Source organism: Hetaerina americana, unplaced genomic scaffold, assembly GCF_022747635.1.
Source record: "Hetaerina americana unplaced genomic scaffold, ioHetAmer1.1.p SCAF_3, whole genome shotgun sequence".
Classification (NCBI taxonomy): domain Eukaryota; kingdom Metazoa; phylum Arthropoda; class Insecta; order Odonata; family Calopterygidae; genus Hetaerina; species Hetaerina americana.
The window spans coordinates 93,697,938-93,770,026 of NW_027286874.1; the positions used below are offsets into that span (position 1 = coordinate 93,697,938).

Here is a 72,089-nt window from a genome sequence, read left to right on the forward strand (position 1 = left end):
GTCCAAGCAAAACAGCTGTCAACAATTAACTGAACATTCAAAATGGCCAAACTTTTCAGCAAAAGTGAGAGACATAAGTACCAACATAACGCTACAAAAAAATCAAAAATATGTCACCTGCAAAAATTCAAAATTTGGGATACTTTTTAAACTGACCTCACATACATCCTGGGCACACTATACAGTTTGTCATGCAGTGCTTATTATTTTGCTTCCTTCCTTGTACAACAATGGAATGGCACACCATACTGACAACATAAATCATTTTCTTGTGACATAGAGGCAAAAGTTTTAGATTAAAAACATGCTATTTAACAAACAATTTCATAGGTACCAAATCAGACCTTGTGAATTATTTTTAATGCCCTTTGTAAATATATTTCGGTGCAATATTGATGATTAACTAAACAGAAACAAGAATTAACCCTGATGAACAGTTCTTGTTTCTTAAGATGCCGGTCTATTAAAAAAATTTGAAGCTTACTAAAATAAATTAGAGACCTTTGAGAATGATCTTTATTATTAAGTGAATGGGACTTTTAAATAAAACAGTTACCAAAGACTAAAAGGCTTTATTTAAGAGAATTTTTATACTAAAGCTTTAATAAATATCACCAATAACAGACACTCTTCTACAGAGTAGATATGGTAAAATAAATTTCAACTTAAGCAATAACTGCAAATTAAATAATATTGACTTTTTATATACTATTATCATAAAAAAGAGATATATACAAGTTGGATCAAAGTCCTTACACCCACATGGATGAAAATTACCTAAATGCGTTAAATAAAATGACATTACAAGCGTTTATACATTTTGAATATTTCTCACAGGAATGAAATTTACATTTGATTTAAAATGCTTGGAAAATTCTTATATTTCTTTCATTACAATATATAGTGTACAAAAGGTTTACCAAAGCTGATGTTATCAATGGAAGGCCAAAAACTGCCATCTTTATGGCACAAAAGCACCTTAAATTGTCTTCCTTCATGGGCAACTACTCATTCTAGACCAATGCACCAAAACACAATGAAAATCTCATAAAGTAGCAAATACTTTAGGTAAACATACTAGTGAATAATATTTAAATGACAATTATGAATGCTACAACATGAGATATATGAACGGATGAATTAGAATGCATGAACAGCATAATTCTTTGCCTGCATTCAGGTGTATCTCAATAAAAATTCACTGAATCAGAAAAGTTATTGCAGTGCTTAAGCCATATTAAATGTCCATGCCTCCAATGAAGATGTGAACACAAATTATGTGCCTAGGTCCTTTTCAATATTATATATACAAAGTGGCTCACTCATAATAAATGGAGTTGATGAGCAATGGTATTTAAAAATATTTGTCATAATTTATAATTTGCATTCATACATGTTTCACTGAGTATTGCTATTAATGCCACATTTTGGTTTGCTTCATTAACTTACTCTAGTGATGTTATGTTAATGTATTTGCTTCAAATGAAATAAAGTGGAGTTGTAACCAAGCCTCATTTCTATAAGTCTTGGTGGTTTTATATACATTTGTAGAACCTTTCTGATTTGTTCATACTAACCAAAAGGACCTATTTTATTTGCTTTGGTTTCAGAGTGTGTAATAATAACCAGTTAAAAAACTTTGCTTTAACATGTAACAACAATTGATAGTCAATGTTCACATACAAGGCTCCACATAGTTTCCAGGAAATAGTCCAGTTATGCCTTCCATTACACCTTCCCACCAACCATCATCATTCTTTTTCAGAACATAAATAACAGCACTCTCTTGAAAACTTAGCTCATCTTCCTTGTCAGCATAATAATCATATATTGCAACCACTGAAAAATGTGAAAAATATGAATAATTATTCATTTCTACACTTTCAATTCAAAAAACCATGAACACAGTAGTCAACCAAAAGTTCAGTATGGTAGGTGATGGTAGATTTCACCCAATACTAGGCCTGATACACATACATATATATATATATATATATATATATATATATATATATATATATATATATATATATATATATATATATATATATATATATATATATATATATATATATATATATATATACACACACACACGTATAAATGTATATATACATATAAATGTATATTATATATGTGTGTTTGTTTATATACTACCTTGATCAAAAATTTCCCGGAATTTATTCAGAAAATTAAAAATACAAGTTTATTCATCTAAATCTATTTTGTCCCCTTCAAAGTAATCCCCATCGACTGCAACACACTTATGCCAGCGCTTGATCCAATCCTCGAAACATTTTTTATATTCGGTTTTCGGTATGTCCATCAGTGCTTCCTGCGATTTTTCCATTACTTCCTCTCGGCTGCTAAAACGCGTTCCCCGTAATGGTTTCTTAACTCGATTGAACAGAAAGAAGTCACAGGGAGCCAAATCAGGTGAATTCGGTGGCTGTTGGATGGTATTTGTTGCATTTTTCGTCAAAAAATTACGAATAATGATAGCACTGTGCGACGGTGCGTTATCATGGTGCAAAACCCACGAGTTTTCTGCCCACATTTCTGGTCTCTTTCAGCGAATTGCTTCACGCAAACGTCTCATAACGCCCAAATAATACTCTTTGTTTACTGTCTGGCCTTCTGGCAAAAATTCATGATGCACTACACCGTTGTAATCCATGAAAACCGTCAGCATTGCCTTCTTTTTTGACTGAAAACGACGTGGTTTTTTTGGTCTCGGCTCATTTGGTGAACGCCATTCACTTGCCTGATGTCTGGATTGCGTGTCGTACTCATAAACCCACGTCTCGTCTCCAGTAATGATCCTTTTGATGAATGTGGGATCGGATTCAGCCTCGCAAATCATGTCTTTTGCGACGTCAACACGGTCTCTTTTTTGCATGAAATTGAGGTCTTTTGGTACCAACTTTGCTGCTACACGACGGAAACCCAAATCATTAACCACAATGTCTTGGGCAGATCCATAGGCAATGTTCAAGTCCTCCGCTATTTCTCTGATGGTTAATTTGCGGTTATTGACCAACATTTCTTTTATTTTATCAATTTTTTCACCGACTTTCGATGTCGATGGTCTGCCACTGCGTTCATCATCTTCGATTGACTCACGACCACTTCTGAACCGCTCGTGCCACTGGTAAACGACCGTTTTTTTTAGAGAATCGTTGCCGAAACACTTTTCCAACATTTCCAACGTCCGTGCGCCACTAAATCCGTTTTTTACGCAAAATTTAATACAAGTTCGTTGTTGCAAATTTAAATCCATTTCTGCAATTGTAAAAAATCGCCAACACACACAGAGATAGATGTACTCTTGGCTACGTAACTTTTGCAAATGTCAAGTTATGACACTAATATCAACAACAGATGTACCAATTTAACAAAAAAAACAGAACTCAAATCGGAACGATGGGAGCGCCACACGGTGGTTATTCCGGGAACTTTTTGATCAAGGTAGTATATATATATATATACACACACACGTATATATGTATATATACATATAAATGTATATTATATATGTGTGTTTGTTTATATATATATATAAATATATATATATATATAAAGAATATATATATATTAATTTATTTATTTATTTATACACACACATATATATACACACATACATACACATATTGGCTTGAGGAACATATATATGTTCTTCAAGCCAATTTAACAGCTTTCCTAATAGCATGGTGGTTTACTGACTTTTACTTAATGGCAATGACCCAAAATTCCTAATGGAGCAGCAACAATTCATAATTTATGAACTTTCCTGAGATTTTATAAATTTTCTAGACCAAAAGTTCATTTCCCAAGATCAGCTCCCATCCAAATAGAATGTAAATTTGGCTGGGAACAAACATCACAATTAACACACACTTAGAGCTGTTCTATCAACAAGCAGCTTCATGTGAAATAAAAGGCAGATAGCATTGGGGACTGCTTTGCAAACAATAAAAAAAATTAGTAGCATAAAACGTAATCTTGCTAATGCAAGCATGCATCACATAGAGAAACTATTTCACACCAGTGAAACATGGCATGTATATAACATTAGTATAAACTTCTTAGGCTTTTAATATTTGTTTTGAAAATCATTTCTTCATTTCCTTGATACGAGGGCGGTTCAATAAGTACCCGTGTTTGATGACAGAGGATGCTCCTGAGGGAAGTTTATGTTATCATCGTGTGCTGCCATCTATCAAACGACAGTGAAACAAATTTCAGACTGATTTAAAGGTTAGTTTGGATTTGGCAGCCATTTGAATAAGATGTGTTTCTGATTTTCGCTAAAATGGAAAAAGAGCAGTATCGTTTGGTGATTCGCTTTTTGTTTTTGGATGGGAAGAAATGCCAGGAGATAAAGCAAAGTTGGATGCTGTTTATGGGGGCACTTTTTAGATATTGGTTCAATGAATTTAGATGTGGGCGAACATCTGTTTTTGATGAGGAGCGACCAGGATGCCTGGCAGACGTGGGTACTGAGGAAATCATTCAAAAAGTCCACGCCATGATTCTCGCTGATTGACAAACGAAAGTGTACAAAGTAACAGAGGCTGTGGGTGTGTCGACTGGAACGGCAATTAATTTTTTTACATGATAAGTTGGTGATGAAAAAATTGTCGGCCCGATGGGTGCCACGATTGCTTACGGTGGACAACACATTCATCCGGAGTTTTCGCCGCCAAACTGCATGAACTACGTTATGAATTGCTGCTGCACCCCCTGCATTCACCCGATCTGGCTCCCTGCGACTTTTTCTTATTCCCTAACATGAAGAAATGACTCGCGGGAAAAAAATTTAGCTCAAACGAGGAAGTTATCACCGAGAAAGAGGCGTATTTTGGAGAGTTCGACAAATCCTATTTTTAGGAGGGGTTAAAAAAAATGGCCGGAACGTTCGGAGAAGTGTATCTTTCTAAAAGGGGACTATGTTGAAAAATAAAAAAATTCTTCAATTGTAACACGGGTACTTATTGAACCACCCTTGTAAATGCAAAACTAAAAAAGGCAGTCCAAGAGCATATTAGCCTTATCTGAGGTAAACCAATACTTAAGTTATGTGACCACTATACAACAATTTGCTTTAGCATTTTCCATTTTCCTGCATTAAAATCTCATTAACATATATTTGTTGTTATTTATAATATGTAAATGCAATAAAAATATCACTGCGTCCTGGAAAGTAGTAGAGAAACAAACTTGAATGTATTTAAAAACATCTATCTCAAATGGCTAGCAATCATATTTTCAGTAAATGACATAGATTAAGTCCACATAAAGTTCTTGAAGACATGTAGAAGACGTAGTGATACATTCAAGGTGTAAACTAGGGTGTATTTCTCAGTCCTTTTCCCAAGACCCCAGTGGACTCAACACCTATTCCTTCCAGCTCTTATAATAGTGTAAGATATGAGGGGGATGTTTTTGCTTGCTTGCTATACAAGGACACCAGTTACTAGCTGACACCCGCTCACCAATAGATTGTGCTTACTTTATGTGTATAGATTTTCCAGCGGCTATATCGCAAATTACTGTTTTTAAGGTAAGTTTTGGACAGACACAGACTAAGGAACTACATTTATTAGCCTCAACCAAGAATGTAGTCCAGAAAACCCACATTGTAATAAACTGTTCTTCAATTCCACATGGAATCTATATCCCTTCATTCCATTGCACATCCATTTCCTTCTCTTATCCCTACCTTGCTTGCCTCACATCCTCTCCTCTGTCACAGTCTTCAGCATCCCATCACCAACCAAAATACTCTGCATCCATCTTTTCTGCCTTTTTTATATTTCTCCAAATAATCCCCCTCCCTCCCCCCAACCATGCCTGGTTTCACATTTTCAATCCTTCACTGCACCCAAAAATCAAAAACCTCCTGCTTCAATGACCAAGTTTCCACACAAAACAGCACTCCATAAAAAAGTTTTCTCTAGTCTTTTTTTACCCTTCTTAAAGTCTGCATCATTAATTCCTCCCTTCTTTTGAAAGCTCTTGCCTAATGTAATTCTTCCTCTTAAATCCCTTCTACTGTGACCATCTTTGTCCAAGAAATTTCCAAGATAAGTAAACCCTACCAACTGCTATAGTTTTTGTCCTTGTATTTGAACATTTAACTTAAGCTTTGCTCTTCCTTTAAAATCTTTTTTATTTGTTTCGTTTACAACGAAACAAATAAAAAAGATTTTCACATTCGATTATCACCCAATATCTAGTACACTGGTTTTTCTAATGCACTCAGCAATGACTGTAACCCCTAGGCGGAGTGGCTAAGTTTGATCATTTGCAAACCTGATTTTATGACTTTCCTACTGACATTATTATCTGCAATTGCTCCCATTCATTTCACATTTGCATATTGTTCTCAAAATGAATTGGTGCAAAATGATACATGGTTTTCTATCTTTGAGTGATAACTTGCTATGTTCATAAGGTATGTATGACAATTTGATTAAGCAGCATTCACCGAAGGCCAAAAGTTCATTGCAGACTTCCACTTCTTATGGAGCGTATAATAAAGGGGGGCCATCATGGTGTCATTAATATCCCATCAATAATACATATAAGGAGTGTATTATGTGATTTGTTAGTGCATGATTGAGTTTGGACTCAAATGACATACTGTGATTTCAGAAATGTGATAATATGAGGGTCATCCGGAAAGTAGTACCCGTTCGTGCCGCATGAAGTGCTGACGACGCGAGTAGCCGCTGGACGAGGTCAGATAGCTTCAGTGGCTTGTCTGCCTTCTCTGAGCCAAGTTGCGTGACGCTAGCATTGCCTGTGTTGTTTCTGTGATTGTTTACAATGTTTAAAAAAATTGAGAACGCCGCCAGTTGTGAAGTGAGGGCAGTGATTAAATTCCTCAATGCAAGAAACGTTCGCCCATGTGATATTCATCGCCAATTAAAGGAGGTGTATGGAGACAATGTAATGGACGAGTCGTCTGTTCGGCGGTGGTGTCGCAACTTCAACATGGGGAGGGGGAACACACACGACGATGAGCGTTCGGAGAGACCGTCTGTCATTACAGACCAACTGGTGAGCTCAGTTGACGAATTCGTGAGGAACGATCGGCACGTCACAATTGATGACATCTGTGAGCATTTTCCCAATGTTTCTCGAACAATTGTTCATGAAATTGTTAAACACCATCTGCATTATGCAAAAATTTGTGCAAGATGGGTCCCTCGCGTATCTCAATGAGCTGGCGGCGAAGGACTATGCAGCAGGAATACAGAAACTTGTCACACGTTATGACAAATGCCTTAATTTGCTTGGAGATTATGTTGAGAAGTAGTTTAAAGTATCCTCTTTCAAATAAAATTTTTTATGTTTGTTAATATTTACTTTTGTGTCTTTATTTCACGAACGGGTACTACTTTCCGGATGACCCTCGTAACTAGAAATTTACAAAGGGCAAAATATCTTGTTGATGGAAACTGATATTTGGTATTATTAGCATCTTGAATAGCAATAATAAACTGCTACTTACCAGTGATACTTGTTTGTTTCAATATAAGAATAATGAAATGATTCAAGTTACTAAATTACAGTGTACTGCAAGAACTTTGTTGCGAGCTATTCTCCATATTTATCTGCCCCTCCCATTATAACTATCATAGTTTTTTTTAATTTTGCAACTCTGGGATTACCAAGACATACACACTAATTATCCATGCAGTCACATTTTAAGCAACGATGATTGAAGGCCCGTTGTGTATCTAGTGAATGACATTTGCTTGGTGGCACCAACTGTATTTAAGTCAAATATATTCCTAATGGTATCTCCCCTAAGAAGGCTAAGAACATAAAACAGCATAGAAAATTGGCATGTACATCTACTGTAGCAAAAAGGTGGAGAGAAACAGGATAAGGAAATATATCAACCTTTTTCGATGTAGTTCTTGGGGACCCAACCAGGGAGGTCTGCTTCTGCAGGCACAATTCCATGCAACATTCCACCTCTCATCACATTAGGCACTCGACCAAAGCCACCATCATCATCGTCATCATCCTCTTCCTCCTCTCGACCCTCTCCTGGTGGAGGTGGAGGGGGCAAAGGAGGAGAAATGTTTCCGGGTTGCTGTTGCGGGACATGGTGATGCAAGTGGGCCATTGCATTCCCAACAGCACGCCCATGCTGGTTAAGCACCACCTGTTGCTGCTGGTGGTGCATGCCTCCGGGTGGATGCCCTATGGTTGCACTGCCACCAGTCACTTGCCCATGCATGCTGAGATGTGCAAGTTGAGAATGGGGCTGATGGGGGAATGTTTGATGCATATGGTGCTGGTGCATCTGGGCTGCAGGATGGTGATGATGATGGTGGTGGTGGTGCGGCAATGTATGTTGGTGCAAGGCGTGGTCCATCATGTCCCCTCCACTCGCCATGGAAACCGTGAGTGGAGATGGAGGTGCTGCAAAGATTAAGCCAAAATCAGTGGCTACTCTGAACAAATGGTTATCAAACACTTTTTCATAATGGTAGTTAATACTCCATTGGGACTGTGTTTAGCTACCAAATGCATCCAATTGTTTACCCTTGAAATGCAGATAAAATGGGGATTAAGTGTCAGACCAGGTTATTACGTTGACTATAGGGGAAATAGCCTGCAAATTATAACTGTAAATTAGGGATGAAATGATATCTAGTTAAAAAAATGTCTCCATGTAGAAATGAAGAAAATTAGTTACTCTATCACCCACTGCAATGTGGAATATACACACATACGTGTACTAGGGTATGTTACACCTGTTTTTTTATTTGATGGTTTTATTTAGAAGGTGTTACTTTGGTTTCATAATCTTGAAACTATATGGGGCATTAGTGGTGAAAAATTTAACTTTGTACAAGCAACAGTAATCAAAACTGCATCTTAACTGAGAATAACCATCAGATTGAAATTAAGTAGACAGAGGTGAATTGCATCTTAGAGGAATTGCACCATATGAATTCAATCTATGTGAAGGTTTACTGTATTCCATGAGAAATATCACCAATACTGCTGTCAAGAGAAAATAATGGCCAAACACCAAACAACATTCAGCCTTTATGAACATTTTGCCTCTTTCCTATTCCCAATAAAATTTTCCTGCCATCTGATGAGTCAAGAATGCATTATTTCAACTTTATTTAAACTAAAGACATTTCCTTCCATCAAGCAAGCTGTGAACAAATGACAATTTAATCACACCTTTCACTGTACTGCAAAATTACTGCCAGCGAAAAAAAACTGACGAAAAATTATCCCCAAAAAGAAGTGAATTTTTTTCTGCTCTGTAATAGACTCTAAGATACTTAATGAAAACACTAAGTACTCACGAGGCATGGAGGTGTGATGGTCAGCTACATTATAGCCGATTCCAGTGGTTGGCGGTGGTGGAGGCGGAGGAGTCTGTGGGTGGGTCTGCTGCTGCATCTGAGTGGCATGCGAAGGCATGGGGTGGACGAGGCCCACTTGTGGGGGAGGTGGAGAGAGTGGAGGTACACCAACACCAGCACTCATTTGGGAGGATGAATGATGCGGAAGGGTGTGAGCATGCATGTGAGCAGACGGAGGCATGGGGAGGATGCTGTAGCCAGCAGCACGCTCACCACGTCTTGGGTGGCCTAGTGGGTAATTTGGTGCATAATGGCTAGGGACCTGCAACAAATGTGAATCTTGACATTAGTGATCTACAATTTTTTGAATGACATCGAAAATGATTTATGACAAAAAAAGTTTATTTGTTACCAAGAGCTAGTCTTATGGCTCTTTCTCAGAACTGGAGGCTATGACTTGATTACTGCTATTCCAATTAGTTATGTGCCAGAATGTTTCCTGTGTAACCATACAACCATTACTGACATCCAAACTTAAGTATCATGTACCATGGTACTCATGACGCATGGAGGTGAGATGGTCATGTCATGTGAAATTTTCTGAGATGCATGTTTGTGGAACTGTTTCTTATAGTTTCAGATAACTTCATTATACATCAACAATAAAACATGCAAAATCATTATGCCATTGTATTTTAATGCCTGGTGATGAATTTACAATCAAAATTCTTTTCCTATTAATCATAACTACTACGTTATTTTTGATAGGGTGTCTTGGTAAGGGATCTATTCATTTCATCTTGTAGCTAAATAGAACGGTATGGGATTTAAAGCTTGGAGAAGATCAAATAATTTATCTTCCTCCCTCAATGCAGGCTGTAGGAGTGGGCTATCTGAGATAATAACATAGAAGAAATTGCCGATGCCTATAATCTTTTAATAAAAAAATCACTTGGATAATGGAATTGAAAAATGTAAGCAGTATTCATTGTAATCCATATTCAAAGTGATCACTGAATCTGAAAGGAAAGCATTGTCTTTTACAGGATTTTCGAGTCCTATATGGTATTTTTCTAGGCATTTTACAGAAATTGTTACTAACTACATATTTCACAAATTAATTCAAGGCACATATATCAGATTTTTACCTTATCTAAAATTTAATAACTCAGTAAATGCTGGGCAATCTAAGAAATAAATACCAATCTGTAAGTAAACATAACTCAGAAAAATAAATGCAATGCCTGTATCTTCAGCTTCATGTGAATGCATGACTATGGCGTCCCCAAAAATTAAAACATAGTCCTGTTTTCCTAGCCTATGAAATTTAAAAAAATAAATACCATATTTTCCCATCAATACCGCGCACCTTATGTATAATGTGCACCCAGAACTTAGTAGTTATCACGAATTTGTATCAATACCGCATACCCAGGGCTTCATAGTTATCTTGAACGTGTGTAGATGCCACGCATCTGTATATATATTAAAAATCATATATATTGTGGGTAAAAATATGTCTATATCCATACACTAATAGATGGTAACAATCAAAGAATACATGAAATCATGATTGCCTGTGGCTATATATACCATAAGTATACAGAAGATTAGAGCCAGGTGATTTAAATTCATTCCAAACAACAGAAGGGTAAAAAAATAAATAATATTTACAAGCCAACACAATATCGTAAGTCAAAATGAGATATAGGTTTGTGTATCCTTTTAAAGTAACTTTTAGCAAATCAAATATAAAAAAAATAAGAGAGCAAACAAAATAGAATTATCTTGTTTTGTTTGCTTTACTTCGCTTTGTTAGTACTGGTGCTCAGCTGTTCTAGACACCCTCCAAGTTCTATGAAAGTGCCGCCTACATGGTGATTGTTTCAAACCTGAATTGAGTTAAGCTTTTTTTAATTTAGAATTTTCTAAAAAATATTACCCATGGAGAAGAAAATTGTATACAGCGATGTTTAAGCTAGAAGTCATCAATTTCACGAAAGAAAAAGGAAATCGCGAGGCTGCCAGGATTTATCCATTAATAAATCTTTTAAATCAAAGTTACGTTCTGGTTGGGAAAAATGGATGATGTCTGGTATGAAAGAATACACAGAATCAGGAAGGATTAAAAGAGTGTCTTTAAAGAAATAAGCCGTTGGATCCTGGAAAGTTGACAGGGTTTGAGAGTGACTAGTGTAAAAAATGGATTTGAAAAAGCTTAACGCAATATTTCAACGCCAGTGCTAGAAGATGTGGAAGAGTTCAACTTCGGAGAGCAAACTTTGTGATGAGCCTGAAGAGATAATAAATGCACAAAATTCATTTAATTGTGATTCAGGTGACAAATTTCTTGGATTCGAGTGATCTACCTATCCTATCATATATTGATACGTACATGCATATAAAAGAACTTACTCTCCGTAGATGTGAAGAACTATGTATTAGAATAAAGAAGTACTAGTAACTAGATTGAATAAAGAATAGAAATTATATGTTTCTTATTTTTCTCATGGACTTGTGAGATAAAATAACTGTAGAAGAAGCAGATCTAAAAATATAACTACAGATAAAGCACAACAACATCGGTTGTTCCAGAAATATTTAAACGTATTGAGAAGTTAAGAATCAAAATTTAATTTTTCAGAGACTTTGGGTTAATAAATTGCATTAACAACCCCCTCCAAGTTGTGATCCATAATCTCTAGCAAATAAAGGCTGTTATATTTATTACATTTAACTATTACAGTCTTCAAGTTTGACCACCAAAACCTTTGATACATATTACCACAATATGGCAATGAATATCTTGCAGTCATAAAACTGTACAATAAATTATTATTAACTTCCCACTTATCATCCTAATACAAAGTGGAAAACTGAAACCCACTGCTTCAACATTTTCATTGCAATTTTCTGTATGCTCAGATCTTTAAGCAGCTGTTACACTTTTTTAAGTAAGACAACTAGAGAAATGAATCTCATTGTGGCTTTCACTATAACTATAATAATACAATGAGCAAGAAAAATTTTTAATGCCTTAATAAAAGCATTTTCTGAAATTTAAAATTCTTCAAGAACGTTTAGGTATTTTGATACCCATAATAGCTTTTCCATTCTACAAAGTGAACGACAAGTTGAGTGCACTGATATAATGGATGATCCAAAATAAATGGATGAATTTATAAGAGAATTGAAATTAAATATGGTCTAATGGTTTCCGCTAAATAGCACATGCTTAATTTTACTTAATAAAATGACAGCTTATAGATTTGAAAACATTATGTAACAAAATTTAAACAATGTGGGAAATATTTAGTCTTGGAACAAAAGTTCAAGTGTTCCATTCATCACAAAATTGATAACTTAACACATACACAGATATTATTTTGCAAATATGCATGAGGAATGAAATTTTAGATACCTATATTTGATGTTTTTATCTCATGTCCCTGCATAACAACCAGTTTCAATTTAAAATACAATCAAGCATTTCATATATCTCACAGGATAGCCTAATTTTCAGATGCTACTCATCAATCATTGCATTTCATCAATAAGATAAGTTGTGGGAATTCAAATGAATAAAACAGTGAAGAACAAACAATATGATTGAGCTACATTTATGCACATATAAATATTTTCCCTCAAGGATTTCAGTATGAAACTTATGAAACTCATCATGATAAAGTATGCAAATTTGAAACTTATTTTAGAAGTTCTTAATCCAAATCAAAAAACAAAACACCTGGGGTGGAGCAACAGCAGGTGGTGTACGATACTCTCTTGACCCTTTGGTAAGACTTCCAACAGCACCAGCCCGAATAGACTGAGGTGGGGTGGGTGGTTTAGTGGTGGGAGCAGGACCTACTGAGGCACCCATGGCTGCCACCGCAGCAGGAGGCGGCCCAATTGACTGGATGCTTCCCTGACTGGAACCACGCTTAGCTCGTGGAGTCCCACCAGATGTGGCCTTCACACCATGTCCAATGTCATCCAATGCTGCAAGGAGTCTTTCATTAATTCAACCATCACATAAAATCTTCAACACAGTTCACAGTCAATGCAGTAAATTTCCAATTATCATGTAATACATGCACGGACATTTTTCAATTTGGAAATTCTGAAAAACTTTTGGAGGACCGTTTTATACATTGGATGCTCTCCAAAGCCAAAATTGTCATTTTCAATACAATGTGTTCAATTTATCTAAGTCATTACCTTGAAGAATATTAAATCTGATTCTTGAAAAACTTTTGCCATACAATTATGCATTGCAACCACATTACTAATTAACTTACGCTCAATTAAATTTTTCTCCATTTTGAGCCAGAAATATTCCGGCATTAAAAAACAGCTTTTGAAATGCAGGACCACTTTCCTTGAAAATTCATACAATTTCAAAGCAATGAGATTTGTCTGATGGAAAATTAAGTATTTATATTTTCACAATCCATTGGATTTAATAATGCATCAGTTCATTCCAATGCCTACTAATCTAAACTTCTTCCAATATTCAACCTACTTCCTATATTTAACAGTTCTGAAATTACCTATTATACTTCCAAAACGAATGTTCATCAGGATTCCTTTAACTAATAGTATGCAATATTAGACAGTGAATTAAATATTCTAATATTCATTTGTAATGAAAGCCACAGGCAGAAGAAAAATTCCTATTCTACTGCTCAAATTCTTGTTTAGATCATCCAAATAATTACAATGCTAATTAACTCTACGATTGAAACAATATTACTATGTGGAACAGATATAATCATGCTGCTAATGAAGGTTGAAAGCAAAAAGTGATGGGTTTCTTCTTTACATATTCCACAAATTTTAAATATTCATTTTAAAGGCTGAATAGTGAAATAAACGGAATTAATACATAAAGAGTTTCAAATTAAATGCTTTAATCAGGATGAAATCACAAATAATAAGAATATTTCTCCTTTGGGTGCCCAAACTTTGCCATGAGCTCATCCAAGTCACACTAACTGTTCTGATTCTTCTTAAAATCTACATTCTTTCACCAATGCGAACATTTAAATGCGTTGTCTAAGGTTACTAACCTGTGTAGTCTATTGGCTTTCTCACATACTTAATGGGTTTCTCAGGATTAGCTGGAGCAATGATCTTGTACTGACGAAGAGTTGTCTTATTTGCAGTGAGAACGCCAATTTCCCGACGAGCTACCTTCTCCTTGTGTATCATGACAGTCTTTTCATATAAGGTAATAATTATTCATCAGTGACATACTGACAGCACATGCATACTAGCAAATATATATTGTTAAGCATTAAAGTGAGCTCTTAACATTAAACTTCTACATACCATGGTTATGTGATTCATTTGGCTTTCCATTCCTGATAATCGAGTCCCCTGCAAGTCTAAAAGCTGTAGAAAATTGTAGGCCAATGTATTTATTTGGTATGCCACACTTGCCAAAGACTGAGTGGTGTAATTCTTTGTTTCCTCTAATGCAGCTCTTTTATTTTCCGACTATTAAACAAAGGTTGCGACAAATTATTGCCAATGAAATTACCTAAAATCACATAGGCCAATTTTTTCAACGATTAAACAAATGTTATATCAGCTGTTGGGCAAATAAATAGTACTGAGTGAGCTTAAAAATAATAATAGAGGGATACCAGGTCGAGTTAACCTACCCCATACAAAAAATTCCCACCTGAAAGTAGTTGCCTTCGCAGTAATCAGCCACTCGCTCTAAATTAGAGTGACTGTCTGCTAAATTGCTCCGCCCCTCCGGAATATCGGTCGTTAATAAGGCTGCTAACTCTGCCATATTGTCGGCGTCACTTCCCACCCCAGATTCACGATTGGGATCCATGGTGCCTAATAGACGTAATAAACACTTACATCTCAGTTGCATGGGAATATAAACTGACACTCTGAACAAACTATAATATTATACATTAGTACAGTTTCAGTCGGGAGGTATAGAAGGTTCACCGGATGTGCCCACTAACGGAACTATAAGTATACTCCGCTTTTTAAAGACTAAGTTTGATAAATGGAGACCAGATAGTTGAACATTCAGCGTTAACTCGATAATTAACATACCTCCAGCGACAGTTTCCTCTGCTCGTCGTAATTCCCCACGAAGGTTTGGGATAGACTAACGCCCATGAAACTCTTCGCATTACTGTGACTGACAGTTGAAATGCGTAAAGTAAGTAGCGACGATGGGATGACGGTAATCAGACGGTACGCAGGGGATGAGGGAACAGTTCGAATCGTTGTTATAAAAAAATTTAAGGGCGTGGATCCAACAAAATATACATTCCGAAATTCTTGGAGATTAATTGTTAATCATGTTTTTGAACAACATTAAATTTTAATGATTTTAGTTTATAACGTGTGCTCACTCTATACATCCTTCCCATAATGTGGAATACGGTGAGGGTGAAGTCTGAGGACTGTGTGTTGAAGATAACGGAATCGGGAGGAATTTATGAGTTTTTCCTGTCAAATTTAAAATGCATATGGAAAAACAAGCTTACAGAACGCGAAATATTGGATATAATTCATGTATGTATAAGAAGTACAAAGTCTTATGTATTTTCATATTACTCTCTAATCATTTTAGTTGTCATTCCTAGGAATTAAACCCGAATATGGAAGCAACTCCTTTAGTTCTCGTGAACAAAGCTATTGCTTCACTATCCGAAAGAAATTCTGGGGATGAAATTGACTACAAAGAAGAACCATGTGGAATAGTGTTAAATTCAGTAGTTTCCATCGGTGGATTTCCATTTAAATTTGATTTGAAGCTAAACTTGGTTCGTAGTGAAAACGTAAGTAGAGTCCCCCGGATTGGATTCTTAATAAATGTAATACGTTTTTATCACTAAAATGTCTTCATTTCAGTTTTATCTTGAATGTACACTGCCATTGGTGCTAATGGTTCAAACTCTAAAAGAAAGAGAAGAGAAGTTGATTGGAGTAATTAAACTAAAAGATAAGGAGATTGAAGACTATAGACTGGGTGGCGCTCAACTGTCGCATAGTAAGTTATCACGGTTGGATAGCATTTAATATGGAAAATTAAAATTTGTGGATAAATGAAATAAATTGTTTGCTCAATGGAATGCAACGTTTGGCTTCATAATGGATGTTAAAACGATATAACAATAGATAATTGGGATTGATAAATTTGAATTCTCCAGAAGAAGAAAGGGAATGACGAGACTTCCCATTGCATAGCACAAACTTAATTGATCGATGCTGTTGTTTATTATTTATAGTGTACGTTAAACCATAAACACAGTAATCAACCCGAAGGTCGGTTTAGTAGGTGATGGTAGAGTTCACCCAGTACTAAGCCCGACGGCGTGTGAAATTCACACATCAGGGTAGGAGGGCCAGTTTCTTTCCCTGTGCCGGTTATGGTTTCCCAGGAAGACCTGGTACCCGAAAAATCACATAGCTTGGGTGGAGCTGCAGGTGCCCAGAGTGCCTTGCCCGGCAATCGAACCCGGGACCCTCCGGTCAGTCCAACGCTCTACCCACTGGGCTACCGCGACCCATATTAGTATACATTATATATTGGTAAATGTTCAATTTACAGGAATACACACATTGAAATTACACCACTTTTTAAGTTCAAAGTAAAATGTATTTATTTATTTAGTGTAAAATTATATTTACCAAAAATGTACATGTAAAGACATGAAGTGGCAAAAATAATTACTCTTTGAGTTGACCCAATAAAATCATTTTAATTTAATGTTGTATATTACACGTGTACAATACATTTATTTTTATTTATTTATTTGCCTGAGGATCTGGGTACATTCATGTTCCAAGATATACGGCACATCAAAGATCTTAACATAAAATACAATACATTGTTACATATTCAGAAACTCATCAATAGTGTAGAATAAGTGTAGCATGAAAAAGTCCCTCACTTTGAATTTAAAGGTTGACATTTTTTCTATGCTCTTGATAACCAGAGGAAGGTTATTATATAATAAGAGTCCCATGTTATGGGGGGAAAAAGTAGACTTGCAAGTTCTGATGAAGTTCACATGTAGATGACTGCAGGTCCTGGTATAATGATTGTGAATGACTGATAAATTTTGAAATAGAATTTAATGCCTGGATCTTATTACTTAGAAAATATAAATGGAGATGAGTTATTTGATGACTTCACCATAATTCTAGGCTGGCAATTCATAGCATAATAAAAATTAATTTTTTGATAAAACTGTAATGTTTGCGTAGCTGTAATTCAATTATAATATGCTCTTGTAAATCATCCCAAATTAATCTTCTGCTTGGCTGCATGTTCATTTTTTTATCAAATCTTAGTCAAAAGTCTGGGTTGGTTTGAATACATTTGCCGTAGGATATTGAATAAGAAGTTTCTCACTGTGGAGGGCGACAAGATTTTTTTATCAATTCCTGTAATTTAATCAAAAATTCAAAGGGGAACCACTTCTCTTGCAAACAATGTATATTTATTAAAACCCATGGTGTATTTTTTTGTGCTTAGCATCCAAGATTGCCAATGCTCCTTTTTCAGAATTTAAAGAAGAACAAATTGTAGAAATACAGTTTAATGAATGAACTCCATTTAATTTTTTCTAGAAATACTCAAGACTAAACAGTTTGATGAAAAAGAGCATTTCGTATGCACTCATGATTCACAAAAAATTCGTGAAGTAATTCAGAGTCCTGCTAAATATTTATCGTCATCTCTTAAAGAGCTCTTTGAGTCTGCTACAAAGGATATTATCAAATATACAAAGTGAGTCATTGATGAAATGAGCTAATATAGTTTTGTATAGACATGCATTTTTTACCATTTGTATCCTTGGAAGTTGTGCCATTTCTGATAATTTTTCTTCAATTTTCACAGCGATGAGGGGTCTAGCAATGAAGTAAAAGTAAAGATTCCTCGGCTCTCTCCTGACCTATTCAATGAATCAGATGAACCTGAGGAAAAGGTACCATGGCTATCTGTCTTACAGTCATACTTCTCTTTGTTTTCATAGATTTCCTTCTATAAATATTTCTTACCTTGCCCCTTTATTTACTCGTTTGATATTAATTATTCTCTGTTATTTGTTTCTGCTCTTTCTCTAATAAATTCTTATTCTATCTTCTTTCATTTATCATTTCAATGGCTCCTCTGCTTCTCCATTCCTACTTACTCTCCAACTTTTTGATTCCAAAACCTAGTTTTGATGTGTGCAATTTTATCAATCCTTTTTCATTAAAAATTATTTTCCTAAAATCCTTAATTTTCTCTCTTAGGTTATAGCTGTGCCACGGAAGATGCCAACTTTGTTGAAAGTGGAGTTAAAACCAAGAAAAGCCAAGAGCAAAAATAAGTGTAACCCCCCTAAAAAACTCCAAATATAATCAAGCTAGTCAAGTTTTTCATATGTTATTATGGTGGAGGAATTTTGTGGTGAAACATTTTTAGCTTTACTCATAAACATTTGTTTCTTTAATAGTTTTTATGTGATTATTTATTTTTACTTGTCCTCTAATGGCCTTTTAGTGTGTGTCTGCAGAAAAGGTTTTAACTTTTTATTTATACTTTTGAGTAATCTATTGTCTTTTTGCCATGATAATGTTAATCTAAATGTGATACTTACAATAGAATATGATTTGGTAGTGTATGTGCTGATGAAATTGTTATGTTCATACTTTTTATATAAAACTATGTTTTCATAAAAAATACAATGTTTATTCATTTAAAAATATAATTACTACACAACCAACTCATGGTTACCATAATGAGGACCCATTGCCAAGAATGAGATATACATTTATGTACACTTGAGCATTTATTGTTTCTTTCTCTTGTTTAAGAGTCAAAATATTTGCTTTTCATCATGATCATAATTGTGCTAATTTTTTATGCTGTCTTACAAAAAAAGGGGAATATTAATCTTTTTAGAGCTGACACATCCATATTGGCACTACGTTTGATTCCCAGTTCTCAATATTCAGTAGTGGACACCCATAGCCTCAATTTTCATTCAAAATTTTCACCTGGTTACTGTAATATGAAAGTATTGCAGTGGCCGTGTGTTTTAAAAAAAAATTCTCTATATTTCAATCATCATGCAATTCTTAATCAGATGGAAAAAGCTATCAATTGCCACTATGGAATCTAGTGCTTATGCCATTTTCGAACTTGAGAATCTTTAATGGTATTCATGGTTAAAATTTGGGAAACCAAGTGCAAATTCATCCTAAAGGCATTTACGCAGGTCAACACAATATAATATTGCCTTTAAATATTTAGGCGCAAGCCAAAACAAATGATATTTTAGATGAAGCATTTACTTCCAACTTGTATTTAGAGTTGAGTCCTTGGATTTTCTGAATATTCACATATATGTGTATCATTCTATATTAACTATATATATATTATTCATAGCATAAATATACTCTTTAATAAATTAGTAAAGTAAAAAATGATGAACCCTAGGTGTGATTTCAACAAGTTTTGTTGAACAAAGTATCTCGTGTATCTAATTAACTCTTTTTGGGATGCATATACACTGCATGATTTTGTTGTGCAAAATCCATGTAGGAGTTCTGAGTTTGAAGACAACTTAATCATATCTCATATAATTGGAAATTTCATCGGAAAATTTGAGCTTATTAGTTGTTACACTACCATTAAAGGTACTTGTTTCCCATGCTGGTACCCGGCCGCATTCAGGGCCAGTCCTTCTCTGTCCAGTTCTACATTGGACTCATCAGAGATGATTCCTTTTTATTGAACATACTTAGTCATAAAATAGTTGTTTAATCTCCAGATGGAGTTATCCGCCTCCCAGAGAGAATTGGATATATCCCTTTAAGTTCATGTAGTACAAAGAAAACAAAACTCTGCATACACAGACACTGTAATTAGACGCACTGAAGGGTGCTACTGGTCCCTCAATTTTAAATGTTTTCGATAAATGTCCATGGATATCCTGTTGGCCACCGAATACATTTTATTTCTCAGCCTACATGCCCTTCCCTTCCGGATGCCGAGTTGGGACAAAATTGGATCATTCTTTCCATCTCAGGATCCGAGGGCCTCAATGATGATGGCGCCAAAACAGACAGTTTTCTTATATTCATGGGCAACACGAGTGCTCTCAGCCAAGTCCCTCTACTTTTCCATTTTCACCGCGAGCGCCATTCGGAAAGCTGCCATCCGGTTCTCGAAGGGGACAGTAATATCTACTCATGGATTGTGTCCCCTTTGCGAATCACAGGGTTGGGTCGAAACCGTGGACTGGAAGCCGGGGACCATCCTGACCACAGCGACTTCCCACTAGGGCGGGAAATATTCTAGCAGCAGCTCCTGGATTCCATTGTGGCTGGCGATTCAAAGCTGCCTCTGGCCGAGGCACTCGTTCAGGAGATGGACTAGAGTCTCATCCATGTCCTTGCAGAGCCTTTAATGGATGGACTCTAGTCTCGTGCTTCCCCTCAGTGCACCCAGTAGGGGGAGCATATTGAGCTGACCTCGGTGGACGAAGGCCCAGTCCACTAGGCGAGTGTGCTCCCCAGATAGCAGGAAATGGTTCCCGTCTGCACTGGCTATGACCACCTCCATCACCTTGTCATGGTCCGGTTTTGCTACCAGGTGACGACGGAACCACTCGGTCATCGCCCCCCTGAGAATGGCGGTAAGTCGGTGGGTTCAATATCGCCCGGATCAGCGGCTCTACCGCGCGGATGGGAGGATGATGAACAGCTCAGTGGTAGGAGAGGGGTTTCTCACACGAAGCGAGATCTCCCATTGCACCTCGCTCCACTCCCATTCTGGGTCGCAGAGGGGAGCCAGGCACCTTGTGGTCTATTTGGCCCTCGACCATGATGAAGCGACCCCACCCGCTTCGGTCCCCAGGTCGCCTTCTATTGGCCCTGAGAGGTAGTGGCACATCATCCGCTTGCGCGGTGAAGCGCTGCCCCTCCCCATCCGCTTATAGGCTGAGTCTCGGAGGCCGCAGAACGCCGCGTCTCGGGTGGTGGAGTCTGCATGTAAGCATTTTGTATACCTGCACAGTAGCCTGAATGCTTTATTCATGTAGGAACGACATGTAGCTTCCGTCGCCAGCTTGGCTTGGCAGGTATACGAACTCCCTACTGGCCCTCACCGGGAGGAAGAGCCAGGACCTGACCACCTTCTGGATGGCCCGATCGGTTGTGTAGAGGTCTTTATGGGTGACCGGTGCCACTCTCAGCGGGAAGGACATCCTGGTCAGGAGGAATATCTGCAGAGCGTCTAGGTTTTGCCACGGGAGAAGGGCAATTCCTTGGGGGAGCCCAAGTACATGTAGTTCTCCCATTCTTTCAGCGCTATCATTTCGCCTCCCTGTAGACAGAAGATGGTCGCTTGCACCCTTTGATGGTCCTTCAGGAAGTCGAGGTGGACGCTCGCACACTTCCTCGACTTGAACTGCAGGCCGCACCAGTCACATGAAGGATGCTTCGAAATATGCCCTCGCTCCTTCTCACGACGACCAGGTCATCGGCGTACAGTAACACACATAGGGGCGTTGGATCAAAACGGTATGCCGTTGTGCACCGTGGGTTCAATATCGCCCAGATCAGCGGCTCTATTGAAGAGGAGTGGGGACAGCGGGTCGCCTTGCCTCACACCGCAGTGAATCTAGATGGGATCTCTAGTCTCCGACTTCAGCTCTGCGATGGTCGTCGTCCCGGTATACTGCGAGGCAATGAGCTGTACCATCGACTCCTGCATATCCATCGCTCTCAGGGTGCGGAGTATGTGAGGGTGGGGAACAACCAAAGGCGTCGGCAAGGTCCAGCCAGGCAACCACGATCTCTTTGTAGTTTCTCCGGGCATCTTCTATCGCCGCTTTCAGAAGGAAGCTGTGCTTGAAGCACCCTTCTGCCGCTTTGATAAAGACCATTTGAATGAGGAATGAGATTCACCGGCTTTTCAACGCCCAACCTGACACCCTGTCCGCTAAGATCGCCGCGAAAAACTTGGCCATAGTGGGGAGCAGGACGATGGGCCTCCAATTGGAGATGCACCCTCCTCAGACCCTTTGTGGAGGGGTACTTTGCGGGAGTTCTTCCAAGCCTTCGGAGTTTCCCCGGTGCGCAAGCAACGGTCGAACACCGCGGCCAGTACTCTCCCATCCGTGACTACCAGTCGCCAGTCACTGTAGGCGACCTGGCCAGGGGAAGTTTTCTTTTCCACCAGCAGAAGTCTCCGGACCTCCAAAAGAGTAACTGTTCGAGTGAAAGTCACCGCCTCCTAAGGCTGCTTGCTGACTAAAGCACAAGTCTGGTATCACGCCGTCTGTGGGGTCGTCACTGCGACGACCGACTTGTTTTCCAAGTTTGCATAGCAGGTGTCAAAGATTTTCGAAAACAAATTTGTCACTACAAGTTTTGGTTTGCTAATAGTGAGAATTTAATTTCAAGAAGGTGAATTTATCAAAAGCGTACGTGTAAAAAGATAAAACCTGACATAAACATAAGCAGCACTCACTAGTACATGCCTATCCTTCATAATGCCCAAAGGAGTATCTAAATTCGCGCGTTGGAATTGTGCGTCACCTACTAGGAAATCTTAGAACTGATACCACTTTCACCGTCACTGTTATCGGCTTTGACCAGGTTTGTGGTCAATTTGAAGTTTGAATTGAGCGCCGAGTACGATTGAGCCCATTTTGTTACCCATACTCGTCGTGAAATATGAATGCTGAGTCTTTCCGTAAAAGATCAGGTGCTGGAGAAAATAGCAACCGTGATGACGCTGCAGGAACGTCCAAAGAAATTAGCCTAAGCTCTTCCGTGAAATTCAGTTGCGAGCCCCGTAACAAAGCAAATGACAGGAAGTAAGTAATTTGGGCTGTCATCCGTACTCGATGCTTACGACAAATATACCGCTTAAATGATTCATTTATGGTGAAACACATGTTGATTTATATTTCCTATCTACCTTTCAGCTCGATAATTACAAGGCATATTGAAGATATTGTTTTGAATATCTTATTATCCTTGAAAAATGGAGAGCCGCTTAAGTTAAGATTTTTTAATCGTCATATTTGGCAAAACGTATCTTTAGAAGACATGTAAGGATTGTTGCATATTTATACAAAAAGTTTTGGATTTTTGTGCATTCATTTTCATACCTATTTAGTCGTCCTTCACATAAAAATTTGACAATGCCCGATATTAAAAACTGCATTTCGCGAATTCTTAGTTATACATAAGTAGTTATATTCATTATTTCTCCGAATTTGAATGTTAAATTCAGAAATAAATGTCTTTAATGGCGTAGGAATTCGTCCCTTTCCAGAGGAAAACTAGTTTTCCATTTGCACTATAATAATCAATCAATTTATTTATTTTGTCCAAGGATTTGATAATGCCTATGTGTTAGTTAAAACATTTTGATCTGGGAGTTCATGTTCATTAAAAACATTTCTTTGCCCTTAAATTGTAAATTTTCTTGTCTTTTTTAATTTTTTTTGATGATTTTGTCAATTAAGGATCATGAAGGGCACCGGAAATACTGATGTAACAGTTGACTTTGGACAACCTCAGTCTCGGACACATATGGCATTAATGTTTTGGCTACTATCAAATCTACACCATCAAATGATCTCTGAATCTGCTACCACAAAACGGTAATTTTGGGCACTTGAAAATAGTTTCAATCACACCTGATACTATTTATTCTATGGGCTATTTTCTAATTCTCATGATATAACTTTGAAAATTGTACTGAAATAAAAAATAGAAAACTAAGCCATATCATTCACAAACTATCAGGAAATGAACAAAACAGTTAAATAAAACTATATGATACACAGTTGGGACATTTCTTAATTAGTATTAGTATGATATATTTCGTAATGACTTGCCACTTTGGATATATTCTAATGAAAAAGAACAATAATAATAATGCATTTATTCATCTGAAGATTTGCTGCATATGCATGCATACACAAATAAAGGACATGTCAGATATAAATTTTACAATTCAGAAGAAATATTATATACATATATATATATATATCCATATTATACTAGTGTATTGGTATGTGTGTGTGTATATTATGCACACACACATGCCAATACACTAGTATAATATGGATATATATATTATATATATAAAAATATCTTCGAACTGGAACGCTCTTCGGCGATGCACAAATATATAAGAACACAGATGTAGATTTTTAGACTATAGAGACACAAAGAAAGGGCACTCACAATATGTTATTTGACGTTTCGACAGCTCGGATTCTGTCAGTCAGATTCTGAAGACGACAGCCGAGCTGTCGAAACGTCAAATAACATATTGTGAGTGCCCTTTCTTTGTGTCTCTATAGTCTAAAAATCTACATCTGTGTTTATATATATATATATCTTTTTATCATATATATATATATATATATATATATATATATATATATATATATATATATATATATATATATATATATACATATATATATATTTATATATACCACAAACCAAGTCTTTTGAAGAGAGGTTCACTTGGTGCATCACAAGGAGCATTGCTCATAATGCATATAATTCCTTTTTGGATTTTGAAGATAATGCCTACATGGCAAGAGGAACCTCAGAAGAGGTTACTAAAATTAACATGAGAATAAAAATTATGAAATAATAATCAGCAAATTTTAATCAAGGTAGTAACAATAAAGAAATGTAGATTCAATACATTAGTATCCTTAAAAAACACAATAAATTAAACATGATAAAAAATTATTGAGAAGGACATCATTTATCTGTTGGCCCTTTGTGTATGTGCCTCATCATATTTATTTTATTTATATAATAATGGAATTTTATTGAGCATAACTTTTTACAAGCAAATTTCCATTGGACTTCTTTTTTCATGGCCCATGATGTATCAAGATCTTGAATTGCTGGGTCATACATTTAGGTAGCAAGTATGCAGTACGTATCCATGATTTCTAAATGAGTGAAAATTTGGATCTTGTTTGTTTTAATTTCATCAATTTCTTGAGTGGGAAAGTAATGTACAATTTATAACTCCCTGAATGTTTAAAATTAAATAAAACTTGATATGCTCATGCTTGAACTGGAATTTCAGTGAATGGTTCTCCAACAAATCAAGAACACTGTTGAACAGTTAATGGATGCTTGTGCAATTCTCGTTGTTCCAAGTGAAAGTTCCTAGATTCATTTTGAAAATTTTTTACATACTCTTGCCAAATTTTTGGTACCAATAGAATGCTGTAATCATTTTGAATACTCTTCTAATAAGCTTGTTCTAATTGAATCACTCATGAATTCTCCTACTATCGGTATTAAATCTTTGCGCATACTCATGTAATATATTGTGTACATCACAGGTGTATTAGTCATGTGAATTGGCTGCCCTCTTGCATGTAATACATGTATTGGAGTTTTGAAGTCCAAAGAAATTAGAAATGTGTTTGTTCTCCTCACATTATCAATGACAATGCCTCAAAGATCAATCTTGGGGCAATTCTTTTCTCTATTATTGTTAATTAATTACTTCTAATTTTTCCTGAGAAATGTAAACTCAATAATTCAATAGCCTCTTTGCATTTTACTGGCATTTTTTCTGGGTGCGTTTTCATTACGGTGGAAGCTGATCTATCCATGTTACTGGATAATGCAAACAGTTATTTTGATTCAAAAAAGCTTATTGTAAGTATGTTAGGAGTTCTCTATCATACTCCTTGTTGACCATTTTGGGCAAATTTTAAAATAATAACATATGCAATGTTATTCTGATATAAATTATCTTCATCTGCTTCTTGCTAATGGGGATATCCACCCAAATGGTATAAGAAGTAGCAACAACATATGTGTCACTCAGCAAAGATCTTGTGTATCAGAATGCTAGCTGTAGAAACAAAAATATCTAGCTCCCTTCCAAAATCTATATTATTTACAGAATCTATGCATGCATATAATAGCAAATATAATAATTTATTAAGTATGAAACATTATATATTGCTGATGGATTCTTGATGGAGTCAAAAAGTGTGACAATCAACATACATCTCAACTTTGTATCTTAAATTATCTTTTATTATTCCTGTTTTTTATATTTATAACCTTTTCCAGAGGAATTCTATGCCTGCACAAATTCAAATTATTCTCTGGATAATAATAATAAATATACAATGCCATGGTTCAAAGTGAATCCCCAACTTATCAATAGTGGGATGTGTATAGTAATGTTGCCACAGATAGAAGTAAAAGGAATTGTAGCCAAATCATCAAAGGTTTCATTAAGGGATAAATTATTCTAATACCACCTAGTAAAAAAAGAGATCAAATTGTTGAGAAAAACTATGGGTAGTAAATATTTATATTTTTTTAGTTTTCTGGGTAAGATGGTGTAATGTGATTGGGCAATGTTAATGTTCCTATGCATGCTTACGACTGGGAGACATTGCAGGTTTATGTTAACCACAATAAACTGTAGTGTTCCAGTAACTGCACGATGGTGGAGAACTTTTTGTATACTGATGATCTATTTTTTGGCCAGCACAAGTGGCTGGTGAAACAATGATATTGAGAATTTATTTATTTTGCTGAATTGTGTTGAAAATAATAACCATTATGTTAAGTATGAGGTGATCTATACACTCAACTACTATTTACTAATGTAGAAAACAATTTTTTGGTTGTAGGTTTAAAGAACTAGGCATTGCTCTTAGTCAGAACCTCTTAGAGGCCTGAATGTAGGACTCAGAATGAGGTCAGGGTGTATTAGAGGGTATCTGATATTTCCTGACCTCAGGGTAGTGCTTATCAAATGCCTCCACAAATATAGACAACTTACATATATTTGTTTGAGATGTTCTTGATGATATGGCACATAACATCTGAATTTAGGTGTTCTGGAGTGAGGGTGCTGTGATGATAGGTTTTCTAATTGTCATAAGTGAAGCTTCACATGATCACCAGGGAGTAATTTTGGTAATCTCTCCATTTCATGGAATATGTCTCATGTCTGCCAGGCAAGAACTAAATTACCTCAGCTAAAGGATGGAGCATAGCCCTTATAGCAAAATAAACTAGAAATGCAAGTATGATGTTTAACCATACATCTCCAGTTACATGCCCTGAAGGACTTCAGTTGGAGATTGCCTCATATTGACCATTAAAAAAGGAGATCATTCATGGATATACAAACAACTACTGAATCAAAACAATAAATTCAGTGGCTTCAAACACAATCACTAGATATCACCGCATGTTTACGACTTTGTTATATGTATGCACACCATGTTCTGACCCCCCAATATTTGAATATAAGAAAACAACCCTTACTTTCGGAAAATGTCTCGTATTTTGATATTCACTGTAGTCAGATACCCTGCTGATAAGAATACCATACTTTTGCTTAGTCTCTTCTAAAGCCAGACTGAGAATTATGAAGTAAGTTGTGCCATGCAGCGTCAGACTCTGAATGCCAGCCAGGACTATCGTAAACTTAAGCCATTTACTCTTTAAAAATGACCTTTAATTTTCTGCTCTTATTGTAAAAGAAGTGAACAATGGAAAATGCAAGACTCACTATTGTATGAGTGGAGGCTATATTGCTGGAAACTAGGTTTGAGAGCTGCACTTTACAGGCATGTAGACATTGGTAGGGCCAGAAGTTATTTAACATGAACTTGTTCCCAATTGCATACTCTATGCAGCATAAAAAACTATAATTTCTTTGTGTGAAGCCAAATTACTATCTCTGTACCTCATGCAGTACCAGTGTGATCCTGTGTCACATCTACAACCAAAGGGAACCAGCCACTCATGAATGTTATTACAAGTGGAGTTGACGATTACATGGGTTACCATTTGTCCTATTTCATGCCAAATATCATGCTCTGTCTAATTAGTTTTTCTACTGATCCAGGCAGCAATGTCAGAGAATCTTTTATTTTAAGTTAATGAAAGTTGCCAGAATATGAGGTGTAAGCACTAAAGACCCCGGGCAAGCTTGCAATTGCAAGTTTAAAAAGATGGAATGAAGGTTCTATCTGGCAATTTTGTGCTCTTTCTTGACTTGCAAAATAAGTTGTCCACCAGTAGTTAGAGTATTTCCTGTATGTTAAAGATGTCTATTTGCAGCTAAATGGAATTGATATCTCTCATGAAAATGAAATTTATTAACTGCCTTTTTCAAGTTCTTGAAACCTGAGCTGACAAATGCCTCCTCATGTACACAATCCATTTTCCAGTTATATGCAAAGCCATTAATGTTTACTAATGTGAAGAACAGGGCAACAATCGATGGCTTCTCATTCAGCCTAGGGAAATCAACTTTTCAAGACAGGACAAAATACCTGTTCTTTACTTTCCCACTTAAGAACTTACCTACATGTATTGGCACACTCAAAGCAAGAACTTTCACCACCAATGGACTTTCCAAGACGATGAAGTTTCACAGGATCAGGTACTTCAACAGCAACTTAAAACAACTACAAAGAAATATATTGATCAGGGTAAACTATTACTTCTCCCACCACTACAGCTGAATCATCAGTTGCCATCATCACTCTCTGTCTACACTCACATCTGCTGAGTCTGTGTCCCTTCACCCTGCATTGAGGATGAGTATGTGTAGAAGAAAAGCAAACAAGACATGATGGCGAGAAAAATTAGTGAGAGGAAAGAGAAATAGTGCCTTGCCTCATTTACCTGACATAGTGTACCTCAAGGGGTTAATTTGAAGACTGATATTTAAAACTCTGGGGAATATGATATGCAAAGTATATACCAATCTCAATATTATATCAAAAATCCCTAAATATGTATGAGCATATTCCTGCTCCAACAAAATATGTGAACTTCCTCAGGGTTATTGTAGAAGAAATCACATCCTAAGATTGCACTTGACTACTTCAGTCTTCACTTAGCAGAAGTTTTTAATATTCATTGAAAAGTAACTATCATACTATTCGACAGAAAATATTTTTGTATGGCTTGATGATTTTCGCCATTTAGCTAATGATGCCAAATGGCAAAACATATTTTAAAATACTTTCTGTGGTTCACTAAGGTTATTCTTTTTTAATGAACTTCTTAAGGTATCTTTGTGTGAGTCCTTGAGACTTGAAATCCATCTTTCTTGAACTCTTTCTTCATTTGCTCACTTGATATTGATTCAGTAGTAAGTCTTCTGGAAGGTTTCATTTAAGTTTGAAAATAATATAGTAATAAATTTTGGAGAAACTTAAATAAAAAGGATTAAGTGGATTATTCAATGTGGCACATATTTTATTTTTTTATGGCCAATAGATATATTTACCATGTTGTTATATAACCACTACTGTACAGTAAAATATAAATAAATAAATATATATATATATATATATATATATATATATATATATATATATATATATATATATATATATATATATATATATATACACATTCAAACACGAAATCCCGCCAAACGGCGAATAAATACTCATATATACAGAAACAGATATAAGGAAAAGGGATAGGAACACATATAAAGGACGAACACAATAGAGGTGGGGAAGGTGGAATCGAACGGATCACAAGAGTAAAAATATTTCCTCAACCGGGACTCGAACACCGGATCTTTCCACTTGCCGGGCGGATGCTCTTAACCACTTGAGCTATCGAGGATAGTCAATTTACCCTGAGATCCGTGGGTCTAATATGTCGCCAAGCGCCCCGATTCTTTCAGCCAAGAGATGGCGTCAGGGGGCAGTTTCACCCACCAAAGGAGAAATAGACAATACACAAGGAAAGGAAAGGACAGTGGGTTAGAATTCATACAACATCATACAGGAAAGGAACAGTGCGTTTCGTGGCACGCATAGCCAGAAGAAAGAGATGAGCCACATTGGCCAAATACACATTCAAACACGAAATCCCGCCAAACGGCGAATAAATACTCATATATACAGAAACAGATATAAGGAAAAGGGATAGGAACACATATAAAGGACGAACACAATAGAGGTGGGGAAGGTGGAATCGAACGGATCACAAGAGTAAAAATATTTCCTCAACCGGGACTCGAACACCGGATCTTTCCACTTGCCGGGCGGATGCTCTTAACCACTTGAGCTATCGAGGATAGTCAATTTACCCTGAGATCCGTGGGTCTAATATGTCGCCAAGCGCCCCGATTCTTTCAGCCAAGAGATGGCATCAGGGGGCAGTTTCACCCACCAAAGGAGAAATAGACAATACACAAGGAAAGGAAAGGACAGTGGGTTAGAATTCATACAACATCATACAGGAAAGGAACAGTGCGTTTCGTGGCACGCATAGCCAGAAGAAAGAGATGAGCCACATTGGCCAAATACACATTCAAACACGAAATCCCGCCAAACGGCGAATAAATACTCATATATACAGAAACAGATATAAGGAAAAGGGATAGGAACACATATAAAGGACGAACACAATAGAGGTGGGGAAGGCGGAATCTATTGTGTTCGTCCTTTATATGTGTTCCTATCCCTTTTCCTTATATCTGTTTCTGTATATATGAGTATTTATTCGCCGTTTGGCGGGATTTCGTGTTTGAATGTGTATTTGGCCAATGTGGCTCATCTCTTTCTTCTGGCTATGCGTGCCACGAAACGCACTGTTCCTTTCCTGTATGATGTTGTATGAATTCTAACCCACTGTCCTTTCCTTTCCTTGTGTATTGTCTATTTCTCCTTTGGTGGGTGAAACTGCCCCCTGACGCCATCTCTTGGCTGAAAGAATCGGGGCGCTTGGCGACATATTAGACCCACAGATCTCAGGGTAAATTGACTATCCTCGATAGCTCAAGTGGTTAAGAGCATCCGCCCGGCAAGTGGAAAGATCCGGTGTTCGAGTCCCGGTTGAGGAAATATTTTTACTCTTGTGATCCGTTCGATTCCGCCTTCCCCACCTCTATTGTGTTCGTCCTTTATATGTGTTCCTATCCCTTTTCCTTATATCTGTTTCTGTATATATGAGTATTTATTCGCCGTTTGGCGGGATTTCGTGTTTGAATGTGTATTTGGCCAATGTGGCTCATCTCTTTCTTCTGGCTATGCGTGCCACGAAACGCACTGTTCCTTTCCTGTATGATGTTGTATGAATTCTAACCCACTGTCCTTTCCTTTCCTTGTGTATTGTCTATTTCTCCTTTGGTGGGTGAAACTGCCCCCTGACGCCATCTCTTGGCTGAAAGAATCGGGGCGCTTGGCGACATATTAGACCCACAGATCTCAGGGTAAATTGACTATCCTCGATAGCTCAAGTGGTTAAGAGCATCCGCCCGGCAAGTGGAAAGATCCGGTGTTCGAGTCCCGGTTGAGGAAATATTTTTACTCTTGTGATCCGTTCGATTCCGCCTTCCCCACCTCTATTGTGTTCGTCCTTTATATGTGTTCCTATCCCTTTTCCTTATATCTGTTTCTGTATATATGAGTATATATATATATATATATATATTATTTTTTTTTCAGAGCTACACAACCAATTGGTGAAAATCACATTTATTGCAATTTCCCTGCCTCTCTATTTGTTTTTTACATTGAATTTAATATAATTTTATGGGAAATTATAGTAAATCAAAGGCACCCTGCTAAAGTTTTTCAAATAAAATTATATTTGTCCATTAAATTTAGAATTGGAAGTTCTCTTTTTAATTTTTCATTTCATCGAGTTCATTTGATTTGTTTCTTTAATTGTATTTTCAGGGAGCTATACTATAAATCTTTGTCTACATTGAAAAGGCTGGGTTATCCCTCTTCTCAGGGAATTGTAGATAGTGCCATGAGTGATATTGGTGCTCTAATCAACCTTCCACCGAGGCTTCTTGGTGTTTTGCCATCATCCCGTGGGCTTGTAGCTGGTGACATAAGCTTATCAATACTAAATGCTGAATCCAGCATTCCATCCCTGATTTTGGATACCAAAGCCTTTGGAAATGGTAAATGATGATCTTTTCACATGAAATAAGAGTTAAATGAGTAGTAGAAGTAAAAATTCTAATTTTGGTTGTCTTAATGGGTCAAGTGCTATGCTATGCAAAGCTATTCCTAGGGTTCTCTGAAATTTCAACTGTCACTGCCTAAAATTCTTGAATGGAGCAACAGAAGTTCTCAGGTTGGAATGAATCTTCATTAGTCACAGTCACACTACTCATCACAAGAACATGCTAATTGTGCCCCAGCTGTTTCAGTCTCCCATTCTCTTACGTGACTACATTTACCTATTCAACTACCCTCTTCAGAGTGATTGAATATTTTGAAGAGAGAGAAAAAAGTATTTCAGGGATCTCAAAATTACAGTAATCAGTCTTAAGGCTGATTTGATAGGTAAGAGAGGTTACCTAAGGCTAGCTGTGAAGTGTGCTCTCTATGAGTAAGCAGTTGTGGACAGTAAGTGATGGTAATAATTGGAGGATGCAGGAGTGCATCATTAGGTATTATGGTCTGAGAATTCTGTGAAGATATTGTGACTAGATGAGTCCCTGCCACCTAACCGCCAATAGATTGCCAATTTCCTGGTGGATGGGGCAGCATCTCTCTTTCATATGAGTAAAGTTGGAGACCACAACAGTTGTTACAGCCAAACTCATTTTACAAAAGGTAATGCGATAATTATTTCGATTGCTTCAGCAATATGGAGGGCACTGGAAACCACAGAATTTTTCAAGGAGTAGCAACTCGTCAACTTTTCTTTTTCACTCTTTAACGACTTAAACAACATACATGATAGGACCCACTGGAGTGAAATGATGCAAAGTATAGCCATCTTCTATTCATACTCCAGTCATGTGGGAGGTTAGTGAACTTAAATGTAGAAATGGCTGAACATTTGAAATGAAATGGGAGTTAGGCATAAATGGAATAATTTGGGTGAATGGATATGCTTTAGAAGAAGTATTTATAGGATAAATCACCTAGCATCAGTAAATGCAAATTTGAGAGTGGTCATGGCACTGTGGAAGAGTGCTCCTACATGAGTGAAGAGGGTCCTACAGTACAATGAAAGAAGTGTCATGGGGAAAATAAAAATGAAACTAGGGGAAATGATGGACACCAGTGTGGTTCAAGTTGACATGCAGATCAAAGACTGTGATTATGGAAAAGTAGAGGATGTGTATGATGATATTGTTTTAGTATTAAAAAAATTTAAACTGAGAAGGGAATCTAATTATTCATGGAGACTGTATTACAAACATAAGAAGAAACCTATGGTTTAAAATATTAAGAATATCTGTGCTAGAGAAATGAAATGAAGGGGAGGCAGGCTTTCAAAGATTTTTTTTAATCAGTACAGGTTAACAGTGGCATACAACGATGTCAAAATCACTAGTGAAAGAGAGATACTTGGAATATGCTTGGATAGGTAAGGAGATGCCTATTTAATGATATCATTATGAAGTTTTGTATTAGAAATAAAAGTATGGTGATGCCAAAGCTCCATGGAGTAAGATATCAACGCATAATTTAGCATTAATGAGATTCCAACTTAAAATAAAGAAGTTAGTCAAAATAATACTAATGCTCTAGTATACACATAAGATAAGGATTCATTAAAAGTTAAATATGGAATCTAATTTTCTACATAAATGAAATTTGGACAAAATGAGGAAGAGAAAAAAGAAGAGGACAGTTTGGAGAGCTGGTGCGGACCAATCCTTGGATTGCTAACCCATAATAAAGATAATGAGTGAAAACAATGAAGAACTGACAGTAAGATTTAAAAAAAATGCCATTCCCATGGGCAAGAAAGAAACATTATTTCCTTTTCCCTCAAGCCAAGTTTCATATGGATTTTATCCATCCCCATGGCATTATTGAATTTCAATTCCCTAAATGCCCTTCTATCTTACAATCAGGAGTCTGAACCATAATTATCATCATATACATGCTGAGTCCTGTAGTTGCGAGGACTCATTTCTATTATTGTTTCCATCATTGTTTCATGTGATAATTAATTGAGGTGGATAACTATTGCCTTCCTTCTAGCAATGTTACAAAACGTTCGGAAATGAAATTGGTGAAAACTTGAACAAAGCCAGAAATGAATAGGTGAAAATCCTGGGTGAAAAATTTCAGCCTCATCCCGGGAAAAGTTTTAACTTACAGATCTATGACATCAATTTTATGAACAGAGAACAAAGATAAATAACATCCAGGATGCAAATGTAAAGATATTCCTTCAATGCAACAATTTCAGAGTAAAAATCATTCGCCTTGACTGGGATTCGAACCCTGATCCCTCAATATCCAGTCGAGTGCTTCAGCCAGTTAAGCTATCTGAAATTAGTGGATTTTTTCATTAGCGGATGACTCCATTAAAAGTTACTGCTGAGGCATCTCCTGCAGTTTCTTTGGAATTTGTCAAGATATTCCTTCTTGACCTTTTTTCAATCTACTAATTTCCATTGTTTTCACAAACTAATTAAGTTTGAGATGGCATTTTATTAATGCTGAATTATGGTCACTATTGATGACTTCCCTCAGGGCTTTGGTAGCCTTTTATATGTTTTCGAAATTATTACAAGGATTTAGCTAATTTGGTATCATCTGACTGTACTTGGCATCTTTCATTGCTATTCTTGTTGCAGGTAAGTAATAAAAGTACTGATGGAAAGAGTATTTGGAAAATCTTTATGATAAGAAAGAAAGGTAGCTCATGAAATTGGAAGAAATGGACTCTTGTAATGAAAATAAAAGAGCAGATGCATTCTTAGGTCTAAACTTGATGCTATAGTGACAGATTTGTGTCCAAACAGGGTACCAGGGATTCATGAAATTCCTCTGGAGCTAGGAACGAATTCAGAAGTAATATGATGATATAGCTATAGGCTTTGAAGATTATAACAAGAATAATCTACTGAAGAATGGAGGAGAATTCTTAAATGAAGGCGTGATCAAATTTTGAAGTGGAAAAAAAGTGAATCTATAAATTCTCTCATAGAGAGGCACTAGTGATTAGATGTGGTGAATGCAGGGAATCTAATTTAATGGGGTAAGTTAGGGTTGGTTAATCATTATTTCTCATGATATCACTTATCTACATTGCAGAGATATTAATAGAATAAGAATAAAATGATATTTGGCTTATGAATTCCCAGAGGATACGCATGCTGTGGCATGTAGATGACATAGCTATACTAGCAGAGAAGAAGGAAGACCTCACAATAATACTATTAGCCTCTATGGAGAAGGGGACGAAGAATGAGATGGGATGATGAATGATCTAACAAGGGGATGTAATACAACTGTAACATAAACAGGAATAAAAGTAAAGTATTAGATTATAGTCAGGGTAAGGAGGATAAATGATCTCTAAGAATGGTTACAGATTGGAACAAATAAAAAAGTGCTCTTTAGGCAGCTAGGTCACTAGCAATGAAAGAAGCAATAGATGAGGAAAATGCTGAACTTCAACTGAAATTGCAAATGGAAATAAAAAGCAGAGTAAAGATAGCAAAGAAGTCTTTCTAAAAGAAAAAGCATCTACTAATGAATGATGCTAATTATCTAGACTCAAGGAAAAGGTTCATTCAAGTTTGTTTGAATACTAAGCTTGAACTTAGTTGTTGGATTTAATTTTCTACAGCTATGAAATATGGATGATTGGAGCAGCAGAGAAGAGAAGATTAGAATAAATGAAGATGTGGTGCTCCAGAGAGATGATGGAAATAAAATGAGTAAATGGAACAAACAATGAATTAGTGGTTTGAAGAATGGATCAAGAGTATAGAGGTAATCCAGATGCTCTCTCAACTTAGCCCTTGAGAGAGCAACTGGAAGAGCACTTAAAAGGAGAGGAAAACTAATTGAACATATTCTTAAACACATTGGGATTCTTCATGATATACCATAATTTAAGAAAACAAGGAGTGGAAGAAATACTGATAAAAGACAAGGAAGTATAATTAGAAGGTAATTCAAAAAGACAAGAATTTTGAAGAAATGGAGAGACTGACAATTGAATGAAGATCTGCTACAAGTCAATCTATTGATTGATGAGCTATGTGAATATTGATGAGGAGCAGGCAACGTTACATGCTGGTGATTTTGTGTGGAACATATTTGATTTGAATAAGACTTTGTAAATTTCTTTAATGGATGATAGTCATTAGGCTTTCTCTTAGTAATGTAGTGGATATCTGAGGTTTGAATACATAATTCTTTGAAATTAATATTCTAAGTTATATAATATGTGTAAAAAAATTTCTTGTAATTTACATTGATTAAATTACATTTTGTCACCAATGTTAATGAATACCACATTTTTTTGCTGAACGTAATGATAGCTACATTATGTTTTTAATTTCAGAGTGTTGCCCCATCCCTGGTGACATTGCTGCCTTGTCATATGATAAAACCATTGTAAAATCCTCTGCTCAGTTAGTACTTATAGTTGAAAAAGATGCCATATTCCAGAAAATTATTGATGATGGAATTCTTGAGCACTTAAAACCATGCCTTTTAATCACTGTGAGTCGAACTTTGTTTTGCATTGTAGCTATACATACACTTTGCACCAAAACTTTTTTAACTACATATATGTATATATATATGTTAATTTTAAAAATATTTTATGATTGAAATGTGTATGAGAAACTTGTATGCTTGAAGGAGAGCATCAGTAGTTAGACTAATATATGTATATAGTAGGTGATGAAATGAAGGGGTCTGATCTTAAATGATTAGTATAATTATAAAATTTTAAAAAATTCAAAATCTGTAAAAATTATTGTGAAGATTCTGTTTCATCAAAGAAATTCTCTCTCTATCTGATATTGAGCCTATCATAATTCTAAATAAATAAAACTTTGATTGGCATAATACAGTCATAGATACAGGCCCAAAAGCCATCTCACAATAAATACTAAATTAAGGAAGCAAATTTTCTACTCTGCAGCTAATTTTTACTGCATTATGTGCATGCCAATACCTCAGACGAAAAATATAGAGGTAGAACGGGTGTTGTTTTGACCAATACTAATAGTCAAGTGGTTTATCTGGCCTCCATAAGCATGGCAAACATGCAATTTGGAGAGCTTCATCCCTTGTCCTGATGACTCAACTCCCTTGCCATGATGACGCAACCTCCCTCAATCTAAAATCCCAAGAATCAGGTTTACTAGAATAAGCTTAATATGAAAATCCATACAAATTTTAAAAACACTTTTTGTTATCATAAAATATTGAGAGAAACTTAGGCCAACTAATAAAATATGACTAAATGTTTATTTATGGTATTTACCACCTCTCCCTCATTCCCACTGAATCTTTAATAATCTCTCTTGAGTCTTTGACTGTGCAGACCAACCTTTTTCGCTGAAGACAGCAGAACATTTTGGAGTAAGAGGAATACCAATGGTTTAAATCCCACCTTGAAAACAGAAAGCAGTTAGTGGAAGTTATCTGTAACTATTCTAACAATACGTAAAGCAGTTACTTATCAATTACTGAAACAACAACAGTTTGCTTCAAGGAAGTATATTAGGTTCCATACTTCTCTCAATATTAATGATTTAACATCTTAAGCAATGAGTGATGAAATAATTCTTAATGCAGATAACATGAATTTAATACGAAGTCTCAAGAATAGCTTACTGCTGGAGTATAAAGTTAATGATTCCCTAGCACTCTTAGGTGACTGGTTGATTAAAATATGCTTAAAATAAATGTTGAAAAAAACAAACTATGTACAATTCAAGCAAAAAAGTAAGCCCTGAAACGGATCTTTCATCAAAGATAATCTTCAGAAGAAAGTTTGAAGTTCCAACTTTTCAGATGTAATAATTGAGGAAAGCTTAAATTGGAATGAACATATTAGGAATTTATGCAGGAAACTTTCCAGAATTTCCTATGCCCAAAGAAACATAGCAAAGGTTGCATATTGAGTAGTTTTAAACAGCATTTATTGGTAATTTTCAATCTCTAGTAAGCTATAGAATTATTATTTGGGGCTCTACTATTTGTGTTAACAAAGTATTCATCATGCAAAAAATGTCATAAGATATATAGCCAAAATTCCTCAAAGATAATAATATAGACCTCATTTTATAAATCTTGAAATCTAACCTGTAATATGTTTGTTTATACGAATGGGCACACTCAGCCAAATATTTGCTCTGTTACTTTGTAGTTGATTGATAAATCGGACCAAGTAATCCATTTACATTGGACGCGTGAATTCCTCTTAATGTTTGGCTTATAATAACTTCAATATGGTCTTTAAATATTGAGCTAATGACTGGATTGATGACTGTAATATGATTGTAATGGCAAATGGCAACACTTCATTTTTACTATCTGCTGGGTTAATGATCTTTATATGATTGTGTAAATGTATTATCATGATATATAATATAGGCCATTATGTTGTGCATATTTTTAACAGGGCAGGGGTTACCCAGATGTTAGTACCAGGAGACTTCTTCACATCATTTGGAAGTGCCTGGAGATTCCTATTATGGCTCTTGTTGATGCTGACCCCCATGGAATTGAAATAATGCTTGTCTATCGATTTGGATCATTGGTAATGACTCAATTTTGATGCCGAGCTCTAATGCATTTCTTAGAGGAAATGTTGAGCATATATGATTAAGATGGATGCAGTTGGTCCAAAAACAAACTTCATTTATGAAACAGAGTTCACTTGATAGAAGGGAATTAAATTGGATAATCAGAGTTCACTGCATTGGATGAGAGATCTATATAAGAAAGGCAGGAATAAGCATCAAGCACTTCTCAACTGGAATTGTTAGCTGCATTTGGTTGTCTAAGCAATCTTGCAATTGACCTACATAGAAACAATCCTAGAATATTTGTATCTTAAATGCTGACATAATTGTCACAAAAAGTGGGATAGATAGATTTTTTCACCATAGAATTATGCATGATTGTATGACTTCGTTAAAAATTTGATCAAATTCACAGGTAAGTTAGATTTACATACACACAAATTCATACACATATGGATGGATTTGAATTATGTAATAACCGGCGATGAAGATTTAAAAATACAGATTTCCGTGCATTGGTTCTTTTTATGAATTTTTCGACACTACAAAAAACATTATTAACAAAGAGGTCTTTTAACATTTCTTAAAATTTATTTTCTTGGGGAAGTATTTGTTTCAGCTCTTCAGGGAGTCAATTAAAGAGCAGTTTTCTTGAAACTTCTGGGGTTTTTGTAGTTTTGCTACTCGGGAATGGCCATTATTAAGATTATCCTCACCCCTGGTGTCATGCTTGTGAATGTCCCATTTTCTGAGTAGAGAACGGGTTTTTGTGCAGGCATACAGAATCACAGAATCACATTATACATATATATACGGGGAATAGTCATGATTTTGTGACATTTGAAGTACTCTCTGCAGGATTTTCTTGCATTTAGTCCAAATATAACCCTTAATGCACACTTTTGAAGGGTGAGTATTCTATTGATGTTTTCATATGCTGAACTCCCCCAGCAGATGATGCCATATGGACTCAAATATACCATGGTATACTGGGATTAGTTCTTCTGCATTACAATAGTTAGCAAGATTTTTTAGCATTTTTTGAAAGGAATAGGGCTGAGCATAATTTTTTACTAAATTTTTCCATTTGGAACCTCCAGTTTAGCTTGTTGTCTATATCTAAATCCAATAAATTGGTATGTTTTAACTCAGAAATCAATTGGTTTCCTATTTCTACAGAAATATTTGACTGAAGGTCTTTATTACTTACTTATGCTCTATACAAACTCTATAACTAACTAGTTGCTAACAATCACTGTATGCAGTAGAGCATCATTAAGATACCAAGATAAAACACCAAAATATTGGAAAGAATTTAAATTTAGTTACGAAAAATATATCCAAGGCATAAGAAGGACATCCATAAAATGCATTGATACACTTTCTCTTTTCTTCATAGCAGCAGTTAAGCTATTAATAAATGTGCTTTATAAGGAGGCCTAGTTACTTTCCCTGTGCCATACACAGTTTCTCAGGATGATCTGTTACCTGAACAATCACACACCTAGGTGAAGCTATAGGTACCCAAAGGTGTCACCCAAAATGAAACCTGGGGTCACTGGTCAGAACCCCAATGCTCCACCCAATCTTCTACCATGTCCCTATTTCAGAGAAAGGACGAGTTGAAGAACATATGGAGAATATATTTTTTTACTGCAATCTCGATTTTCACACAGTTTGAAGGACGAGAGAGGGGGGGATCAAAATGGTGCGGGGGCTAACATACTGGCTTCCCACCAAGAGGGCCCAGGTTCAAATCCCGATGGTGTTGAACATTTTTCAGAGGTATCTCAATCCCTACTTTAGGTGCTTTGTGGAGGGCACTTTGATTGAGTACGCCATCCGTTGGATGGGAAATCAAGCTGCGGACCCTTGGCGTCTTTCGTTAAGAGTAGGCTAATGCTGATGCCAGGTTTCTCTCCACCCTTCATCCTTTCCTGTCCATTCCCTATCGCGCAAATGACCTCAGCTGTCGGTCGCCTCCCCTAAATACTACTACCACTAAGAGAGAGGGTTGTTATATATATATATATATATATGCGCGTTGTTATATATATATATATATATATATATATATATATATATATATATATATATATATATATATATATATATATATATATATATATATATATATATATATATATATATATATGCGCACCAATAAATTATAAACAGTGTGTGTACAAATATGTCTATATCGGATGTGTTTGTGTAAAAATACGTCTATGTTTTGATTTTTTCAATTTTCATTGCATAACATGCATCATCATTTTTTCGACCATCTGAACATTTTTGTATGGATAACACATGCGTTATAGATGGGAAATACGGTAATTAGAAGTTATAGTTTTAAAATCCTGTGGAATCATGACCTGTCAAGAGCAGTTTGAACTGCAATGAATGCATGTGAATAAACCTTTGGAAAGTGTGGAAGAACTGTTAAGTGATAGTGGTGCTCATATGAGAGCAGCAATGGTACATTAAGTGTAATGTGACTGGGAATCATTTCAATTTATTGTTGGATGCACAAAATACATGCAAATTTAGGTGGTGAAGTATTTAGTTGGCTCTCTATTTTATCAGTTAAATAAAACCATTCACATTCAAGGCAATATTTTGAAATGCTAGAAAAATAAATCATATTTAATTTGTTTGTTTAAAATATACTTTTATGAAATCAATGAAATTAATTCCCAGCCCAGTTAAAACAAGTAAGACTTTTTGGTTTGGAGCTGCTTTTTTATTTTAGTGAAAAAAAAATATTTAAAGATTTATTAAAAATAAACATGAGTGTTAAAAAAATACTTTGTGGTATTTTATGTTTTTTAAATGCAAAATAAGGTCATTTTAAGTCCAAGTTATGGTAGACAAGTTATATAGCCTTGTTGTTTCCAATTTCAACTTGATAGTGTTAAATACATTTTTAGAACAAAACATGTGTATGTCTTCTCGGAAGAATGTGCATGTGTTCTGGAAAATGTAATGACATACATATGTTGCTCTGAATATTTCAGGCTATGTCTAAAGATGCTGATGAGCTTGCTGTGCCCTCGGTCCGCTGGCTGGGGGTGCATCCTTCAGATATACCAAACTTGGGCTTGCCCACTCAATCATTGCTTCCACTAGGAAAAGAAGGAACTGCTAAAGCTGAGGCTTTACTGACAAGGCCATATGTACAAGCCCATCCTAACATATACAAAGAGGTAAACTTTTTAAATATTTGAATTTTTAAAGTATTTATCTTCTTTCTACAACAACAAATGACACGCTTCCCATTATTTTGTCCATCATATATTTGAAGGTTAAAACTTGTTGATTCACCACAACCAAAGAAAGCAAAGGCAATACAGTCAGGCAGAAAAGTGATGGCTTCAGTTTTCTTGGATATCTAAGGAATTCTGCTGTTAGATTATCTTCCCACTGGTCAAAAAATTACTAGACAATACTACTCTAACCTCCCGAGCCAACTTCAGCAAAAGATACATGAAAAAATGCCATAGTTGTGGAGGAAGAATGATTGACCTTGAGAATGCAAGGAATCTTTCATCAAGACAATGCACACCCATGCACCAGTGTCATTACCATGGCAAAAGCTTGTGAACTAAGGTACAAATTGTTGCCGCACCCACCTTATTTGCCTGATTTGGCTCCATTAGATTTCCATCTCCTCCCCAAGCTCAAAATATTCTTCAGTGGATGGAGATTATCTTCAAACAAAGAACTAACAGATGAAGTAGATGGGTATTATGCAGGCCTGAAGGAATCTAATTTTCGAGATGGGAGAAATAAATTAGAACAATGCTGGACCAAGTGCATTAGCATACAGGGAGACTACATTGAAAAATAAAAAAGTTTTACCGTGGTACATCTTTCATTTCTCTTTCATTCTGAAAATTTTTCAAATTACCCTTGTATACTGTCCATATCAAGCATAAAAACATGACATTAGATGGCATGTAAATAATTTGGCATCGGAGAAGGCAGCTGCTGAAAAATGATGGACAAAAGCCAATCATGCATGTATAATTTTATCTCTATGTATTTGGTTCCATAATGTATTCAACACATCCACCACAGTGGATATTCAAAGGTTGGTTTGGTAGGTGATGGTGTTGAGCTCATTGGATAATAAGCCCAGCAGCATGCAAAAATTGCACAAGGGTAGGGGGACCAGTCCTTTACCCTGTGCCATCTGTGGTTGCCTAGAAAGTTCTGGCACCCAAAATATCATACAGCATGGGTGAAGCTGAGTATTCCCTGATGCATCTGCAGGAATTGAAACCTGATCTTCCATTCATTAGCCCAGTGCCCTACCCACTTGGCTACGATATCCCTCATTTATCATAACATTTGTATTACCCCACCTACACACTTATTAGGGATTGAGAGCTAGCTAGTTTGCATGTTGAAAAGTTCCTTAAGTTCAAACTCAATAGAACTTGAAACCTCCCAATGCCAAATAGTTGTCGGGAAATCAGTTTCCTGTAGTATAGGGCAGAGCTTGCCTCAATACATGAAATTGTTTGATAAAAACTCATATCTCTGAGAGATCCCAGGTGAAATTTTGAAAGTCAGATGAAGTCTTCAATGTATTGATTGGTGAATAGTGCCTTGCCTTGAATTACAATGAAAAAATATTTGGCATCAGGTATGATGATGTCACCTATCCATCGAAACCAGTAGTATTAAGTTTTTTGTATGAAAAAATAGCATTAGAAATGATAAATAATAAAATAAGTTTATTTATTCGGTGATCACAAATTTTTACAAAGTAGAGCCACAAACCATCAAATTGTAAAAATATTATATTCTACTGGCTGAGTAATTGCTATAATACAAAGGAAAACTTATTATCATAAGATAGTAAATAATACCTTCATTTATCATGTGGAGTGTGGATTAACTGGACTTTTAATTATCTCATATTAATCCTCGGACAGTTCAGGTTTGTTTATTACTTTTGTAAGGACAAGAAATTATAATAGAACCTCTCCTATCCATGCATTAGCTGGACTAGTGACTTCTTTACATGCGACAAAACAATACTTAAAAGCAGTTAGGTGTTTTCTATTAGATGAAGGTTTGAAATTCATAATGATTTGTAACTGTAACTTTTGAACTATTCTTTTAGTTCAAATAAGAAATGAGGTGGAATTTCATCGATGAAACTTGTTCATTCCAGTTTATCAAAGGAGGGAAAACTGACACTAACAGTTTCTCCCCCAAAGATACTTGTATGTACATAAAGTATCATGAGGCAATTTATTATCCATCTCAAAATATTGGAAACTACTTACTCTTCCTCTATTTGCCTTCTTGACTTCAAATGAAGTAATACTTTAAAAAAGGGTGAACTACTTACACAAAAGATAAAAAGAAATTTAATTGAGCAGTAAATATGTATTTATAAGTTTTGCACAATCTTATTTTAGGTTTGAAATTTGAAAAACCATAAATGTTATTTGTAAAACTCTGCAATGGTATTCAAATTCTCATAAACCACAAGTTTAACTTTTGATTAGATGATATATTATTTCTTGGAAAGTGATTATTAAGTAACACTACTCTTGCAACTGTTCATAGGTCAATAACTATCTATTCACTGGAACTATCAAAACTGAAGCTAAAAATCAAATCCTCACCGAAACTGACCAATCACTATTAGCTTGCATGGGAAATACTAAAAATTTGCAGGGCTAGGGCCAATTTCATAACGCTACTCATTAAGTCATGCATATGTTTGTAGCTTCCTCATTCAGGACCAAAGAGGGCTCATAATCATCATTGACTGTCTGACTGAACAATTAACATCGATGTTTGACATTGACACTTATAGTTAAGAATTTTCCCTTCTATGTTTCAAACTGTTTTAGAGAACTTGTAAATTGACTTGTACCTTTGAGAAATGGGGCCCAGGATTGATATACCTGCATGTGTACATTGAAGTATACCTATGCATGTTGCTTCTCCTCAGGAATAACTTATTGAATGTGGCTGATGAACCATAATTGGACAAGTTGACCCTATCTGTATTCAGGATTCATCTACATATTTTCTATTCAAGATGTTTGAACCTGTCAATGTTACCTTTCATGCTCCATGATCCCTTCTCTGCCTATCAATATTTCATAATTACATATATCAAGCTTGAAAGAAAACATAAATTGAGTCCCAGGTGGCTCAATGCATCACCTGATCAACTCTTTCCCCTATGCACATCAATGCATTAGGAAAATTGAAAATGGGGTAAAAAAAGGTCATATGCTCAAAGGATGTAGGACTTAAAAGGTTTCTCATCCAGGAAGGATTATTGGTATTTACTGTGTTGGTTGGTTTGATCACAGCTCACGTAATACCAAGCCCAAATGATATTCACACAGGGTAGGGGGCTAAGGAATTTAGCTATCAATGTAATGAACCATTCAGTGGAAATTTCTCTGAATGAGATTATGGGTAGCCATTATATTTTTTAGACATATTATAGTACCTCAGCTAAAATTATTTTGTTGCTATTATTTTTTGCTAATTTAAAGATCATTTCTCAATTCAAGTATTTCAGAAATCAGTTAGGTTTCGCCATGGCCACTGTGGTTTCGGCTACAATAATGATTTATATGTTTGTCTTCTACTCAAAGTCCTTATTTAAAAGTAACTTACTGCATTTTTAATTGTTTTATTCACTGTTTTCTCATAGGTTGCAGCAATGATTAAATATCAATGCAAGGCTGAAATAGAAGCTCTTAATTTGCTCTCTTCGACTTATGTCACTGATGTTTACATTCCTGGAAAACTTTCCACTAAAAACGTTTTTTAGCATATTGAGGATGGTTTTCAGAATTCTTGATAAGAATTTTAATTTGAATAAACCTTTTGTAACTTTGAGTAAGTACTCAATATATATTATGTTTGTCAAATTTAAGAGAGACTCACCATTAACATCTCATTTAAGAGAGACTTTATCAATTAAAAATAAGTTTTTCACTTTCTGTATTTCCAGAATGCTCTCATTGACTTCCTATAGTGTAATAAAAACTCAATTAAAATATTGAATTCACAGAAAAGAATGTGATATAAAAATGAGTTCTTATTTTTAATGTTCAATTTCAACATACCATATTTCCTGGTCCATAAGATGTAATTTTTGTACTACAAAATGTGCTCTAAAAGCAGCCTCTATCTTACTAGCCTTCACAATCTGCAAAATGCTCTCCTCTGCTTTGAATCCCTTCTCAAAAAAAATTCATGGACACTTTCACCCTCTCAAACCTTCCCAAGACACGCATGTACCTTATGTACAGTATACATATGCAACAAATTTTTAAATACTTGGTTGTATGCATATGTATTTAAATGCCTGAATCAGACAAAAGGAGTTGTTGCATTAAAAAATAGCAGTTATATCAATGTTTATCATCGTTTCATCATAGAATCCCAGAAATTCATCGTCACTTCTGCTATCCTCTTTTTCTGGTTACCCCCTGCAACATCTTCTACAGGCCAGATATATAAATGATATATTCTTTCTGTGGCCACATAGCATGAATTCCCTTGAAACATTCATTTCCTCCCTCAATGATTTCTCTTCTCTCTCCTTCCCCTCCATCTACTCTACCTCAGAAATCACTTTCCTTATCGTTCACATTACCCTTACTAATAAAACATGCTACACCTCCTTCAACATCAAACCCATTAACAAATAGCAATGCCTCTACTACACCAGCTGCCATCCATCACACGATGTATTCTCCTTTCATACTCACTCTCCACCTGAGGTCACTGTATTTGTATTAACCCAAACTTCCTGGACATATTCTTTCACAATCTACATAACGCTCTCTCCCAATAATTCACCACTAGATCTTTAAAATATTTCCTGAATTGAACTTGAATAAGCATTGAGTAGCAGTAAATTCAATTTTGATAAAATAAAAGCTAAAATATAAGACCTAGGCCCTTGACTTAATGATGTCAACCTTGGCCTTAAACACAATTGTTGGGGAGACACCAAACAATTACAAGGAAATAATAAAAAATGACATAGAGAAACTATCTTTGGGTCTCTAAAACATTCTTTGGGTTTTTGGATGAGATTGTTTCATGTACTTAGAGAAGGTAGACTATCTGACAAGAACACTACTAGCAAGTATGGAGTAGAGGATTTAAACAATTAACTCCAGATGAATACAAATAAATGAATGATTTTTAGCCATCTCAAGGAAGATGATCTTTAATTAAAGGTCTGGAAAGACACACTGGAGAAGTGAAAGAATTTTACTATTTAGACAGGTAAGATCACATGTGATGAAAGAAGTATTCAATCAGAAGAGACAAGTACCAATGGAAAAGCATTCTGTCATAGACATGAGGAAGCAATTTGTTGAAAGACAAACAGGGAATCTATGGAAGATGGAAGAAGCAGAGGAAAGTAGATTGGGGGACGATGGAAATATGATTCATTCATGAATGGTCAAAGACCCAGGATCTTTCTTAAAAACTGTCTTTCATATTTGAACACATTAAAAAGCCTGTATGATTAGAAAAAAATTCTCTAGAGCTGTAAACTACAAAAATATCATTTTAGAATAATATACTTTACCAGGGAGAGAAGACTTCAGGAGCAAAAAAATGTAATCCTAGTATTATATAAAAGCTTTAACTCCTACCCTTTAGGTTTCTACTCAAAGACTTCAATGAATTATGAACACTAGTTCTTGAAAATTTTCATGAACAGCTTCTGTTTCCAACTGTCTCAGTTACTTTCATTTCAAATAATGAAGCTGAAGTAACAAAAAAAACAATTATATGTCTGCAAAATTTAGATCCTTAACATATTATTTGAGCAAATTCAATTTTCTGTAGAATTCATTTTACTGTTCCAATTTCTATCAGTCAGTGGTTTTAAAAGGACCATTTGTCTGTTATTGTAATGGAAACCTCAAAATTGAATGTCACAAGGAGATAACAAATTTTCTTTCTTTAGGAAAACCAATCACTCAGGAAGCAATTACCACAAGGACTCATGGATGAAAATTCAAAATCACTTCAGCCAACCACTATTTCAACCAGTAGCAACAATCATTACTTGAAACTAAATGTACAATCAACTGGCAAAAATAGTGACTAACGCTGCAGGAAAAGGAAATTCATTTTGCCACATTGATGAAGGCTGGTCGGTGGGCATACCGTATGTTTTCAGGTGTCCTTCCCTTCACTCCATAATTTCCAATCTTACATAATTCCAAGGATATGTACACATAAGGAGTAAGAAGAGGAGAAGAAGAATGAATTATTACTACTCTAAAAGGCTCTTCTATTTAAGTGGTCTTTGAGGTGAAATCTATGAACACTGATCAGTGGCCTTAAAGATGTGGATATCACATAGAATGGAGAAAATAACTCAGAAACCAGTAAATGTTTATTATGTTGTGGAACAAGCAAAAAAGGAACATGAATGAACCATGATATTACAAATCTAATTTAGAAAATAACAGTGATATTGATTCGTGCTTCAATATTAAGGCAAACATAATTTAATTTAATATAAACTTTAACATTTCTACTGAACAATATTTCCTAAGAGGTTGGAATGGATGAGATTAGTTGCAAAGCTGCCTTAAATAAATATGAAAGGGTGGTAGCTTTGTGGGTCAGAGATACATTACTGCTTTGTTCTATTCTAGTTATCATGGAACGATTTGTAATGAGGTATTTTTGGAAATGATTCAAATAAGTAGGATGGTTAATTGTTGATTAAAAAACGAAATGTTCCAAAAATTAGGTCAAATATGTGCAGGTACTTAGTAAACCTAATATTTCATAATGGCAACAGATGCTTTTTATTGCAAAGATTAAAATGTACCAAACATTTAGGAGGCACTGTAGCTTTATGCTATGCGCTTTTTGCTCCCCTTAATTAAGTATAATGACATATTGATTTGAAATATATCCAATTTGTTTTTCTCTGACAATTTATTATTCAGGACTATACCTCGGTAATGTATTGTTTTGGAGTATAGTAGCTCAGTATGTCCAACTTTGAGATTTTGAGGATGAAGTTAAAATCGAATTTCTTGATTAATTTTGAACTCATGAGCAGGATAGCATGAGTTTTGCTAATGTTCAGAAGAACAAATGTCCAAATCCACAACAGAGGAGACTTCTTTATTAACCTAAAATATCTTATTTCTTGGTGCATTAGGATAACATTGACAGCATATTTAAAGATTATCTAATTAAAGCGAGTACTGGCAGTTAGATAGAAAAGACCAAAGGCAAAATTTCACAAATATTGGAGAAAGGAGGAGTTGATGGGTTCAATCTGAAGAAGACAAAAAGGTGCCTAGGGTTGAGCATTGAGAATGTTGGGGGAGCAAAGGAGAGGAAGGAAAATATTAGGTCTCTGGGATGGTGCACAGGCTTGCATATTAAGAGCATCAGAATGACATAATCCAGGAAAAACAACAGTTTAAATTGGAAGACATTTTAAAAAACATGAAATAATAGTGTGTGTCAAAATTTAACTATCAACAATTACCTATTGCACATTTAATAAGGAATCACCAATCCATGACAAACTTGCATTAATTGAGGGAACTTTCTTTTTATTTAGTTATCATTTGGTTAAATACATGCTAACAATTATTATGGGGTGTTGGTTTTACAAACTGTGCTCAGGAAATATTTACCCATTAATTGAATTACTATGTGCTTTCAAAAAGGTCATGAGCTTAAACTTTCAAGATTCATACAATATTTTTGGTTTTACAGTATGATTGAAGTTTGACAGAAAGTATATGAACAAGTGTGTCTGGAGGCAGAAGCCCCATTTCATTGCAAATGCAAAGTTTAAAGAACTTCCTTTCTTTTCAGTTTTATGATGCATTAACCTAACAAAAGATGTATTATTGATGATGAAAAATAGCAAATTTAAAATTATTAACTTGCATCATACATTATGGTTATCCTCCAATAAATTCATTAAAAAAAAACTTTTGGAACATCATTCATACTTGCAATCAAGAGGGAGCATTATGGTAACTTGTTCCCGACTTTCAGTTCAATCCTCTCCCAAGATTTATTGGATATGCCCCTGCCCCTGGAAACAATGATGGACTGCGTCTGTGAGCTTTTTTAAGCTTTCTGCAATGTTTGTTAAACTTGCGGCTATATTCTAAAAATTGATTGTTGTCAAGGTGTGGAATAAAGAAACAGTAAATCACAATATTACTTCAAATGCAGAAATCAGGCATTTTACATGGAGAACTAAAGCATATTAATGTACTGGTAGGGGGATGGAATTTTTGGTTTATTATTTTCCATTTTGATAAGTATAAACCAATTAAATGAAATATACTGCCCAGAAAATGTGAATGAGACAACGTATGCTGTTTCCTCCATCATTAAGTTGTGGTGATTCTCTGGCTCCTGTACATATTGCAGCATGAGTCCCCATCTAGCCTATCAATCACACTCTGAGAGGTTGAAATGTTACCTTTAGAGTGAAGGAATGCACTTCAGTTTATTAATTGTATTCCACCTTGGGGAATCTATGTTAAGTGCATTTCAGTGCCCACATATTACAAATCGCATAGCTATTGGAACCTTGAATAAGTTATTATGTTTGAATAATCAGAAACTTGAGATTATATGATATATTTTTTGCATAATATCACATTAAAATGCCTGGTAAGGTAATATAGAAATACACCCATTACCAACACATTCTCTTTCACAAAGTAATGCATACATGCCTACTGAATAAATTTCATATTTGCTTAAAAATGATTTCATTATGAGTTTCCACTAGAATATATTATACCCGCGTATACTAATCGATCATCACTTCATTATTTACTTACACTGGGGTGATTCAACTTTTCCTGAAAATATGTGAAAGGGACTTTGAATTAGGAAAGTCACAGTTTTTTGTAATCAGTATAAGCTCCTCTTTTAATATCTGGTAATTAAGAACCAATTATCATATGCTCTAGCTTACCCTCACAAGCTGTTATTGCTTCCATTGAAATATCTGGGGTTATTTCTACCTTAAAGTTAATCAAAGTCTTGGAAAAATACTTAACACATTTGTTAGCCAAAGAATCTGTTGGTTGTTATAATATACTGTTGATATGTATATACGTTAATATTTTAGAAGTAATTTATGATGGTGAATATTAAATTTTCAAACCTCCATGTCTTCCACTATAGAATGGCCACAGGGAACTTGTGAAAAAAATTTAGTATTATTATTTGAGAAAATATCAAATTTTCATAAAATACATATGAAAAAAGTATATTGATTGATGTAATGGCTATCTCAGTAGTCTGTTGGAGAGGCTAGCTCATCTCTGTTACAAACATAGTTAATATCTGCAGGTCTGCAGTTGTTAGGTGTGGTGTGTTGATCTACAGTAGAAATGAAAATATTTTTACAATGATAGAGGATTTAAAAATTATAAGGAAAGAGGTAGATGACATAAAGATCATAAAAATGTTTACGTACCTCTAAATTCCCTGTGGTAAATCTGACCACATTCAGTTTCTCTCTCTTCGCCCTTGTTTTGGCCTTGAGATCTTTCCATGTTTGAAAATGTATCAGAAAAGTTGCACATGCATTCTCTTTCTTACCAGTCAAATTTTCTCTTTATCAGAGAGCTCAGTATCAGACTTCATAGTGTGAATGACATTATGAAGCTTAGTAATGAGACACACTATCTTGCATCACCTCCTTCCTGGTCTGCTGTGGTATGAACACATGTAAAATGGCTCCCACAATAATTATATATGTAGAAGTATGCACCAAATCAACATGGATTACAATTGGGACTGTCTCCTAAATGCTGTTTTGTACATTTAAAAAATTCAAGTTATAATGAAACTAAAGGGAAAATTGTTTCCACAATAGTTAATCTAAAAATTCAATATTATTCTCTTATTAAGTAAATATTTCCTCACTTCTCACCATGCTAAGGAAGTCTTGATAACTCTCATACTAAGCTTCTCCCTGACATTATCTCCTCTGGTGAATTTCAAAACTTCACCCATGCCCTACCTCATTCCTCTTTCCAACTACCATTTTCCCACCAATCCATTTCCTTCATTTTTGTTATGGCTTTTTCCATGATGCTCCCATCCTTCCAGTGTGAAGGCCCCTCCTTTTTTAGTTTGCTTCATGAGGATGGATTTACTGTATGGACATGGTGTGGTATGGAGATGTAATTATTTAAGAAGACTAAGATACTTCTGAAGGATCTCAGGTTTTCCCGTCGTATGGTATTCAACAAGTTCTCTCGGGTTTCCCTTCAGGGTGAAGTGACTTCACCCTGAAGACGATGGCAGAGTTAGCCATCAAAACATTGGTGTACTGCAAACTGACCCGGTGGGAAACCCGAGACAACTTCTTGAAAGATACTTCTGAGTGAAAATTTCTTAGGTCCTCCTTAATTGCTGAGAAATAATAGAAATTTTTACTAAAATTCTTGACTCACTTGATGTTGCAGTTCATATGTTAAGATAATAATCTTCATTCTTGGGTAGTACACAGAAAAGCCTACCCCCATTCGCCTGAATATCTCATACATTAGGAATTACTATGAAGTGAACTCCACCCTGTCAATGTGATCCATTCAACCTGAGTAACAGTTCACTGTTTTTATTTTAAACATTACAAATTTATTGATATTCTTAAGAAATTGAAATATTATGTTATGAAGACAGAAAAGTTCAATTAAGATGGAGAACACATAGGAAATTTGACCCAAGGTGCCTAAATGTCTTGGTCAGGCCATGGTAGAGTGGGGGATGTGGTATATAGAAAGCCAAGGGTGCTAAAAGGTAGAGATTACTAACTACATAGAAATTATGTTGAAGGAAGCAAATATGTATAGAGATAGGTGAGAAGTGGTAGGGGAGAATTGAGGAGGAATTGTTGAGGTGGTATTGCTTGGCAGAAAGGAAGGAAAGAGGTGATCCGTGAGAGAAGATAAATACCCAGTATTTGATTTGGTAGGAGACTAGAGAAATAAGTTCCAAAGTGTTTGGTAGGTAATAGGACTTATGTTATGGCTGAGAAATGAATATCAGGTTCTGATGAAAGTGAAATCAGGTGTTGAGGATAAGAAAACACAGTGGAATGAGTAGTGCATGAAGGTTGGTGAAAATGAAAATGGGGTGAAAGGTAGGAATGATGAGAGGGGACCCTTAATTTGTAGAGAATTGAGGATATTTGAATGCACTTTAGATGCTTGGGAAAGTAGGTTGATTTATTTTTCCCATCCCAGCTCAAGTTTCATATGTTAAAACTTCAATATTTCTTCTGCATTCATTGACATGCAGAATGGTCCTTATCAAGTATCTACTTATTGCTATGCTCACCCAATTCAGTAAAAAGCTGAGCAACTTAGAGCAGAGAGCTGTCTATCTTATAACTGCCTGGAAGTGGATATAAAAAAAGAGCCTGTGTGGCAGCCAAAGGGGAAGAAAGAGATATGGCTAAGTTGTATTAGGGAGTGGTAAAAATTGTCTGACATTAAAAAAAAGTGGTTGAAAGGTTATAAGAGGCCTATTTTAGTTCACTTTTCTTCATTTTATTAGTATTAAATACTGAGGCATGTACCTATCTTCTTAATCAAAAGAGCAACTAAAATTTATATTTATAATACAACTTAATAGTGAGACTAAATGATTAAAGTTTCCTAGTATGAGTTTTTTGTGCTGTTTCCTACCGTTAATTTGCCTAATTAAGGTGGAAAGTCATGACCAAGATTAAAGCTGTATGCCTAACTATTTATTTTACTCCCTAGAGGGTTTTTTGAGTGAATTGATTCTGAAATGCAATTTGTTCCTCTCACTCTAAGGGACATTTATTGTCCTACACAAACATGCACAGCAGGTACTTGTGTATAAGAAGTGTGCATAACTACAAAATATCATTCATATAGCTAAAGTACAAAATATAATAATTCAATTTCTGTAAAAATCTTCACTGCCAACAAATTGGGTGTTTTTTCTGAAGAGACATTTGTTAGATAAATAATGGCCATAACTTTGGCTTTATTTTCAACATAATTTAGTGGTAACAACCATTGTGTTGACATCACATGGAGATGAGGCAGGAGTGTGACACTTAGTACCTAACCAACAGCGCAAACTTTCAGGAACCACAGAGACCACAGATGAACAGGGAAGTTTGAGTAAGTATGTGGCTTAGGCTAATGTTAAACTGGGAACATTTTTCAAGCCTCCTACTTGGTGTTACACTTAGCAAGCAAAAGGGCAAGAGAAAGAATGTGATGGGTAGATACTGTCACACTGACACTTAAAATCAATAAGCCTGTCTTTAAACCACACACACTCAACATACTTACACATTAAATTTGGTAAGAAAAGCATCAACTGAAAATATGGCCAGGAAAGCTTCTCCGAAGATTTCATTCACAAATGGTAATTGGCTGGCTGAGACATGCTATGTACTTATTTCTGAATGAGCAATTTTAAATGTCATTGAAGTCAATTTACATGGAATAAGATATTCAAATCGCAGAATTGTTTCATCCCATTGTGATACTTTTCATGTTTTTGCCCACAATTACCATTTATAAATCATGTAACCAGTTTGATTTTTTTCATGGAAAAATTTAAAGCCTAATGTAGTTGTAACAAATGCTTGACAGAAATATGTAATTACAATGAAGAATTTGTCATTTGAATATCCATAAAAAGCAAATGCATTTGCTTTGTTCTTTTCCCAAATACTGTACAAGATAACAACTTTACAACAAGTTGCAACAATCAGGATTAAAACATCCATAACATCTGTATAAAATAGTATTTACTTTTATCTAAACATTAAGCACAGGAACTAAATGTAAAACATCACTGTCCAAACTTCGGTCATTTGGAATGCTTTTAAATATTTTATCTCACAATGCCATAGGTTTTTCACCCACCCCAATCCAAGAAGTGAAAGACAAAAAAGAAAGAAGCACTTTCCATAAAGAACATTACTGCAAGAAGAATTCAGAAGAATGTGCTATGAAGGTCATTAAAAATCTAATTAGTAAAAGCAACACGTCACAATACACTCATTTGTGATAAATTTTGAGGGAATCAAAAGAAATCATCCAGCAGATAATACTTAATTAAGTGAATCTGAAAGTATTGCACATAGCAGCCATATTGTTAATGCAAAACATGAAATTTACAAGGGAATTCAGAGTACCAACTGTGAATGATTCACACTGTCTTTGGGTAAGCTGATGCTCAGCTAAGATACAGTTGAATTCAAGTCTTTTTTAATAGAGTACTTACATTGATCACTTTAGCAGAACTTTACTGGGTTTCTCTTACTTTTTACTACCCAATGATCATAAAATAATTTCCACCAACTGAATGGAAGTATATGACTGGGACTAAATTGATAAGATGTTCACATTGGGTTAACAGTGGTCAAAGTACACTCACACCCCGGCTACATATTTGCTATAATTGCTATACTGCTGAGAATTTCATGTTTATAATCTATACTGAGATGTATACGTAAAATGTTTAGTATGCATTCTAATTACAGAGTAGATACACATAAAGGTGTACATATATTTTGTTCTACTGTGAGCTGAGCATGAGATCACCCATAGTATGAATTTCCCCTAATGAAAAATGAATAAATGAAATGAATGGCCCTTATAAGCTCCGTACCATATTCACATATGATCATGGTTAATTAATTAAAAGCATTAACAGTTTGATGTGGTTAGAAGCAAAACTATACTCAAGGCAAATAGAAAATTAAAAATTGTATGCAGGTACCACTTTTTTCTTGAAATATTTTTTAACACAGTGGGTCAAAAAATTTTTACACTAGGATATGGTTTTTTCACATTTGGTGTTGATAGACACCTTAAAATTTTAGAAATAAAATGACCCATAGTTAAAGAATATGAGAACATTGACACCAAGTTGGGGCCAAAAAGAGGCTGTCATATTTATTCTAGAGCCCTTGAATAGTTTATTTTGAAATATTTATTCCGATTTTACAAATAAAATTTCAGTGTGGCTAATGCTAAATATACTAATTTGATAGTGAATCAAGAAAAAGCAAAAGCATATAATGCAATATGCTAACTTGAATTTGGAGCCTGATATGAGATAGAAATGTCATGAAATACCTCTGGGCCAAAAGAGTAGAGGTGTGATACAAAATGAAATTGGTCTCATAAGAATTAAAGATAAACTGGTTTTCTAAAGTATATTTATGCTCTTTGGAAGCTGTGAGATTATCCTTGTGACGCTGTATTACTGATATCATGTTATTTCTTTGAAAACATTTAGACTAAGTTTGATACTGATTATAATTAACTGCTCCTTTGTAAAAAAATTTACAATTTACTAATTATTGGAAAATCTTTTATATAATAGGTAAAATATTTTCATTTCAAAAGCATAAAGTTTGTTGTGATTCAAATGTAACCCTGAAAGTCCAAACTTTTCATCAAATGCCCTATTTTGATCATTTTAAAAAATGCCCATTGATTCATGTGTACCCGAACAATCATGGACCAGCAAAATTCTATGATTCAGGTAATCATAGAACATGTAATGATGATCTTGTAGTTCCATTCTATTGAGTATTTGAACGTCACTAATAATGCATCGGCTTGGAAAAAAGTATCCATTCATCCCTTGCTTACTTTTACCAATGATTGTTTAAATGGCTTGAAAATATACCTCATAAAGAAAAATAGGATGGTTTCATTTTCTTCAAAATATATCCTATTTAAAATCTGTTCATGAAAACTGATGATTATTTAGACTTCATTGGATAGTTAAAATTCACTTCAATTGATATCCAAGCTCAAATATTGGGTAGGATTAATATTAATGCTTACAACTTGTGGCCATTCCTTCAATAAGAAACATGTGACCCACCCTAATTTCACTTCACATCACCTTATTAATTTTTTACATCATTCAACATTGCGCCAGATTTTGAATATTAGGTTAAACCATCAGTAATACACTTATTGATAATCTTCAGATGCTTGGAGACACTCGCACATGATAAAGCAAACTTGCATCCACCACTAACTTTGGGAATACGAAAGTTCAAGAAAGACAAAGTCATCCGCATTATCTCTGGAGTCAGCAGCCATATCCCTAGAAATTGCAAGGATATGGCTCCCATCTATTTCAACTCCAGCCATTGTAATACATAATACTGAAATTATATTTTTACATGTGGGAGAAAGAAAGATTTTTCTGTGAAGGAACCATGAAAACATATTCAAATCATGCTAACTCAAGGAAAAATACTAACCTAAAGCTTTGAGTTATGATGCCATCAAATGAATAAATTATTAAAGAATTTAAATTTGCATAGCTTTTATAATATTTCATTTATAATGCAGCTAAATTATATGTTGAATTTTCTAGTTTTGGACTTGCTCCTTGAGATAAGTCAAAATCATGGGATATTCTGACAAATACAGCAACAACCATGACCAAATATGGCACGAAGTACTACAGCAGAGCCACACATAATTATTAAATGCAAAATACTACGTTACCAAGATTCTTGACATGTCAATCAAATGCAAACAGCACATTAATACTAAATTAATACTGCACTTAGAGATAGTTTTCATTAATTTAACAGCCCAACCAAAATAATAAAAATATTTTCAGTGGATGGGCCATTTCTACCTTAAAATCTTTCAACAAGAGTCACAAAATCATTCAAAATAAACATATTTGATTAAAATTTCTTCAATATATGCATCCCTCAAAGTTGACTAGAATGGTAGACAAAATAATTATATAGGACAATTGCACCTCATGCCGATGCACTGGGATAAAGGTAATTAAAAGAAGGAGAGATGCTTTTAATTTTGATGTCCTTTGATGAGTACATCTTTGACGATTTGGGCCTTAGAGAGCATGGAAAGAAGACAGAGAGAGAGAGAGAGAGAAGGATCAGGGCGTGGGACACAATGATCCTCTTCAGAGGTAGGCAGAGTGCCTGCTGGAGTGCTGAATAGCAGCAAGCAGGTCGTGGCGCATTCTTATGTACAACCGTCCGCGCCTCCACGGATTCTGGAGCATTAGCGGTCGGAAATCATCTCGCAGGCAGCGTTCTCGAGCTCCTATCACGGCCACCAGGCAAAAGGATCTCAGTCGCTGGGCACCCGCATACACGGGACCTGATTTACCCTTGAGAACGGCTGCCATGCTCAACTGTTGCACTACCAAGTCCACCACCTCTCGGGCGGTGGTCTCCCTAGTCACATGCAACCGGACACTGGTGCCAGGGGCCAGCCCCGTCTCATACGCAGCGTAAACTTGCAGCTCACTTCCAGTGTCGTCTGCAGCACCGCGACTTCCAACCATGTCATCCTCCTCTTCGCAGTCCACATCGTTGTCTATTTCCCCCAAGTCCACTATCTCCCCGGGATCTACCCCGTAGTCCTCGCCCATGGGGCGGTCGCCCTCCCCCGACCTGCCCGACTCCCCAGACGGATCCACTCCCGCCCAGCACCCGGCGCCGTCGCTGCTGATGCTGACCGTCTCCTCGCTCCCCGAGGCTGTGCTCTGGACTCGCTCCGCCTCTCCGACCGCCCCGCCGTCGGACACTCCGAGTAGGCTGCCGTAAGGGCGATGAGCGGCGGAGGCGGAGGGGCGTGAGTGGAGGCCCACCCCGACGACCTGCCCCACACCGTTGGCCGTCACCCTGCGGCCCGCTCGCTTCACCAGCGGCAGGGTGGAGTCGCTGTGGGCCCGAAGGCCGGGGCCGCTCCCCCAGCCCATGTCCGCACCCACCATGCCCAACCTTGCCGCCTCACCGTCGCGGAGCGAGGTCCCGCCGCCCTGGCTCCCCTTCCTCCCGCGGCCGTGGAGGTGGTCCTCGCTCCGCGAGGGCGGGAGGCGAGTGCCCACATCCGACACGGTAGACGCGGGGGACGCGTTGGCTGAGTCCTGGGAGGCGCGGGCGTGTAGCTGCTGCTCACTCTTGCTGTGCTCCCCACAGAGGCCGCCCCCCATGCCTACGCCGGGCACCCATCTGGGAGGAGGCGGCACAGGGGCGGCCGCAGCCTTCTTGGACAGCTTCCCCTTCACGGAGGAAACGACGGAGCCGGTGGCTCCGGGCTCCCCCTTAGGGAGCTGGAGGAAGAGGAGGCCGGCTCCAGTGTTGCCTCCGGTGTCACCGTCCAGCGGGCTGCCCCTACTACTTCCTCCGCCCGTTCCGGTACTCATCTCGCCCCCGCCACTGCTGGCTCTCCGCGGGGGGAGGATAGAGAGGGCCGGTTGGGCGAGGAGAGGGGTTGGCGGTTGGAGGAGGCGGTGAAGAGGGATTCCTGCGGATGATGAACTGCGGTCCCGGGCGAACGTGAGGGCATCCATCAGCCAACGAGCGCCCTGCCACGCCAGATTCAGCTGTGTTGACAGTGTAGATAGTTGTGCGAGTCTGTCCTTGGCGGCAGATACTTCGGCTGAAGAGAACGCCTGGGTTCGCAAAATAGGAAAAAATCTGTAGGAGCATACTTGTTTCGGTTGTGCATTTCCGATACATTTTATATCTTATTTTTCCTTTCTAGTTCAATGAGTTTTTGAATGTATGTAGCAAAGCTTATCCTCGAGAAATACAGACATACTCGCACATTTAGATCCACATCAAACAAATTTATGTGCTATTTTTTGCAGGGCCCTTTTAGTTTTTGTTCAAATTTTCTGTACCAATTTATATATATAGTATATATATATATATATATATATATATATATATATATATATATATATATATATATATTAGAAAACGGAGTCTAATGAGATATTTTTAATGAAAAACAGTTTTAGCACATTTATGAACGATTTAAAATTTCAATATGCTTGCAGAGCCCCAAATAATTCCATAGAATATAGACTATCATGCAAAATAAAATGCTACACAACCTGTTTTTAATGCATAAAGGTATGGTATACATAATAAAAATAATTTAAATTTAAAGTAAAAATAAAAGGTTTAAACTTAAAAAAGCATGTTTCTTTCGTGCTGTCGATTCACCATCGCTTGGGGTGAGGTTCATTTATCCTCTGGCTATATTCCTTCTTCAATGAATGCTTTGGGACTATATCCAGGAAACCTCTATTTTTCTAAACTAGTTATTGATATATAATTGCAAATACCCTCTTTTGTGATTCTGTGGGAATATGCCACTGCCTTGATTACCTTCAATTCTTGTAGTGCTTTTTTTTAATCTCCTGATCAAGTATTTCAGGACTCAAGCCATCTTAATCTACCTTGTCTTCCCATTCCATATCTTAGTTATATAACCTACTTTCTTCACTACATTATACTAACATATGTTATATATATCTTCCCTGAATCTCTTTTAGTACAATTAATACCTTTTCTGTGTCATATCACATTCAGTACAGTTTTTCCTTTGCTGTCTCCTGACATTTCTCTTACCTTCCTTGTAAAGCTCTTCCACTAATCTGTGTTTCTGAATTTGCTCCACATTATTGCATTACAACCACGTTTCCTTGGCCTGATATGTCTGTATTTCTTGAAGATAAGCTTGCTCTTCCTGTTTCTTAAATAGGGTTTGGTTAGATTTACATACAGCCTTGCACCATTTCTGTTCTAAAATTCTATCCTTTCTAACTTCCATTTTCCAAATCATCTCTCCAGTGATTCAAGAGTTCTTAATGCTGTACTCTATTGTTCTTGTGTTCCTCTTTCTATTCCTTTTCTAGAACAATCCAACTACTTATTCCTTCATTATATGCATCTTCAAGGGGATGCAGTAGTCTGGTGGCCCGAGCACTGGGCTACTGGCTGGAGGGTCTGGGTTTGATTCCCAGGTGCCTCTGGGCACCTTCAGCTTGACCTAAGCTGTGTGATTTTTTGGTTCCGAATTCTTCCTGGGAAGCTACAGATGGTACAGATAAAGGAACTGGTACCCCTATCTTGATATGTGAATTTTCTATGCCATTGGGCCTAGTACTGGTTGAGCTCTTCTCCCTTATCAAATCGATCTTTGGATGGATAACTGTGATTTTTATGCATCTTTTACTCATGATGCTGGCTGGGTCTGCATAACTGGTACCCAAATATTAACACAATAGCCAGGGATTCAAATCCAACTAGGGCAAGGAGAGTATGGTTGCCTGTGATATATCTGCTTACTATTGCTTAATACAAAATAAATTGCTATTGAAAAAAAATGAAAAATGCAGTAATTACAACTATGGTATCTTAGCATGATAACCTTCACTTACAGTAATCATGGCCTCAGTTTATTCAAATACTCATTTCCATTTTCAATAGCAAACCTTAATCTGTAATTATATGAAATATAAAAATGAGTAATAAGTATATGCATCTACCAGATCCCTGCAAGTCTGCCAGATCATTTGCTCTTCATCTGCATGTTACTGATTACAGGCCTTCTGAGGATGAGTGTATCGACTAAAACTCAGAAGTTTTTAATTTCAAATTCAAAGGAAACAATCTAATAATTCCTGTAGGTTGAAAATGAGCTTAATGTATCACTGAACTAAAATGACTTGATGTATCACTAAAGAAAAATTCCAGAGTGACTAATTGAGATTATGTACTTTAAACATGTTGCATTGCTTGAACAGTTTTAAATTTCTGTACATTTTATTACAATTACTCTTATTTTATGTATGCCAAAACATTAACCATAAATTTTATCTTACATGAGAATGGGAGCATGTGGGATCATTTTGGCGCATGCAGACACCTTGAAAATATAGTCAGTTGTTAACTAACAAAAAAAACAACCGCAGTAACCCAAAGGATCGCTTGATTGATGTGGGTTAGGTCCATCTAGTACAAAGTCCAATGGTGTATGAAAGTCACATATTTCAGAGTAAGGGGGCCAGATCCTATTCAAATGCCTCTATACTATGCTGCGGTTCCCCTGAAAGATCTGATACCCAAAAGATCACATAGGATAGATGAAGCTGAGAGTGCTCAGAGATGTGGCTTGGAATTGAACCCAGGCCCTCAAGAGCCAAGAGCTCTACCGAATAGAATACTATGCTACCCCAATTGCTCATGAAATGCCCACAAATTATTTATTTAAAAAAATATTTCACATGACTCTGTTTTTTATGAATATCAAATAGTGCAAAAAGTTTGAACAAAATCTTAGAGTAAACAGCCAAATCATTCATTAAATGATGCATACAAACATTTTATAATTTATTTTCAGTAAAACTATATGAGATGTTGGCAGATAATTGAAAATGCACAAAAAGTTCAAAAATGTTAACAATCAAATTGTGTGTATGATCTCATAAATATATAGATGAGTTATTAGGAAATTTGTTAAATTTTAATTTATATCAAGACTTATATTATTTTGCTTTCTGCAGGAATACATAATTTGTATCCCTATGTATCAAAGATGACTTAAAGAAAAAGTTGATTTGATATATGTATATTTTATGGAGGATCTAATATAATCAACTAACATGTAGTGTTAGACTTTATGATTTGGAAAAATAGTATGACGAATGATGGCTAAGTAGAACTAACTAGGATTAATAGTTGGTGGTGTAACTGGGAAAATGCATTGTAGATTGCCAATATGCAAGGATGTCACCATGTCCCAACTACATCTGTACTTCAATGCAACAATTTCAGAGTGTAAAAATCATTCGCCTTGACAGGGTGAATGATTTTTACACTCCAAAATTGTTGCATTGAAATGCTCATTAGCGGATGACTCCGTTAAAAGTTACTGTTATGGCATATCCCACAGTTTCTTTGGAATACATCTGTACTGTTTTCAAAACTGATGGAAAAGAAAATAGGCCATTAAGCATACAAAAGATAGTGCATACATAGAAGTGCTTTATGAAGCAAAACACTTTGCATCATTCTTAGACTTTTGTTTATATTACTGTACCTCTCTGTGGGAGTGTTGAGCAATAATTGTGTCAATCTCAAGTATTGAGCTGAGACGGGCATATCGACAAATGAATTCCCGTTGATACGCTGATAGATGTGCAACTTCAAAGGCCTGCACAGGAAGAGGAAGTAGGTCAGGCCGACGAAGAAGGGCTTCCTTTTGACCAGGGGCAGCACAAGATGCCTCTGCTGGAGGTACAACTACAAGGAGTGATACTTCACTGCTCACTTCCACAACTTCTGCATCCCACAGCCTGAAAAAGAAGTGATAGGATGAATAAGCAAAGATATGGCAGGGTAAGTGGAGTGAATTGATAGGTAATTATGAACAAATTCATTATTTATTTGAAATGTTAACATGTATATAAATTTCAAATTTCAGCAATTGTTAATGAAAAGTGAAATTAATTAGGGGCTTGTTTATAAAATAATTAGACAAAAATACAATCTGTCGCATAAGCAATTGGAAAATTTTCAAAGTTTTGATAGAAAAATTTCACTAAATTTTGTAACCTTGGGAGAAGTTTCATTTTTGGTAAGAACCAATGTCCATGAACTTATTTGAAGAATATATTTTTATTTCACCCAACCTGTGACTAAGAGCATCCTCAGCTCCAACCTCCACATAAGCCAGAAGTCTACGAGCAGTAGCAGACACCAACTGAATAAATGCTCTCTGTGTTTCATTTCCTTCATCATCGTCATCATCATCCATATCCTCATCTGGTGCACCAGTGTCGGCCTCACTCTCTTCATGCCTTTGCATTTCCTTTGAGTCTCCAATGCCTTCCAGAGCATCTCCTGGCCGCTTTATGGTGTCATCTAGATCTGGAGAGAACAGCCACCTTCTCTCCTTCTTTACCCCCTTGTGTCTCGCTGACAGCCTCTTCAGCCATGCCCACTCCTCCCTGAGGATGACAGGTTGAAATAAAAAATTCATGGATTTCTCAATGTCAATTGTCAAATTGTCAATCAAAAGTCTGCCAATCGGTCAGAAGTGTAAATCACTACAATTAATGAGGTAGAAGTTATGTGGATTGTTCAATAAGTCCCCAGGCAAAAATAGAAAAACAAATTTTTCGGGTAGATTTTTTAAAAATGTTCAACGTAATCTCCTTTTAGCTTGATACGCTTTTCCCAGTGTTTCTCCAACTATTTTAAGCTGCCCAAAAAGTAGGATTTTGGAAGGTCCTCAAAATAGGCATCCGTGCGTAAATAAATACAAATACAGGAGCTGATGTGCCATGAACTTCATCCAATTTGACTTAAATCTCTTTTGGTGCTAAGCCTTTTTAAACATAAGTGTTTAATCACCACATAAAGCTTATTTTTTTCCATTTTTTTAAATAAAAAAGTTTATTGCTTCAATCGACCATGAAAATGAAAAACATGTTTGATATAGCTGAAACATTAACAGCAGTCTTGTGAGAGATGAGGCTTATGAAAAGCAAACATCTTCTGATACTATGAGCCCTATCTTTTGGATATTCTAAGGAATTATTGAAAGGCCAAGATACTTCATTTTGATTTAATTTAAATTGAAATAAGCTATTGAATTCATCTAATATTTTCACTCTGTAGAATGTCCAGCTAGCTTCATCTTTTTCCTCTATTTTCAAGAAAATTCTACTTGTACATAAAACTCTTGAAAATTAAAATTAACCTTATCCATCATTTTCAGAAGATAATGAATTTTTATCAACTTTGAAATGGATAAAATTTGACTATTTCATGAGGATAATAAATAGCTTCTTGTAAAATGGAAAAATTAAATAAGTGTGGCTTACGCTGAAACATGTGGATTGTCCCTAATCTTGCAATGAGGCAGAATGTTAGGTGTCTTCATTGGCACCAGGACCTGAATCAAGTCCACTGAGCTGCGCATTTTGAGATAAGATAAATAAAGTCCTCGTCCTAGTCTCACTCCACAAGATTGATGGTAAGCAATTTGCTCCTAGAATAAAGCAGAATAGGTACATTTAGAAAAGAAGTAAAAATAATTGCAGCTAGTCGATTTAATTGTTCATGTCACTTGCCAAAAAGTGACATGATGGATGATGATTTTTATCTCTAGCATTCATGGAAAAGTGAGGTAACTACAGAAAAGTATACAATTAAGTTACTTGACTACTTATTTACAAATTTGGGTTGATATGTTTTTAGAAATTTATTCACTTAAAAAAATCTTTCTGTAAATTCTATGTAATAGAGATCATGAATATAACAGTGAAAAAAATATAATAATCCTTACAATATTTTTTAATGTTATTCACTGAACTTGTAAGTGCAAACAATATAAAAAAATTCAGTTTTATTATTATTATTATTAAAATTTTATTACTTTCAAATAAAATTAAAATTTTTTCCTGTATTAAACATATGACATGTAAAAACATTTTTTTTCCAAGAGGGGCAGCAGTTTTATTTTTAAATTCAATGCTTTATCTTACAATCTAAGGCAATCTTAGGGGAAAAATATACCTCAACCTTCCTTGTGAAGATAGCCTCTGAAAAAGTTTCCAGCTAACATTGAGGAAATATACTTCTAACGAGGTTAAATGAACTGCCATGGGAAATACTAATATTGTTTTAAAATTTATGTACAATGGATAAACTATGTACCTACTACTTTCATATAAAATACGACAGACATTAGAGTTTTGATATGAAACTTTCCTTGTGAAAGTTGAAATATTGACCCCTATGAGTTAGTGATTCGAATTACACCAAGTTCTTTTAAGGTGCCATTTTAGCTGGGAAGACAATTTTGCAATGACCATTCAAAAAAATAAAGAATTCATTCATACTAGTTAGGCTGTCAAGCACAGTGTTTCACTCCTTAGCAACAATGAGTGAAAAGAAACTAGTGAAGCATAAGTTGGAAAAGAACAATAGACCAATGAAAGAACTTAGTGAAAACTTTTCTCCATGATTCGTATGGAAAAAGGCATTTAGAGGGGACATAGGAACTCTTTCTAGTCCCTTCCAGTTGATATTTTTCAATTAACCTGAATAGATGCCATCAGCATGTCACCAACATTAGGACCATCTTGTTGAGCAGAAGTCCCACTTGAACTACCAATTCCAGATGCACCAGACCCTTGTACTGAAGCTTGGTAATGCTGCTGGGAAGAGAGTAACGTGGCTGAACATAGTGATGAATAACCAGAAGATGAAGAGGGGTTGTTGGAAGATGAGGTGGAGGTGGAGGAGGCAGTTGTTCCCAAAGAAGAGATGGATGATGTCGATGATGAAGGTGGAGCCATGGAGCACGATGATGGCTGGATAGGAAAGTTGCATGGGTTGAATTGCTGGTAGGATCCTTGAGGAGATATAAGGGGCAGCCTTTGCTTCTGTAACACTTTGCTGAGGGGAACCCAGCGTGCATTAAGGCCAGAAGACACAGCTTTTGGAGATCTTACACAGTTGACTGCTGAGAAAACTAATGTGCCCTGAAAAAGGAAATTTGATTTTAGATAAGAAAGATGATTTCAGACAAGAAAATTTATTCTGGAAGAGTCTGAAGTGGAGTGAGAGTAGAATAAAGATGAAGCATAGCAATTTGAATATTATGAAATAGATCATAAAACTTATAAATTTTTCACACCCAAATACTCTTACAGAAGCTATTTATTCTTTCATAATTATTCACCATAAGTCTAATTAGTTAACATTACAGTAAAAACCTTAGGTTTCAACCCTGGAAATATTTTTGCAAGCTTTCAATTGTATGCATTCTTTAGCTCAATGAAAAATGCTTGGTCATAATTACTCATGAGTCCCCCAACAGCCAAAAAATGACTCATGAAAAAATTCTACTATAAGTAATTCCTGAATTGTTGATTTTAGCATATTGAATAGACATTCAAGTTGTAGTGTATTACGCATTCTTGGATTTCCATGAAAAGATATTTACTATTGAGGAAAGTTTGACACAAGATTTGTACCTTTAAGGAAAAACATTTCAATGTGGAAATTGTCAACATGATATTATATGAATAGGATTCCTAAGTCTCTGGTGTCACACTCTTAGTTGAATATTTTAATCTTTTTCCTTTGATGCCAAAAGATTTTTGGTTGTTATACATCATCAAAATGAACTACTTTAAAGACAATGTGACTCCAATAAACTCATTACGCTTCTAGCTAATTTATTTCATAATGATGATTAAATAGAAAAAACTGGAAGGGACTGCTTCTTGTGTGGTGAGAATAACTACTTCTATGAAACTATTTTACCTCTCAGTATTAGTCAATAATCAATAAGTTTCATCAAAACATGTATTTGGAATTTTATATTCTATGGCTATGTAACATGGATGATGACAGTACCAGAGAAAATATGAATAGAGGCACCAGTAATGTAGAGAAACAGAACAATAATAAAAATATAATGGAATGACGGAGTTAAAAATGAAGAAGTTGTTGAAGAATGACTGAAGTGAGAAGTCAATGGAGGACACAGAGGAGAATAAGGGGGAAAACTATATGGCATATCCTGAGATATGATAGTTTATTGAAAACTATAATTGATGGAAACATCTGAGGGGAAGACATACAGAGGAAGGGTATGGATGAATTATGAAATGTGGGCAATGGAGACAAGCAAAGGAACTATGAAAGTATAAAAATATTGGTAAATAATAGGATAGCTTGGAGAGCTGTAACTCATCCGTGTTGATAGCCCATCACAGTTGGCATCTTATTACAAAATCAAGTAATTTATTTTTAATTAAATACTTTGGTTTTAACTATAAAATTACATCAGGGATATTAATAATAATTAACATTAGAGCTTCTTAAAATTAAATGTGGAAAAAACAGCATTTTAAAATAATTTAAGGAATGGAGAGAAGAAATCCATAAATTAAATTTACATGATTGTATTAAACTGGCCATAGATAAATAAAATTGCAAAAAGGTCTATGTAAAATAGATCAACCTATTACGGATATTTAAGCTCCTTGTACTTATTTCCTTCAATTATGGAAAATTGCTAGTCAGTCATAAATCAACAGGATGACGGATCATTTTTTAAAATAGTCCTCAGCTTTGTTCTAACTGAGAATTTGGGAGAACAAGTGCAACCAATAAAAAATTAACTTAGAATGTAAACCTATTTTATGGTAATATTTTTGATGGCTGCCTGGATAAATTTTACCATTTTTACCTGAGAATCTCTTATTGGGCGATGATGTAATTGTCCAAGATCTTGAATACAGAGGGCAGTCTGAAAAAAAACAAAAGATGGCTATAAATTTTATGATTAAATTAAGCTTAAATATTTGTAACATTCATTCAAAGGATGTAAAACCAAGAAATGCAGAACTAAAAATATTTAACTTCTTCTATAATGTGGACGTTTAAGTATTCTATCAAAACTACATGCATACTGAAATATGATTTAATTTAACAAGAAATGCTTAAATACAAATGTCTTCAACTAAAATCTTTTTTCTAATATTAACCCAGCATATGGCAGGGCATTAACAATGAAGATTACCCACCAGACTTTTTTCGAAATTTGAAATTTTATCCATTGTATTTGGCAGTTCCTTTGTAAAAACTCATTACTTTATGCCACCTTTTGGTGAAGCATTTTCAAACTTAGGAAAAATTAGCTCTCAAAAAGAGAATTTTTGGCATTTATAAGAAGTGCCTATATATTTCTAATGGGATAAATGTGATATATTATTTCCATCAGTCACTTTTCCTTTACTGGGACTCATTTAACCCAACATCTTTATTCTCCCTCTCTATCCCATTTGTCAATAAGTAGTCCTATCCCTATTTATCAATTTGTAGGATATAAATGCAAAATCCTTTTTAATGCACATCTGATGTTGTTGTATGTTTCTATGTAAGTGGCAAAACATTTTTCAATGGAAATACTACGATATTTATTCATCTTGACCAAAACACTTAGAAAGGAAAAAAGGATTCATAAAATAGAAGTCATTTTTTTTCTGAGTCACCGATCTATTGGATCATATGGGACTGTGAAACATGCATAACTCAAGTTAACAACAACATAACATCTGTCCTTGTTTGTAGGGAATTTGAGCCATGACCTCAAGAACTGATAAGGAAATAACTAGATGTACTGGTTCTTCACTAGATGCTTACTATAGTTTACTTGATATCATGATAATTAGGTACCTTTTAGTATTCCACACTACAAAAGCACACCTAGCTGCATTTAGTGTAACTTATAGAAACATAAGAGAAATATATAAATTTCAGTGAATATTCAGTATAATTATGAAAAGTAGTTTCTAAAAGAGTAAGTTCACCAGTTTGATTGAACCCTTATTTCAATTGTTTATTTGATTAATTTCAAATAAACTCGGGAGATGCCGCAGCAATTACTTTTCATGGTGTCATCTGCTAATATGCATTTCAATGCAACAATATCAGAATGTAAAAATCATTTGCCTTGACCAGGATTCGAAACCAGATCCCTCAATGTCTGGTCGAGTGCTTTAGCCAGTTAAGCTATTAATTTTATTTTATTTTATAAGCTCTGAACTCTTAAAATCTGAAATTTCAGAGTTTAAGAGGATGCCTCGATAGCTTAACTGGCTAAAGTAATTGACCAGACATTAAGGGATCCGGGCTTGAATCCCGGTCAAGGTGAGTGATTTTTACACTCTGAAATTGTTGCATTAATTTGATTTACTAAAGTCAAAGGGACAATATAGGTCTGGATTACTTTCCTTGCCAGCCAATCTAATATTAAAACTTTAAGATAGGTTATGGGAATGCCAATTCCTTTCTGAGCCGGAGAAGCAGATGAGACAAGCAAAAAATAAAGAATTCTACTGATACACTATATTTGTTTTTGCCTTTAATTCAACGAATTATTATCTTAATGTTTAAATAATTACAGGCATATATCTTAAAGCCCCCACACACAGCAATGTGGTGGTAGCTGGCAGGATATGATACATGGGTACATAAAAGTAAAATAATTAACCATGTATGAATCATGTATTCCATCAATAAATTAAATTTTGAATTCTTACATGATTAACTTTAATATCTTAATTATTAACCTTAATCATAGCCATAAGCATACCTGCATTTGAGCTGAAGCTTGTAACAACTTGTTTCGAAACTGAACTGCTGTTGATCCACTACAGCGATCCATGTCTTGTTTCAAAGACTTCACATCATCCCATGTGCATGCAACCTTCAGTTGAGAAAATATGTGGGTGTTGAAGACAAGCATTTTCAAGTTAAATACAATAGGACCAACAAATAGATCTATTGCTTGTTAAATATTTAAGCAGCTTCATATATCATTGTTACAGACATAAATTTAAAACTTCAACACTCTTGTTTGTGAGAATACATTATAGACATTATATGATGGAAGTTAAATTTAGGAGTGCCAAGAAAAACCTAGCTATGAAACTAATATGAATCTTTTTTTAAAAATGAAATAGGAAAGTTAATTTTTCAAAATTTTGGATTGGTTTTATATTAATTTAATTTTTTGGGACAGAACATATATATATATATATATATATATATATATATATATATATATATATATATATATATATATAGCATAATATCCAAAATAAAAAAAATGAAAACATTCCACTTTTAACAACTCTCATCTATTGAATTTTAGTGCTGTGTGATGATGAAAATCGAGGAATTAGAATTGAGGAATTTTCTTTATTCAAATAATGTTTTTAATGTGCAAAATTAAATGGAAAATACAAAGGCAAAGGCAAAGTAGGTTCATTTGAATTCTTACCTTCATTAACCAATGGAAATCACCATAAATACTGTTAGGATATGCTTCATCGACTTCAATCACAGGAAGAAAATCTTCATTTGTCACTAAAACCTTGTCCTCGTGGTAGAGCAAACATGCCAAGTAAACTCCTCTGAAAATAGAGGTTTGAAATAATTACATCAATGTTGTCTATAAGGCTGTGTTTGTTTCAAATATTTTAAGGAGGCATTTGATTGAGAAACTGAGTAGAATTAATGAATATACGAGGGTCATCCGGAAAGTAGTACCCGTTCGTGAAATAAAGACACAAAAGTAAATATTAACAAACATAAAAAATTTTATTTGAAAGAGGATACTTTAAACTACTTCTCAACATAATCTCCAAGCAAATTAAGGCATTTGTCATAACGTGTGACAAGTTTCTGTATTCCTGCTGCATAGTCCTTCGCCGCCAGCTCATTGAGATACGCGAGGGACCCATCTTGCACAAATTTTTGCATAATGCAGATGGTGTTTAACAATTTCATGAACAATTGTTCGAGAAACATTGGGAAAATGCTCACAGATGTCATCAATTGTGACGCGCCGATCGTTCCTCACGAATTCGTCAACTGAGCTCACCAGTTGGTCTGTAATGACAGACGGTCTCTCCGAACGCTCATCGTCGTGTGTGTTCCCCCTCCCCATGTTGAAGTTGCGACACCACCGCCGAACAGACGACTCGTCCATTACATTGTCTCCATACACCTCCTTTAATTGGCGATGAATATCACATGGGCGAACGTTTCTTGCATTGAGGAATTTAATCACTGCCCTCACTTCACAACTGGCGGCGTTCTCAATTTTTTTAAACATTGTAAACAATCACAGAAACAACACAGGCAATGCTAGCGTCACGCAACTTGGCTCAGAGAAGGCAGACAAGCCACTGAAGCTATCTGACCTCGTCCAGCGGCTACTCGCGTCGTCAGCACTTCATGCGGCACGAACGGGTACTACTTTCCGGATGACCCTCGTATTGATGAAAATAAGATTGGTTCATTTCATTTACATCCTGCAAAGGCCTCTGATGGTTAAGATGTAGAGTGAGTAGTGTGGAGTAGGTGCAAGTAATAGATGAATAGTCCAGATGGGCAGTGTTAGGAAGAGGAGAAAGATAGGGAACTCCAGTACCACCTATCCTTTTCAATGTAGTATTGGAGGAAATGGTAAAAGTGGCATGAGAAGAGTTGGAGATTAGAGAGAGGGATTAAAGTTTGTGGCGTAGTCATAAATCAGGTTTGTGGATGATCAAGCTTATGAAGTTTCAAGATTTCAAAACAGAGAATGGATAAGTTATATATTAAAACAGGAGGACAAAAACTAGAGCAGGTGGAGCTGTTTATTAACATGGCAGTGTGTTTGAGCCAGATGGCAAAAGTAGCTGGGGCATAACAGGAAGAATTGCATTAAGGCAAAGAAGCTTTCATAAGAAGGGAATTGATGACAGGGACATTGAGTATGGCTGTCAAGTATTGA

General features: G+C 35.8%; 4 protein-coding genes across 5 annotated transcripts in view; 2 read left to right on the plus strand and 2 right to left on the minus strand.

Annotated features, from left to right (window-relative positions):
* Positions 1-570: 570 nt before the first annotated feature.
* On the minus strand, positions 571-15,520 carry Abi (tyrosine kinase Abl). The gene is made up of 8 exons (XM_071588090.1): positions 15,429-15,520; positions 15,034-15,200; positions 14,679-14,846; positions 14,417-14,564; positions 13,093-13,346; positions 9,348-9,669; positions 7,915-8,442; positions 571-1,839 (listed from the first exon to the last, which is right to left on the minus strand). Exons 2-8 carry the CDS (start codon positions 15,193-15,195, stop codon positions 1,676-1,678), a joined length of 1,746 nt encoding a protein of 581 aa, XP_071444191.1. The 5' UTR covers positions 15,196-15,200; positions 15,429-15,520; the 3' UTR covers positions 571-1,675.
* Positions 15,521-15,562: 42 nt separating this feature from the next.
* LOC139690610 (non-homologous end-joining factor 1-like) lies at positions 15,563-19,026 on the plus strand. Its single transcript, XM_071588091.1, has 6 exons — positions 15,563-15,896; positions 15,968-16,162; positions 16,236-16,374; positions 17,961-18,120; positions 18,232-18,319; positions 18,630-19,026. The coding sequence occupies exons 1-6, from the start codon at positions 15,753-15,755 to the stop codon at positions 18,735-18,737; spliced, it is 834 nt and encodes a 277-aa protein (XP_071444192.1). The 5' UTR covers positions 15,563-15,752; the 3' UTR covers positions 18,738-19,026.
* A 4,008-nt stretch (positions 19,027-23,034) lies between these two features.
* Positions 23,035-45,697, plus strand: mei-W68 (meiotic W68). The gene is made up of 6 exons (XM_071587923.1): positions 23,035-23,206; positions 32,078-32,310; positions 36,681-36,841; positions 38,757-38,894; positions 41,898-42,086; positions 45,578-45,697. Exons 1-6 carry the CDS (start codon positions 23,064-23,066, stop codon positions 45,695-45,697), a joined length of 984 nt encoding a protein of 327 aa, XP_071444024.1. The 5' UTR covers positions 23,035-23,063.
* An 8,092-nt stretch (positions 45,698-53,789) lies between these two features.
* Positions 53,790-72,089, minus strand: part of wake (wide awake) — a 143,927-nt gene continuing 125,627 nt past the window's right edge. For both annotated transcript variants that reach the window (XM_071587429.1, XM_071587430.1), the window contains 8 exons: positions 70,590-70,722; positions 69,900-70,013; positions 67,992-68,051; positions 65,830-66,273; positions 64,609-64,775; positions 63,412-63,729; positions 62,820-63,075; positions 53,790-59,379 (listed from right to left, as the gene is read on the minus strand). In XM_071587429.1, coding sequence (XP_071443530.1) covers positions 57,880-59,379; positions 62,820-63,075; positions 63,412-63,729; positions 64,609-64,775; positions 65,830-66,273; positions 67,992-68,051; positions 69,900-70,013; positions 70,590-70,722 — 2,992 coding nt within the window. In that variant the 3' untranslated portion in view covers positions 53,790-57,879. The remainder of the gene's footprint in view (positions 59,380-62,819; positions 63,076-63,411; positions 63,730-64,608; positions 64,776-65,829; positions 66,274-67,991; positions 68,052-69,899; positions 70,014-70,589; positions 70,723-72,089) is intronic.

What these genes read in the sequence shown, in the direction of transcription:
- Abi (XM_071588090.1), bottom strand. Translation starts at nt 15,195, where the DNA reads ATGGATCCCAATCGTGAATCTGGGGTGGGAAGTGACGCCGACAATATG. An exon ending in AAATGAATCACATAACCATG is followed by an intron (nt 14,565 to 14,678) that starts GTATGTAGAAGT and finishes TTATATGAAAAG; the next exon opens with ACTGTCATGATACACAAGGA. An exon ending in AAAGCCAATAGACTACACAG is followed by an intron (nt 13,347 to 14,416) that starts GTTAGTAACCTT and finishes GACTCCTTGCAG; the next exon opens with CATTGGATGACATTGGACAT.
- LOC139690610 (XM_071588091.1), top strand. Translation starts at nt 15,753, where the DNA reads ATGTGGAATACGGTGAGGGTGAAGTCTGAGGACTGTGTGTTGAAGATA. An exon ending in TGGCGCTCAACTGTCGCATA is followed by an intron (nt 16,375 to 17,960) that starts GTAAGTTATCAC and finishes AATTTTTTCTAG; the next exon opens with AAATACTCAAGACTAAACAG. An exon ending in CAGATGAACCTGAGGAAAAG is followed by an intron (nt 18,320 to 18,629) that starts GTACCATGGCTA and finishes TTTCTCTCTTAG; the next exon opens with GTTATAGCTGTGCCACGGAA.
- mei-W68 (XM_071587923.1), top strand. Translation starts at nt 23,064, where the DNA reads ATGAATGCTGAGTCTTTCCGTAAAAGATCAGGTGCTGGAGAAAATAGC. An exon ending in TACCAAAGCCTTTGGAAATG is followed by an intron (nt 32,311 to 36,680) that starts GTAAATGATGAT and finishes TTTTAATTTCAG; the next exon opens with AGTGTTGCCCCATCCCTGGT. An exon ending in ATCCTAACATATACAAAGAG is followed by an intron (nt 42,087 to 45,577) that starts GTAAACTTTTTA and finishes GTTTTCTCATAG; the next exon opens with GTTGCAGCAATGATTAAATA.